This window comes from Hyla sarda, chromosome 4 (assembly GCF_029499605.1).
Source record: "Hyla sarda isolate aHylSar1 chromosome 4, aHylSar1.hap1, whole genome shotgun sequence".
NCBI lineage: Eukaryota > Metazoa > Chordata > Amphibia > Anura > Hylidae > Hyla > Hyla sarda.
The window spans coordinates 78512639-78565089 of record NC_079192.1 but is presented as its reverse complement, the minus strand read 5'-3'; the positions used below and the strand labels follow the sequence as shown (position 1 = coordinate 78565089).

Below are 52451 nucleotides of genomic sequence, written 5' to 3'. Positions count from 1 at the left end.
TGCAGGCTCACCAGGATTGAACAATGGAAGACAGGAAGAACGTTGCCTGCAGGGCCGGCATTAGGACGGCTGCTATAGTATTTGTAGCTGGGGGAAGCAGTGTAGCTCTGCAGCATTCAGGATTGAGCCACGATGCAGAATTCAATCACATAGTGCTGGCTAGGGATCAACCGATATCGATTTTTTAGGGCCGATAACGATAATCTGTGGAGGTCAAGACGGATAGCCGATAATTTATACCGATATTCCGGCTATATATCTTCTCCTGCCTGTCCTGGGGTCATCCTGAGTCCTACCACCACCGTCGCCCCTGCTTCTCTCCCCCTGCTGGTCCTTAGTCCAACCACCGCCGCTGCCCCATTGCCTCCCCCATCCCCGGCTTTATAATTACCTGTTCCCGGGGTCTGCGCTACTTCTGGCTCCGGCAGCGTCCTGAGCTGTCACTGTGCGCACTGACGGTGACGTCACGATGAGGACGTCACTCGTCCTGTGCACAGCGTAACACAGGACGCCGCAGGAGCCAGAAGTAGCGCAGACCCCGGGAACAGGTAATTATAAAGCCGGGGATGGGGGAGGCAATGGGGGTCTCTGGCCGGTGCAGTGGGGGGCTGGGGATGGGGCATTATAGGATTATCGGGCAAGGTAATTGCCGATACCGATAATGTCCAAAATCGTAAATATCAGCCGATAATAATAATAATCGGTCGATCCCTAGTGCTGGCAGTGGGAGACTCCTTTAACACCCCCCCCCCTCCCTCCTTCCTCCATCTCCTCCTGCTGCTGCTGTCGCACAGTTTAGCTGCCTGACGATGGGGGAGGTAGTCTGTAGGCCCCAGGAGGCATGAAAATCTAGCAGCTCCTAATGCACCCAGCCAGGCTTCAATAAAAGTAGATGTAATGTGTAGATGTACATGTGTGATGTAAACAGTTTACCTGTTACATGTATTTGTTTACAATGTGCTGTATGTGTGTGTAATGCATCTATGTATATACACACGTATGATATTTGTGTGAGTATGTGTGGTGTCCCGGTACTGTACATTGTACTCTACCTTGTGTTGTATGTCCCCAAAGTCAGAGTTCCTTCGTCCTGATAGGAGTCTCTTAATGGGATAACCCCTAGTCACCTCTTCCTTCTTTAATTTAATGTGTATATTGTAAATATTTTATTTTATAAAGGTTACTTCCAGGACCTTAGGTCATGTGATCTACAGTAAACGTGTTATGCTAAGGTTAAGGACCTTCCAGGTCACGTGATTGTGCCACCTGATGTACCACAATCCTTTGTAATAGGACTGACAGGTTTGGGGATCCAATAAGCTTTGAGCCTGCCCCCTTGCCATATAAGGGCTCTGTTTCCAATCATCTCTCTCTTGGGTTCCGGACTAACAGAGAGAACACAGCTCCGTGTATACCTACAAGACAAATCTAGGCCTGAAGCCTATCTCTTCAGCATCTTGCTAACCGCGAGTTTATCCAACTCTCTCCTAAAATCCTACGTGACTACTGAACCTAAATCAAACCCGTAAATTTAGTGGAACAGCGTAAAACAAGCCTCAAAGCTCATTCCCTACAAGGTCGCATCCAACCTGTGAGGAGCCTAAGTACCGGTCCTCTGTATAGACTGTTTGCTGATTTCATCCTGCATAAAATCTGCAGCAAAGTTATTTCCAGTTTACTACAATTCCGGTTGTGGACAATCCTTTATTCCTCCCTATCGTTCCTGGGACGGGTGGCGGTAGGATATATATCTGAGGAGGAACCCGCACCCTGGCGTCACGACAGTTAAGGGTTAATGCTACACCCGTTCATCACCGCACAGCTATACCACATACCCTACACCCCCCAAGCTTACCACATATGTATGTGTTGTATGTATGCATGTGTATATGTATAGTTTTTTAAATATATGTGATATACAGTGATGCATCTGTCAATATCTGTCACTAGGCAGCGGTGGCACAATCGCATGGTGCTAACATTTGAGATATATATATATATATATCATTATCAGTGTTTCCCAACCAGGGTGCCTACAGCTGTATAGGCTGTTCAGGAATGCTGGGATTTGTAGTTTTGCAATAGCTGGGGGCATCCTAATTGGGAAACACTGATTTATGCATGTGTGTGTATATATCAATGTTTTGCAACCAGGGAATACTACAAATCCCAGCATGCTGAGAGTTGTAGTTTTGCAACAGCTGGATACACTCTGGTTGGGAAATATATATTTTCCTATGATATATACACACATGTGCACAGTAGTGTATATCAGGGGGTGTAATCCAAACTCTCTCTGGGGTGTCCAACCATCTGGCGTTAAAATTAAGACGCTGGATGATTGTGAACTGTCCCATTCAAATGAACGGGATCAGTTCTAGCATCAGTTTCCCTCCAGTGCACGGCTGATATATGTGAACCCGGCCTCATTCGGTCTGCAGGGTAGCGGGTATCTACCACTATATGTTACTGTATATGAGAATATTGGTCTATGTATTGTGATTTTTATTTCGGAAAAATATAGCGGTAGTGGGTGTGTCTAGCAAATATTGTGTGTCTACAGGGACATTTTGTAGTTTTTAGCGGCTTCTGTTTCTTCACTGTGCACTTTACAGTAAAAGTGACACATATTTATTCTGTACATCCATATGGTTACAAGGATACCCAATTACCCCAAAAAATACAACTACATGCACCAAAATTAGTGTTTAAAATTGCCATCTTATGACCACTATAACTTTTTTATTTTTTGTTAAATGGGCTCATGAGGGCTCATTTTTTTGCGCCGCGGTCTGTAGTTTTTATTGGTCCCATTTTTGTTTTGATGGGACTTTTTGTAAATTTTTTAGGGTATACAAAATTACCAAAAATACGCCATTGACCGCGCAGTTTAACTTACATTATATTTTTATAGTTCGGACATTTACGCACGTGGCAATACCACATATGTTTATTTTTGTTAACATTTTTTTTTATGCATTGAACAGTGTATGCAATCAGAAGATTGCATGTAATAGTCCACTATGGGGACTAAAAAATGGTGTAAAAAAAAAAGTTAATAAATGTGATTTAACCCCTTCCCTAATAAAAGTCTGAATCAACCCCAACCCCCAGTTGATTCAAACTTTTATTAGGGAAGGGGTTCAATCACATTTATTCACTTTTTTTTTTTACACCATTTTTTAGTCCCCATAGTGGACTATTACATGCAATCTTCTGATTGCATACACTGTTCAATGCTATGCCATAGCATAGATCAGTGATGTCAGCGCTCTGCTGATCCAGCAGATTTCACCGCGGTGGTCCCTAACAGCCCAACTGAGCTGCCAGGAACGGTTTTACTTTCATTTTAGACACGGAAATCAACTTTGATCGCCACGTCTTAGGGGTTAATGCTGGGTATCACCGCGATCGGTGATGTACGGCATTAGACATGGGTCCTGGCGGGTGATAGCCCGCGTCATAGTAGGGGAGCGGGCGCAGGGCATACAGGTATGCCCGGTGTCCTTAAGAGGTTAATAAACTTGCAACATTCTTGTCATGCTACATCCTGAATTAACTAAATGGGACTGACTTGTTCGGCTTTTGGGGCCCCACTTTAAATTTTGCCCAGGGCCACATTAAGTCTAAAACCGGCCCTGGTGTCCTGGTCTCAGGAACCTCAATTCCAGCTGCGAGATTCAGAAGGCAGGATCAAAATTGGCAAAAACTACATGAACACATGGATCCATCCTGTCTTGCATCAACAGCACAGGCTGGTGGTGGTGTTGTGGTGTGGAGGACATATTCTTGGCACACTTTGGCCCCAATTTAGTATAATTTAAACGTGACAGCCTACCTGAGTATTGCTGACCATGTCCATCCCTTTATGACCACTGTGGACCCATCTTCTGTTGATACTCCAGCAGGATAATGCCCCATGTCACATCACATCATCTCATACATGACAATGAGGTCACTGGACTCCAATGGCCTCAATAGTCACCAGATCTCATCCAATAGATCACCACTGGGATGCGGTGGAACCAGAGATTCTCATCATGGATATGCGGCCGACAAATCTACATCAACTGTGTGATGTCATCATGTCCATATTGAGGAACTGTGTGATGTCATCATGTCCATTTGGAGGAACTGTGTGATGTCATCATGTCCATATAGCGGTACTGTGTGATGTCACCATGTCCATATAGAGGAACTGTGTGATGTTATCATGTCCATATAGCGGTACTGTGTGATGTCACCATGTCCATATAGAGGAACTGTGTGATGTCATCATGTCCATATGGGGGAACTGTGTGATGTCATCATGTCCATATGGAGGAACCGTGTGATGTCATCATGTCCATATAGAGGAACTGTGTGATGTCATCATGTCCATATTGAGGAACTGTGTAATGTTATCATGTCCATATTGAGGAACCGTGTGATGTCATCATGTCCATAGGAAGGAACTGTGTGATGTCATCATGTCCATATGGAGGAACTGTGTGATGTCATCATGTCCATATGGAGGAACTGTGTGATGTCATCATGTCCATATAGAGGAACTGTGTGATGTCATCATGTCCATATGGTGAAACTTTGTGATGTCATCATGTCCATATGGAGGAACTGTGTGATGCCATCATGTCCATATGGACCAAAACCTCTCAGGAATGTTTCCAGCACCTTGTTGAATGTATGCCATGAAGAATGAAGGCAAAAGGGGGTCCAACCCGATACTAGCAAGATGTAGTAATAAAAGGGCCAGTTGGTGTATAATATTAAATAATAGTGATTGCCTTCATAGAACCAGAAAGGCTTGAGCCACATCTACACTTATTGTTATACTAATATATAAATATATACAAGCAATACTTATCACAATGACAAAGTGAATAAGCCCCTCCCACAATAAAAACAAAAATTGTCCCTTTTCCTCATTTTACCCCAAAAAAGTGTAAAAAAAAAATTATAAACATACCGTATTTGGTATAGAGGCGTGCATAAATGTCCGAACTCTTAAAATATACATAAAGTGAATGGTGTAAACATAAAAAAAAAAAAAAAACTTTCTTAGAAATATGAGAAAGGTTTAGGAGGTTTTTCAAAAGCAGTATAACGTGTAAAAACATGGGCATCATTTTAATTGTATCAAGAGAACATGTCAGTTTTACCGTGAAGTGTAAAACCACCCAAAATTTCCCCACACAATTAATATTTTTTTAGTTTAGCCGTCCATTTTATGGTAAAATGAGTAACATAATTACAAAGTACAATTGGTTGCGAAAAAAACAAGCCCTCCTATGGGTCTGAAGATCAAAATTTAAAGGGAATGTGTCACCATTTTATTTTTTCATAAATAAAATTATTCTATCAAGATAAAGTATTTCATTTATATACAGTCATGGCCGTAAACGTTGGCACCCCTGAATTTTTTTTCTAGAAAATGAAGTATTTCTCACAGAAAAGGATTGCAGTAACACATGTTTATCCATACACGTTTATTCCTTTTGTGTGTATTGGAACTAAACCCAAAAAGGGAGGAAAAAAGCTAATTGGACATAATGTCACACCAAACTCCAAAAATGGTCTGGACAAAATTATTGGCAACCTTTCAAAATTGTGGAAAAATAAGAAAAGAAAAAGAAATATGTGAGAAATATAAAAATCACACCTGAAAACAGATAAAAAGGAGAGAAGTTCACTTAGTCTTTGTATTGTGTGTCTGTGTGTGCCACACTAACCATGGACAACAGAAAGAGAAGAGAACTGTCTGAGGACTTCAGAACCAAAATTGTGGAAAAATATCAACAATCTCAAGGTTACAAGTCCATCTCCAGAGATCTAGATTTGCCTTTGTCCACAGTGCGCAACATTATCAAGAAGTTTGCAACCAATGGCACTGTAGCTAATCTCCCTGGGTGTGGATGGAAGAGAAAAATTGATGAAAGGTGTCAATGCAGGATAGACCGGATGGTGGATAAGCAGCCCCAAACAAGTTCCAAAGATATTCAAGCTGTCCTGCAGGCTCAGGGAGCATCAGTGTCAGCGTGGACTATCCGTCAAAATTTAAATGAAATGAAACGCTATGGCAGGAGACCCAGTAGGACCCCACTGCTGACACAGAGACATAAAAAAGCAAGACTACATTTTAACAAAATTAACTTGAGTAAGCCAAAATCCTTCTGGGAAAACGTCTTGTGGACAGATGAGACCAAGATAGAGCTTTTCGGTAAAGCACATCATTCCACTGAAAACGGAATGAGGCCTACAAAGAAAAGAAAACAGTACCTACAGTGAAATATGGTGGAGGTTCAATGATGTTTTGGGGTTGTTTTGCTGCCTCTGGCACTGGGTCCCTTGAATGTGTACAAGGCATTATGAAATATGAGGATTACCAACAGATTTTGGGTCGCACTGTGCAGCCCAGTGTCAGAAAGCTGTGTTTGCATCCAAGATCTTGGGTCTTCCAGCAGGACAAAGACCCCAAACATACATCAAAAAGCCCCCAGAAATGGATGACAACAAAGCGCTGGAGAGTTCTGAAGTGGCAGCAATGAGTCCAGATCTAAATCCCATTGAACACCTGTGGAGAGATCTTAAAATTACTGTTGGGAAAAGGCGCCTTCCAATAAGAGAGACCTGGAGCAGTTTGCAGAGGAAGAGTGGTCCAACATTCCGGCTGAGAGGTGTAAGAAGCTTATTGATGGTTATAGGAAGCAACTGATTTCAGTTATTTTTTCCAAAGGGTGTGCAACCAAATTTTACTGGAATCATTTTCTGTTAGAAATACTTTCATTTTCTATAAAAATTTCAGGGGTGCTAACATTTACAGCCATGATTGTATTTAGTTTTAGGACAATGTAGTTTTAATGTTATTTATTAATAAAGTGTGTACTGGGGGCTGCCATTAGTGTAGCCTCTTGGTGTGGTGTGTCACTTCACAACACTTACACAGTTGCTTTATGGCAGACACAGGGCATAAGAAAGTTAGACTGACAGTGTCTCATAGAAAAGGAAACAAGGGAACAGAGACAGGGCTATATAGTGCAATTATTTCTGGTGGATAACTGTAAATACAGTAGATGGATGAATCTGCTCCCCTTGGAGTGTTGCGCTATCAGGCACAACACTGTGAAGCACTTTAAATAGATAGATGTCGGGAGGCAGCCGGGCTGTAGATGCCATTGTCACAACAGTGCAGGATACAGGTAGAGAATCTGGATAAGGATGACCTGGCAGGGTTCCTCTTTTTCCATAACATTTTTTACTCATGACTTGTGGTACATCATCAGAGGACACAATGATAGTGAGAGCAATGTGTCTTTTATTAGGTGAGTATACAATACAGATTTGTGGACAACGCATTTCAAAGGACTCTTCCTTAGGTCCATGTCCATGGGTAATGCGCCGCAAGCCATAAGTCAAATTTTTTATGGAAAAAGAGGAACCCTGCCAGGTCATCCTTATCCAGATTGTCTACTCATAAAAAAGCATGGGCTGCTTACTGCACATGTGCATAGCACAGATTAGGTGAAATTAAAGGGGGAGCCAGCACCATTTTCTTGAGACCCCTAAGGAGCAGTGACCTATCAAGAGACATCTAGTCTGTTCTTTACCACTCTTCAGACACCAACAAAATTGTGACAGTGGAATTGAAAAAACTACAAAACACGCTTCCCCCCCCCTCCCTTTTGCACATAGACAGAGAATGGTAGACGGCGAGGTCTAATTGGCAGCAGCCAGACAAGTTGCTTGCTTTCACCAGATTCCTCATGTTAGCTCCTTGTGCTGGTCAACAGTGGGAGATATGACAAGTTATTTAATTTTTCATATTTTGTGACTATTTAAATGGGCACTGTCAGATACAAAAATGTTTGATATGTTGTAAAGCATGTATAACCAGTAGGTTTTGAAATTGCTTTCATTAGAATTTTTTCAGTATTTCATACTAAAAAAGACATCTGCCCCCCTGCCTGCTTGGACACATACTAGTCCTGCTGTGTCCATGCATCATCACCTATGTCATGGACACACTTCCTTGATTGACAGCTGTGAGCGCAGGGCTCAGAGCTGGAGGAAATATCCCCCCACTGTCAGCTTGTGTCCTGCTACTGTCAGTGAGGACAAGCTGGGAGTTGTAGTTTTACTAATGCTAGAGGAGATGTGAGCAGACAGCATACTGAGGGAGGGGGCGGAGACCTGCACAGTGAGGCCACTCCCCCTCCCTTTGAGAGGAATTCAAACTAATGAGCTAAATTAAAAGTGTAATAAAATTAAATAAAGGTGCTAGACACATAAAAATTAGATGTGCATGGTCAGGATTAGGTACTGGGTGATATATTTAAAAAAAAATGTTTTTTGTTGGATCTGATGGGTACACTTAAAAATTAATCCAAATATTAAAAAAATTTGAAAAAATTATTTAACCTCTAAAAAAAAAAATCACATATGGTGACACATTCCTTTTAAAAGGCAATGAGAAAGGGGCAAATGTATATTTAGTTTGAGGTGGGAGCACACAATGGGTTAACATTTTTTTTCTGTTTCTTCATATTATGTTTTCTTGAGCTCTGTATACATGTAGTTCCCATATAGTAAGATGGCCCTGCGCACACACAAGTAGTAGGCTTGTCCCTTGGACCCAGGCTTTATTTTCCAGCACAAGATCCTCCTTTGAGGTGGAATATTGCTGGGGGCAGTGATTGGGGAGGGGGATCAGGCTGGATGTTGTTTTAGAGCTCAAGTCCGACCCCCGGGTATTATGATCACCTCTCCCCAGCCTGGCCATATATAGGTTATCATTTTTGGGTTGTAAATGTAAAGTGGTACATATAAGGAAGAATGAGGTTAAGTTTCTACAAAGTACGCAGTTTGTAGAAATTTCTGCAACTAACCCGCCACATGTGATTAATTTCCAGTTACTTATATTCTACCATCTGCCCTTAGTAGAATTCTTGTCTAGTATGGGGGAGTTTTAAAGGGCAAGTCCAAAGATGTGAGATATTCAGTTCCAGTGGGGGAGAAACCACGCTGTGTGGTACAGTTGAAAAAGCAACTACATCAGACTCAGTAAAGTCTCGTGAATGAGTCCGGTTCACCAGAAAAGCACAGGTGCTATGCCGTTGACATAACTTCTATTAAAGGGTTAATTTCCTTCTGGATGGCGGCAGGATACTGTGAAATTAAGTGTTATTCCATTGCCCAAGACTAGCACTAGCCCTTCAATCTGTTGGCACTAGAAGAGGCCCATGGCTACTTTCAGCGTATGTGCTTGGAGCTTCTTGGTGTATATGCTGAATGTAGTCACTAAACACTCAGATACTCACTTAAAGGGGTACTCTGCTGCTCAGTGGTCAGAACAATATGTTCCGAATGCTTGGAGCCGGTGTGGGGGAGCTCGTGAAGATGGCCCAGGCCCCTCAATGCAAGTCTATGGGAGGCAGCGTGATGGCTGTCACGCCCCCTCCTAGAGACTTGCATTGATGGGGCGGGGCCATGACATCACGAGCTCCCCCACACTGGCTCCAAGCATTCGGAACATTTTGTTCCGACCACTGAGCAGCCGAGTACCCCTTTAAAGTTCATGTACATTGCTTGGAACCAGCTGTGCAATTTTATCAGTGTAAACCTCATCCTCCAGATTTTCCCCAGACACTCAATAAAGATGCAACATGTCCATGTAGTTCAACCTATAGCCCTATTGTGTCCCTACGGTGTTGATACAGAGAAATGAAAAGAAAAAAAAAACCTTAAGAAGGCTGATGCCAATTGCCCCATACCTTCCCTAATCCAAATATGGCAATGAGAATAAATCTCTGGATCAACATCCTGTCCATGTAAATCTAGTATCCATAACTTGTAATACTATTACTCTCCAGAAACACGTCCAGGCCTCTTTTGAACTTTCTTATTAAGTTTACCATGACAGCAGTCTCACTGCTCTTACAGTAAAGAACCCCTATCTGTGCTGGTTAGAGATGAGCGAACTTACAGTAAATTCGATTCCTCACAAACTTCTCGGCTCGGCAGTTGATGACTTATCCTGCATAAATTAGTTCAGCTTTCAGGTGCTCCGGTGAGCTGGAAAAGGTGGATACAGTCCTAGGAGACTCTTTCCTAGGACTGTATCCATCTTTTCCAGCCCACCGGAACACCTGAAAGCTGAACTAATTTATGCAGGATAAGTTATCAACTGCCGAGCCGAGAAGTTCGTGACGAATCGAATTTACTGTAAGTTCACTCATCTCTAATTTGTACAGCGGTAGAATTATTTCCTTGTCATGGGCATCTATGCCCCTATTGATGCACCCCATGATTTTATTTGCCTTGGCAGCAGCTGCCTGACACTGGTCACTACAGCTAAATTTACTGATAACTAGAACTCCTATGGGTCTATTCACACGGCAGAATTTCCGCTTTCTGAATTCCATCTCAAATTAAAGCCCATAGACTTCTATAAGATCTCACACTCCCATCCACACTTCTGAATTTCCGCTTGCGGAATTCCACAAGCAGAAATTCAGAAGTGTAAATGGAAGTGTAGAATCACATAGAAGTCTATGGGGGAGATTTATCAAATCCTGTCCAGAGGAAAAGTTGCCCATAGCAACCAATCTGCTCGCTTCTCATTTTTTACAAGGCCTCTGCAAAGTGAAAGAAGCAATCTGATTGGTTGCTATAGGCGACTTTTCCTTTGCACTGTTGTTGATAAATCTCCCCCTATGAGCTTTAATTTGAGGCAGAATTCCAGAAGCCATGTGAATAGACCCCAAGTCCTTTTCCACGCCAGTTGTCCCCAGAGTTTTCCCATTTAATACATATTCCAAACCTAGATTTTTCCTCTCGATGTGCAATTTTATCAGCGTAAACCTCATCCTCCAGGTTTTCCCAGACACTCAATGAAGATGCAACATGCATTAAGAATTTGATGTATTTTTTTTTTTTTAAAGTCATTTAATTACACAGGAATATAATACTTCCCGTCCGTTCCCAAGTAACTTTTGTTTATCACAGAAGATAAAAATCCTTGAGAAATAAATCCGGTGAGGATTTTTTCCTAGGCACCTTCTTGACAGAAAAAAAAAAAAACAGAAAAACAATAAACAAAAAAAAAACATGGAATTAGAACCATCAGAGATATTGGTTTTTCACAAACAGGCTCAGATCATGTCACATTTTTTTGTTTTCCTAATGAAAAAGTTTTACACGTTCAATCGGAAAGTGATTGAAGCCCTCAAGTCATTCAACAACTTTATAAAGGCAAACAAACAAGAGAACAAATTTAAAATGGCCGCTATTCACATAAATGTAAACAAACAAAAAAAAAAATAATAAACAGAGTAAGGAATTTTAGACAGTGTATACAATCCGAACAATATGAAAGCATTTGTTTCCTCATATTGAAGGCTTCATCTGAAGGGAAAAAATAAAAAGAAAGAAAGAAACGTAACCTTCACAAACACAGAGTCACAAATTTTGTACAGTTAAATTTATAATACATCTCAAATCATACTAGGAATGCACTCTAAAACTGCACACTACTTCAGTGAAAGAAAAAGAAAATAGACTTTGTGCAATTTGCTGCCCAAAATGGCAGTGATCCCTGCATTGTATTTTTTTTTTTTATTATTTCAAAAGGATCTTAACCCTTTCACTGCCAAAAAGATCTGGCTAGCAAGGCTTGGCTGTTCTCTTCAAGAGAGACCGGGTTAAGTAACAGTTACATATACATATAAAAAAATTAAAATAATGAAAAAAGGAAGGCAAAAATTGGCAAACATCCAGCATTTCTAGTATTTTTTGTTGTTGTTTTTTTTTTTTTGGAAGTTTGTGTTTTAATCAAGTGGATGATAATGTCATGATTAAAAAAAAAAAAGTTACTTTCTGTTTTTTTTTTTTTTTTAATAAATATTCTGTTTTCTGACATCTGCACTGACATGATTATAGCATGGTATCAAAGTAAACAAATGGGCCCGCAGCAGACTGGCGGGGAGCGTGTGGAGTCCTTCCTCTCATTGTGTTTGGTATCCAGCCATACGATAGCCTGTTTGGTTTGTGATCAAGGTTCCATTCTGCCCGGGGGTAGGTTGCACGCTGTAGTTTGGTCCCATCCATGCTGTTGCAGATGATGGTGTTTGACTGTAACAGGTTAAAAGAGATTTTCCATAAGCTTAAGGTTGTAAGACATGGGCACCTATAGAAGCCACATTCAAGATTTCATGTTTTTTTCAAGCATGTTCTAGAATAAAAGCAGAGATGAGCGGATTCAAGCCATATGATAAACCCGATTAAAAGGGTTTTTCGGGGGGAAAACCAGGAAAGTAAACTTACTAAAGCCTTCTCACTCTTCAGCTCATTCATAGGATGGTCTGTGCAGAAGACTTCCGCACACATTCCACAGTATTCTATTGATTTCTATGGGATTCTGCTGCATTGTTCATATGGCAGAATTTCCGCACCACAAACATCTGCCCGTGAGCGCTATATACAGCAGAATCTTCCAATAACGGACACTCACAGGGAATAAAAAAAAAAGTGTCCACTATTGAGAGATGTCCCTTATTGGAAAAAAAAAGGCTCAAAAATCTTGACAGAATACTGAACTTTACTCACTACAGAGAGTTATTACATATAAAACACAAAAAGGCAAAATTACAGTAGAATCTCCTAGTGGTGTTCAATCTCCCCTTATCCCGCCGTATGATTTTATCCCCCATTTATACCCTGTGCCATCTTATTCCCTCCTTGCATTGTGCCAAATCCCTCCCCCCCATCATTTCCACTTGTGCCATTTTATTCCCCCTTTATTACCCTCTATGTAAATTCATCACCCCCCCCTTTATAAAGAGGAAAGGGGGATAAAAGAGGGAATAACATGGCACAGGGGGGGGGGGGGTGATGAATTTGCACAGCGGGCAATAAAGGGAAAATTAAATGGCACAGGGAGGATTATGAGGAAATGATGTGCCACAATGGTAATAAGGGTGGGGGGTGGGGTTATGATTTGGCACAGAAGAATAAAGTAGCACGTGGGGATCAGGGAAGTGAATGATGTGGCTGGCGGATGTACAGAAGCAGGAGACCACTATTTAAACATCGGTCTTCTGCTTCTGTAGGGGGGGTGCAATGGGGGCCTGGGCCCCTTACTGGGGTATTGGCTGTACCCCCTGACAGTGGCCCTGTGTACAAGGTAGGGCCAGCACATAAGCCTGGTTGTCCCCAATTGGGAGTGTTTTGTCCCATAATGGGAGTCTTTTTGTGCCCTATTGTCCCTTATTGGGAGTGTTGTGTTCCCTATTGGGTGTGTCCGCGATTGGGAATGTCCCCTATTCGGAGGGTTCAAATACATTAAGTCTTATGGGACTCTGCCAGGGATTTAAAAACGGTCAGATATTGGGAGGTGTCCCCCAAAGGGAGATTTTACTGTACATAGAGCCAGATGTTCACTCTCCAGGCAGATGAGATCACAGATGACTGCTTTACGGCACAGAAAGCATGCAGGAGCAGTGTACAAGTCATAGTATACCATCAACACTTACCTAAATCCCTGCTGATTCCACGCCTGGCCATAGACTCCATAAGCAGGTACCTGCCAACCATTGGGCATATACTGGCCTATCTGCTGCGCCCCTCCGTACCACTGCCCCCACTGTCCATAGGGAGGAGGAAAGCTAATTTGGCTTTGCTGTGGCAATTGCAGAAAATAAAAAGCAATACATTATTTGGTATACAATCCTGGAAGTTTAACCCCTTAGATGTACCTCCCTCTGTAAACCCACTAATGCCTAAAATAAATGAGATGTTTTTTTTTTTCATTTCTCTAAAAGATTATAAAAAGTAGAAATTTCCCAAAATTGTTTGACTGAAAAATACAACTCAACCCACCAAAAACAACTGCACAATGAGGAGTACATAGTTGGGTACAGCCATCAAATAGTTGCTCATGTGTTATACACAATTTAACTTTCTATCTCTGCACCATAACCCATAGCCTTGATAAAAAAAGACAGAAAAACCAAGTGTAGAATGAAGGAATTCTCCTGCTCTTACCTGTTGAACAGTATTAAGCATGTCCGGAGTCTCTTTGCCCCAGTAACACTTTACCACATGACCTTCAATGGTAGTTCCATTCACACTGACTATGGCGTGAGCTGCACTTTCATGAGCACTGAAACTGTAGACACAAATAAAACGTATGTTAAAGGGGTATTCCAGGAAAAAAAAAATGTAAACAGATTTGCAAATTACTTCTATTAAAAAAGCATAATCCTTTCAATAATTATCAGCTGCTGAAGTTGAGTTGTTGTTTTCTGTCTGGCAACAGTGCTCTCTGCTGACATCTCTGCTTGTCTCGGGAACTGCACAGAGTAGAAAAGGTTTGCTATGGGGATTTGCTTCTACTCTGGACAGTTCCCGAGACAGGTGTCATCAGAGAGCACTTGGACATAAAAGTACAACTCAACTTCAGCAGCTCATAAGTACTGAAAGGATTAATATTTTTAATAGAAGTCATTTACAAATCTGTTTAACTTTCTGGAGCCAGTTGATTGAGAATATGAATATACATATATAAAGTTTTTTCCTGGGTAACCCCTTTAAAATGACACCCACAATATTGGGGGCGCTCTGTTCAAGACAGACATGTGTTCCAGAGATGGGATCTGCATTTATCACACATTTATGCCATAACCTGTGTATATGCTAAAAATGTCTTAGCTAGGAATACGACTAACTCTACTGACAAACTGGATCTGATGGCCCAAACCAGTGTTTCCCAAGCAGGGTGCCTCCAGCTGTTGCAAAACTACAACTCCCAGCATGCCCGGACAGCCAATGCAAAAGGTCTATTGCCATCACAATAGCCACCTATTTAGCCATGCATAATGTTTTAACCAGGTAAAGGAAATAGCAAAAAAAATTAAAAATAAAGTGCAAATTGTTCCAAAATGTAAAATGTGCTTTTTTGGCCCCCAAGCTTAAAAATAAATAAAAAGGTAAATCACGCTTTAAAAAGGAGTAAAGCAATAATTGCCAGAACTTACCGCACAAAGGAGTACCCTTTATCTGGAAAGACGCGGACTTCCATTATTTGACCAAAAGGAGAGAAGGTCTGACGCATGAGTTGTTCTAGGATAGGAAAACAAGGACAATGCATAAACCTCTTACATAAACAATACAAACCATGAATGAAAACAAGGCAGCATACCTGTTAACCCGGATGTGACGCCTCCACAGTACACAGTGCAGTTGCTGGGGCTGGACTGGTTCACTACTTCTTCATATGACAATTGTTTTGTATTAGCTAAGAGGGAAGCAGACATTTTATTATTTTTTTAATACACAAAATCAGTGGACCAATGCAGAATCTGGTGCTGCACAAGGCATGACCCAGTAGCAAAGGTCGGCCTTTTTGTATTCACACACAAGTGCACAAATGGGAAACTTTATCATTGGTTATACCCAGTTTTTATGGTGTTGATTTTTCAGTTTATGTTTAGATACTTTTCCTTGCAACATTTTCTTTAGATGCTTTTTTTTTTTCTAAAACTGTGCAACTATGCCACAGTCTGGCTAAAGGGGGATTCCATGATTTTTTTTATCTGACTATGCTACAGGGGCTGTAAAGTTAGTGTAGTCCATAATATAGTGTTTGTACCGGTGTGTGACGGTTTTCGCACAATTCTTATGTGATTTTCACCCCAATATTTATTTTTATCAGCATACAAAATGACTGTTGTCTCTGATTTTTCCCAGGTTGCAATGCGGCCGAGACCTGACCTCACTAGTCAGCTGATGCCTGGGAGCCTGCCTGCTTAAAGGGGTGGAGCGATCGCTTGGTGGGAGAGAGATCAATCAGCAGCTAATACAACAGCTGTAGGCACCCTGATTAAAAAACCACAGGTCTTTTGAATGGATGCAGCTCATTTATGTTTCAATGGGTGGGGTGGCTGATGTGTGGGAGGGAGGAAAATGGAATTGTGGGATTTGTAGTCAAAAAAAGAAAACCCAAACAGGAAATACCAGTTCACAAAAAGCTTTCCACAGTATTATGGTAATCTCACAATATAGCCATTTATCCCCAAGACAAGTGCAGATCCTTCCTAAGCATGTCCATTACTGTCTGCCAGGTATGTACTAAAATCACCTTATGGTGGATAACCCCTTTAAACTTCCTGACCTATACAGTGGTCAGGAATTTATCATCAGCGACTTGTTGCACAATTTGTCGCAAACCTACACAAGCCCAGACCTGGCTTACAAAACTGGCTGCGGACAACATTTGTAAAGAAAAAAAACAAAAAACACACACATTGGTCTTGATTTACTACTGTAAACCTGACATGTTTTGTTGGGTCGTGCGCGAGATTCTGGCGTATCGCGCCAGAAATTCTGTCTGCGCCAGAATTGAAAAAAACCTAACTAACTCCATTTTACTGGAAAAACCTGAAAAAGGAGCATGGCCATTGGGGAAAGTGGGCGTGGTCGCCATCAAGTGGGCGTGTCCCTGACATTTTTACTAAGGTTTCCACAGAAAATGTAGAGGATTTGAGCTGAGGAAAACCAGACAATCGTGTGTGTAAAAAAAAAAAAAAAGCATAATGTACATTAGTAAATACCGTGGAAAGAAAATTGTAGGGAATCAAAACCCACAAAGAAAACCACACTCCGCTTAGTAAACCAGTGCCATTGTGGAGGAACCATACAAAAGTGGTTTACTGAAAAGTTATTTAAAAAACAAGTGTACTAGCACCATATGAATCACATGCCCTACATAATTCAATCAATTTGGTGCACGTGCACATTAAGACCGCACAAATAAAAGGTGTAGAAAAATGGTTCACCTACATCTCCCTTGATAAATCCCCCCCCCATTATCTGTATAGAAAGTCTCTAGAGCAGTGTTTCCCAACCAGAGTGTCTCCTGCTGTTGCAAACTACAACTCCCAGCATGCCCGGACAGCCAAAGGCTGTCCGGGCATGCTGGGAGTTGTAGTTTTGCAACAGCTGGAAGCACCCTGGTTGGGAAACACTGCTCTAGAGGGCTGGTACAATACACTTGCTAAAGAAGAGGATTGAGTAGCACCAAGAGAGAAGGTCCCTTTAAAAAGTTGCCTCCTTTGGAAAACAAAAAGTTTGCACCAATTCCCTCTAACAGATTTTAAAGTAAACACAATTTTCATGCTTACATTCATAGGTGCTCTTCGGAGCTGGTGGTTTTCTTGTGGCCCAGTTAGTTCTGATCTGTCGACCACCAAGCCACTGCCCTCCCATCTGTGCAATGGCGTTTTCTGCATCCTGTGGACAAAATATAACAACAGGGTAATCACAACTATTTGACTCACAGTGCTTGTGCCAATGACCCATAAAAAACACCTTTACACCTGTACCACACAAACACATACCTTTGATGAACATCAAACACATTTATCAAAACAATGCCAATTTGGTTCAATGTTGCATCTGTTTTTGTGGTATAGATTAAATGTTTTTCTTTATGTTTGTATATGATTGCATACATTTTAAATTAATTAATTAGTTAATTAAACTATGTAAGGCCATGTTTACATCAGTGTTGTGGAGCTGTTACAACTGGTAATAACGGGGCTGGGACAGAGGTTGTGACACCAGACACCAACACAACCAGACCGGTCACATTCACTTTGAATGGGGTCCTTTAGAGTTCTGTTTGATGTCCATTATTTTTCATGATTTTTAGTGAACAAAAACCCTGATATGCAGGTTTTCCTTTTTTTACTAAAGTCGTTGCTTCATTTAAACTGACTCAGCGAACTGAGCTCCCGAATGCTGATGTGAACATAGCCTAAAACTGTAAAAAAAAAGAAAAAAGTACAGAAAAAAAAAAAATCTCCAAACACACACAAAAAAAAAAAATTATACATAGATATATATATATATATATATATATATATATATATTATATTATATATATATATCTATTATATTATATATATATATATATCTCTCTCTCTATCTATCAGAAGGCTGGATTGTGAGCCGCTCACCCTGTGCACGCCTACTTCACCACCTGTGCCGTGGACCGGCCGGTAGCGCCTCCGGCTGCTCAATTGTGAAGAACAAACAAGGTCCGGCACTAGATTGGTTGCAGGTAAAACTTCTTATATCTTTATTTGAAGATTCTGCAGTACAAGGCTGGAAGTCTGACGCGTTTCGCTATAGAGCTTAATCATAGAAGTCTACGATTAAGCTCTATAGCGAAACGCGTCAGACTTCCAGCCTTGTACTGCAGAATCTTCAAATAAAGATATAAGAAGTTTTACCTGCAACCAATCTAGTGCCGGACCTTGTTCTATTATTAATATATATATATATATATATATATATATATATATATATATATATATATATATATATATATATATATATATATATATATATATATATATATATTATTATTTGTTTATTTTTTTTAAACATGTATACCTGTACCACACCCTATGTCACTTATATTTGGCCCCAAAAAAAGTATTTTTTTACATATTTTTTTGGTGCAGAGAAGTGCAGGGTGCAAAACTTCTCTTATAGCCATTGGTACAGAGGACAGTGTGACATACTTCTGACCATATTAGCATAATGGAATCTATTGGTATACTACACATTAAAGGGGTACTCCGGTGGAAAAACCTTTTTTTTTATTAAATCAACTGATGCCAAAAAGTTTAACAGATTTGTAAATTACTTCTATTAAAAAAAAATCTTAATCCTTCCAGTACTCATTAGCGGCTGTATGTTACAGATGAAAATCTGGATTTCTTTACTGTCACGACCACAGTGCTCTCTGCTTCCACCTCTGTCCATGGTCAGGAGAAAATCCCCAAAGCAAGCAGATGCTGCTCTGGACAGTTCCTAAAAATGGACATAGGTGTCAGCAGAGAGCACTGTGGTCATGACAAAAGAATTCCAAAAAGAAAAGAATTTCCTCTGTAGTATACAGCCGTTAATAAGTACTGAAAGGATTACGAATTTTTAATAGAAGTAATTTACAAATCTGTTTAACTTTCTGGCACCAGTTGATTTAAAACAAAAAAAAAAAATTTCCACCTGAGTACCCTTTAACCCCTTAAGGACTCAGCCCATTTTGGCCTTAAGGACTCAGACAATTTAATTTTTACGTTTTCATTTTTTCCTCCTCGCCTTCTAAAAATCAGAACTCTTATATTTTCATCCACAGACTAGTATGAGGGCTTGTTTTTTGCGCGACCAGTTGTCCTTTGTAATGACATAACTCATTATATCATTAAATGTATGGCGCAACCAAAAAACACTATTTTTGTGGGGAAATTAAAACGAAAAACGCAATTTTGCTAATTTTGGAAGGTTTTGTTTTCACGCCGTACAATTTATGGTAAAAGTGACATGTGTTCTTTATTCTGAGGGTCAATATGATTAAAATGATACCCATTATTATATACTTTTATATTATTGTTGCGCTTAAAAAAAATCACAAACTTTTTAACCAAATTAGTACGTTTATAATCCCTTTATTTTGATGACCTCTAACTTTAATTTTTCCGTATAAGTGGCGGTATGGGGGCTCATTTTTTGCGCCATGATCTGTACTTTTTTTTGATACCACATTTGCATATAAAAAACTTTTAATACATTTTTTATAATTTTTTTTTTAATAAAATGTATTAAAAAAGTAGGAATTTTGGGCTTTTTTTTTATTTTTTTTCGTTCACGCCGTTCACCGTACGGGATCATTAACATTTTATTTTAATAGTTCGGACATTTACGCACGCGGTGATACCAAATATGTCTATAAAAAATGTTTTTTACGCTTTTTGGGGGTAAAATAGGAAAAAACGGACGTTTTACTTTTTTATTGGGGGAGGGGATTTTTCACTTTTTTTTAACTTTTACTTTTACATTTTTTTACATTTTTTTTTACACTTGAATAGTCCCCATAGGGGACTATTCATAGCAATACCATGATTGCTAATACTGATCTGTTCTATGTATAGGACATAGAACAGATCAGTATTATCGGTCATCTCCTGCTCTGGTCTGCTCGATCACAGACCAGAGCAGGAGACGCCGGGAGCCGCACGGAGGAAGGAGAGGGGACCTCCGTGCGGCGTTATGAATGATCGGATCCCCGCAGCAGCGCTGCGGGCGATCCGATCGTTCATTTAAATTGCGAACCGCCGCAGATGCCGGGATCTGTATTGATCCCGGCACCTGAGGGGTTAATGGCGGACGCCCGCGAGATCGCGGGCGTCGGCCATTGCCGGCGGGTCCCTGGCTGCGATTAGCAGCCGGGATCAGCCGCGCATGACACGGGCATCGCTCCGATGCCCGCGGTTATGCTTAGGACGTAAATGTACGTCCTGGTGCGTTAAGTACCACCTCACCAGGACGTACATTTACGTCCTGCGTCCTTAAGGGGTTAAAGGGAACCAATCATCAGATTTTACCCTATATAATGCTTGGCAAAGCGTTATATAGGGTAAAATTGTTGTCCTCACCATCCCCGGGGGACGCTCCTGCCCCAGGGATGGTGAAGATATGAAGTTATAAACTAGTCACCGCCGCCGCCGTAAGTAGTCCCCTGGGCGGGGAGCTCTTCTCACCTATTCCCGTTCTTCTGCAGGCAGCGACGCCCCCTCCGCTTGATTGATGGGCCACGTCATTGTTCCGCTCACTGAACAGACGGAGCAGAGCGATGACGCTGCCCATCAATCAAGCGGAGGGGGCGTCGCTGCCTGCAGAAGAACGGGAATAGGTGAGTGGAGCTCCCCGCCCAGGGGACTACATACGGCGGTGGCGGCGACTAGTTTATAACTTCATATCTTCACCATCCCTGGGGGCAGGAGCGTCCCCCGGGAATGGTGAAAATAAAGATTTTACCCTATATAACGCTTTACCAAGCATTATATAGGGTAAAATCTGATGATTGGTTCCCTTTAAGTTTAGGTACCATTTAAATGTATCTCTTGACATGCAGCTGTGGTTTATATGTGAACGAGCACTTTAATAAGGGATAGGAAATAACTTACCCATTTATTGAAGAAGGACACAAATCCGTAGCCTTTAGATTTTCCTGTTGTCATGTCCTTTACTACCCGCGCATCTCTGAAATAAAAAAACACCTGCCATTTACCTAGGAAATCAGAACTACAGAAAAGTGTACAGATAAAGGGAAGCAAAATCACAAGAGACCACACAGTGCCCCCTATATTACTTTTTCATCTTTTATTATAAAGCCAAAAGGAGGAAGCGTCAGCAAATGAAAAATCGGAAAGCAGTCCTCTTAAAACATCTCTGTGGAAGCTAAGACTAATGCTCCGACTAAAAGCAAGAGGAAGGGAGGGAGGTAAATGACAAGGAATCAGGTGTACATGCAAATTAACCAGGTCTAAAAAACTGAAACACAGTAACACATACTACAGCTGATCCCACTCACAACATGGCTACTTCCACATCAAGCATGGGCTAAAGCAAGCGGTTGAAGTTGGATCTTTTATCCTAAGCCTAGTTGTACACCTCTGGAGTCAATTACTTATTAAATGTATTATTATTATTATTATTTTTTTTTTAACTCTTTCAGTGCAGAAGGGACCTGCGACAATGGTGCTCTGCAGACCACGCCAGCTGTGAAAAAGTTAAACCATGCAATTTCTCATCCTGGTCATCGCAAACACATTCTAAAATTACTTAAAATGGAAATAATAATAAAACGGAAAATAGGAAAAATGATATATATATATATATGTAAAAAAAAAATAGGAATTAAAAAAAAGGGCATACGTGGCCTGTTAACTGAATTCTCAGGTCAATGCGTTAACCCCCTTTTTGGTCTGTGGCCAGCTGTAAATTTTGAGAAATTAAATATTAAAAGCCAGTTAACAGTAAGAAAATAAAAATGCAATAGTGAAAATTATTTTTTTAAAAGAGAGGTTCGGAGAACGCAGTATGTAAGCTACAGGAGATTCACAGTTACAGAGCAAAAAAGGCTGAATAAGTCGGTGGCTTTGGTTTATTTTTTACTTACGATATTCTCCCAAAAGGTCCAAAGGCAGCTTTTATGTCATCGGTTGTTATCTCTGGGCTCAAATCACCAACAAAAACATGGAAATGATCTTGTTGGGAGAAGGAGATGGGAACAGGGTGAAAGGGGAAAACAACAGTTTCACATTTATAAATCGGACATAATCACATCTATTCAGCTTATACTAGATAAGGAGAATATTCAATGAAATGCTTATAGGAAAAATCCACAGTTTTAACATATCAGCCCCAAACCAGATACCAATTTTATCACTGTTTATTAAGCATAGGCCCAACACAAGTGGTTACAAAGAGGACGACAGATAAATAAATAAAGGGAAGGGCTGGTAAGGCCCCATGGGTACAGGTTTGTGCTTTGTTATAAAAAGGACAGGAGATCTACGCAGCGGCAAAGCCGAGCTCTAGTACAGCTAGTAGGCTTTAGAGCAGTGATCTTCAACCTGCGGACCTCCAGATGTTGCAAAACTACAACTCCCAGCATGCCCGGACAGCCGTTGGCTGTCCGGGCATGCTGGGAGTTGTAGTTTTGCAACATCTGGAGGTCCGCTGGTTTTAGATCACTGCTTTAGAGCATAATGCAAGGGGGGGCCGGATGTTTACAGATTGGAGGTTTGGTGGACTAAAAGCAGTTAAAAGCCATATAAAAGTAAGAGTGTTGTAAAGATGGAGACCAGGTATAATACGATGGCTAGACCTTGAAACAGAAGGAATGAACATGGTAACTGATTCGTTTTCAAACTAGTAAACGTAAGGAAAGGTTCCGCAAACTGAGGCGCTCCAGTTCTTGCAAAACTAAAATATCATCCCCTGGCAGTTGAAGGCAGCCAGGCACTGTTTTCCAACCAGGGTGCCTCCAGCTGTTGCAAAACTGCAACTCCCAGCATGCCAATGCCAAGCATGCTGAGAGTTGTAGTTATGCAACAGCTGGAGGCACCCTGGTTGGGAAACACTGCGGTAAGGTTATGATGAGAGTTGTAGTTTACAAACAGATGGAGGTTGGGGAACACTGGTGTGGAAAGTCATGTATCATGGGCAATAGACCATAACATTTTCTCCATTCTTTTTACTGTATTTTATTTCTATTAATTTAACCTGACACTAAAAATAAAAAAAATCATATATTCTAATCTAATATATTGGAGAGTTTTCTTTTTCTAAAATCTATTTTTTTGCACATGATGATGGGGGCAGCCATCTTGTCTAAGGTGTTGTTAGATGCACTTATAAATGTGCATCACAGGAGCTATATGGACAATAGGGGCCTGCAGTATTTGGGGGGGGGGGGGGGGGATGAATTATGGCCATCATCCATTGTGGATGGTGGATCCAGGGTCACCTTTCATTGTACGTGGGTATATGATGACTACATCTAGTTTAGATCGCACTGGGTCTTCGCCCTAAGCCCTGCTGTGATCACAAATTATAACCTTGTCAAGTGTGCGGCAGAGCTCTTCACTCCCCGGCCAGCCGATCTGTCTGACCTTTTCTCTCCATAGACTTATGCAGTAAAAGGGTCGGATTTGAGTGACAGCCGGGGAAGTGAGGCGTATGCTGCCGTGCACTTCACCCAGCTGTAACTCGTGATCGCGGAGGTCTCAAGATTGAGAACCGAAGCTTTCTCAACTGGACAACGAGTCAAAATTGTTCACATAACAGTTAAGTTTTATTTTTTTAAGCACAACATACTTTGTGATAACAGACCAGAGGGATTCTTTCAATTGAGGGTATTAAAGGGGTCATCAACCAGTCAGCTGTTGACCAGATCTATGGTATCTGCATTCACAGTATGTGGAGCTGGAAGCAAACAGCTTTGTACATTGTGTAAGTCAGTGTTTCCCAATTAGGGTGCCTCCAGCTGTTGCAAAACTACAACTCTCAGCATGCCCGGACAGCCAAAGGCTGTCCGGGCATGCTGGGAGTTGTAGTTTTGCAACAGCTGGAGGCCCCCTGGTGCAAGTACTAGCCATGCTCTCTATCTGCAGCTCTTATGAATAAGAGCCGAGATGCAGTAACCCAGCACGGCGATTACACAATGGACAAAGCTATCTGCTTGCAGATTCATGCTCTATGTATGCAAATGCCCTATCTCTGACAAACAGATGAATGGTGGGGTGTCAGAAGCCCTCCGAAACCTCTATTACATTTACTGTGTCTGCATTGTGTAAATTAGATTTGTGATATTTTAAGTGTTATTTTCTTTTTGAAAAATAAAGTTATATATAAAAAAAAAAAAAAAAAAAATCTGCTCTTGCTGTAACTAAAATCGACGGTCGAGCTATCCTTTCCCCTTATTATAAATCAGCATGTAAATACCTTCTGCTTCAAGAAAACGTTGAATTTAAAAACGCTCCTCTTTAATGAAGGACTTTTTTGGTTCCTCACAGCACCCCATAGCCTCAACAGCTTGCAACACCTATTCTTTCAGTAGTAGCTCCACAACTGCGTTGTAAATCACACTATATTGGAGATCGTTCCTCCAGGGACTCCAAGGTTATTACAGAATAAGAGAGGTTAGCTAGAATCTACTCAATGATCCCGCGGCTGCCAAAGTAAGTGAAAAGAATAAAGCAGCCCGGGTGGGTGATGGCAGAAGAGAGGAGTGGAAAGGAAGAACCTGACTTTTGCTGGTCACCCAAAAGAGATTTTAATTTTTATCTGTAAGAAGACACAATTACCTTGAGAACGCAGTGTGCTGACAACGGAACTACCTGATGACAAAGATTAGATTTGTTCTTAAATATATTATAGCACAAACACAGCAAAACAAGTCATCTAAGGCAGCGTTTCTCAACCCTCTGGTGCCGCCATAATCCGTCCCTTCACATTTTACTCTATTTTGGGACCAACGCATTGAATTTGAGGGTCAACAAGGGGGGGGGGGGGAGACTAAACAGGATTTGGGCCATGTACAGTAATACACGGGTTGAGAAACGCTGATCTAATGATAATCAAAGTTTTGAACTAATAAATGATATTTCTTCAATAGTTACTTTTACTTGCTATGGTAACAATGTAGGTCAGATAAAGGTTGGGGAGGGAGGTACTTACTGTTTGCGTCTTTCTTCTGGCTGCTAGGAGTGGTCGCCCAGTTCACCTTGACTTCCTACGAGAAAAAGAGAAAATGCGAATCATCAGAAATTCCTCGCATTAGCGCTATACATGCTCTGTAATAGAGATAGGTAGTAGCAATATTATAAACCAGTGGTTTCCAATTTTTTTATTACATTATTTTCTTTTCTTTTATTATTAATTTTTTTACCACTTCACTTTTTTTTTTTTTTTTAAGCCCCCTTAGGAGGCTATACCATGCAATATTTTAATTGCATAAACTGATCAATGTGATGTCATAGCATTGATCAGTGTTACCAGCACTCTGCTGCTCTAGCCTGAGCTGCCAGGATAGTTTTACTTTCAGTTTAGAAGCCACATTAACTTTGATCACGGCGTCTAAAGGGTTAATGCAGGGCATTGGCCCGATCGGCGGTGCCCGGCATTAGCCGTGGGTCCTGGCTGCCGTAGTAACCGGGAGCCACGGAGTTTAACCCCTTCTCCGCTCGTGAGAACGGTTTAAAGCACGTTAGCGGGACTCAGGACGTACAGGTACGCCCTGAGTCCTTAAGGACTGGGGAACGGGGGCGTACCTGTATGCCCTAATCCTTAAGTGGTTAAGTTGCTAAACTACAACTCCCAGCATGCCTGGACAGCCAACGGCTGTCCGGGCATGCTGGGAGTTTTAGTTTTGCAACATTTATTGGTCCGCCATTTGGAGACCACTGTTATACGTTACCTTGCCCATGATCTTGCGACCGTTCATGGCAGCTAGGGATGCAGCAGCATGGCGGTGTTCAAAGAACTCCACAAAACAGTAGGGGTCATTACCAGCAGTCTATAAAAGAGAGAGAAAAAAATTCCAGCATATTAAAGCTATAACGCACAGAATAAGCATGCTGCACAGGTATCAATGCGATATACTAGTAGTAAACGAGAATAAGTGCATCAGCTAAACCAGTCCCCAAACACCCCCTAGCCTCTCTGGAGTCACAAGGTAAATCACATGATTATAAGACGACTATAGAACACAGTACTACTGCTTGTGCCTACTTGCCAGGTGGCCTCTAATGTCTCGGCGTACAGCTTTGCTACAGAACACTGCTAAAAAGGAGGTCAGTTGCCGAGCGCTACACAATAGAGAACACGAAATGTGAAATAACTCATTTACTTGATGTAACATTGTGGTCTCCGAGCCAAGATTTTGGGGAGTGGCACTTTATGGGCAGCTGTGTACATTGATATCCATGTAAGCAGCTGTACGTGGCTCATGCGTGAGTCACTGTCCATACATTACCAGTACCTGAAAACTTGGCGTAAACATTCGCTTTTATTTAATGTTGCGTACAATGGTTGTTAACCCCTTATAGGAGCTCTGCTGTAAGCAATGCTCGATTTGAATACAATGGTATGGAATTATCTATATAATATAATACTTATATATCTATTATTTAATGTTGCGTACAATGGTTGTTAACCCCTTATAGGAGCTCTGCTGTAAGCAATGCTCGATTTGAATACAATGGTATGGAATTACCTATATAATACTTATATATCTATAAGTGAATCTGTGAATATATAAAATGAATCTGTAATAACACGATAGTTCCCTTTGCAGAAGTCATTAAAGAGGAACTCCGTTACTGAACTATCTACAGCCGTTTTTCCCAACCAGGGTGCCTCCAGCTGTTGCAAAACTACAACTCCCAGCATGCTGGAAGTTGTAGTTTTGCAACAGCTGGAGGCACCCTGGTTGGGAAACGCTGATCTACAGGATAGTTGATAAGTGTCTGATTAGGGGGCCTGACTGCTGGGACCCCCTGCAATCTCCTGCCCGGCACCCCAAATCTTCTCATGCACGGATCAAGCCAAACTCTGTGCATGGAGCGGTGTCTACCACCACCCAAAGCAACAAGCCCCCAACACGCAACTCTATCGGAGAGCCGGAGATACACAAACACTGTATCTCTGGCTCTCACATACAGATGCATGGAGGATAGTCTTATTTAAAAAGGTATTGATCCATATAAATTTTGGAATTTCTCTACAGTCATCCCCCATGCGCAATCAGGAAGAGAGAACAACAGGGGGTCATCTATAGTGTACTTTTAGTCTAGTGTTTCCCAACCGGGGTGTCACCAGCTGTTGCAAAACTACAACTCCCGGCATGCCTAAACAGCCAAAGGCTGCTGGAAGTTGTAGTTTTGAAACAGCAGGGGGCACCCTGTTTAGAAAATACAGTTTTAGTCACAAATAGCTTTATTTACAGCTGGAGAGTCCAACCTGTCGCTCAATGGCTGTCTAGGCATACATGAGGTTGAAGTTTTACAACAACTGCAGGGCCACAAGTTGGAGATCACTGAATTGGTATATAGTGATAGTAACCAATTGAAATCGGGCTTAAAAGGGGCACTCCGGTGGAAAACTATTTATTTAATTTATTTTTTTTAAATCAACTGGTGCCAGAAAATTTAAAACAGATTTGTAAGTTACTTCTATTAAAAAATAATAATCCTTCCAGTACTTCTTAGCAGCTGTATACTACACAGGAAATTATTTTGGGATTTATTTTCTGTCAGGACCACAGTGCTCTCTGCTGACACCTCTGTCCATGTTAGGAACTGTCCAGAGCAGCATATGTTTGCTATGGGGATTTTCTCTTGCTCTGGACAGTTCCTGACACGGACAGAGGTGTCAGCAGAGAGCACTGTGGTCGTGAAAAAAGAAATCCCAAAAGAAAAGAATTTCCTCTGTAGTATACAGCTGCTAATAAGTACTGGAAGGATTACGAATTTTTAATAGAAGTAATTTACAAATCTGTTTAACTTTCAGTTAAGTTTTCCACCAGAGTACCCCTTTAAGGCTGCATTTACATACAATACCGCAATAAATCCGCAACATGTGAACACAACCTAAAAAGTAGCCCTATCCTCCTGTCCTATAGACTGGATGAGTCAACTTTATGTAATAGGTCAGTGTTTCCCAACCAGGGTGCCTCCAGCTGTTGCAAAACTACAACTCACAGCATGCCCAGACAGCCAAAGGCTGTTTGGGCATGCTTAGAGCTGTAGTTGTGTAACAGCTTGGGGGAGGGGGGCGACACTGGTTGGGAAACACTGTTTTAGTCACAAATAGCTTTATTTCTAGTTTAAGCAAACTTCTCTCCATTTCTGGGATTTGTGTGGGGACCTTGGAACAGCTCAACAGGCTGCTCCCGGACACATACAATTCCTTTCTGTTCCTCTCCTAAAAAGGGTTAAACCTGACAGAACCTAGGCCGATGTAAAATGACCCTGTTATAAACTTTGTAGTCAGACACTTACATCCATAATCATCTTGCAGCTTTTGCATGGACCAATCTGGCTGAACACTTGAAGAATCAGAGCTTCTGTGACATCCCTAGACAGGTTCCCCACATAACTACAAGAAAAAGCAAAAGGGAAAGTTACTCACAAACCGAACAATGAATAATCAGGCATCAATGTATAAACTGCAAAAGAATGGAATGTATAACTGCAAAAGAATGGAAATCATCATCCCGTAGAAAGGTTAAAAGGTACAATTCACATTGGTGGCAAAAATAGATCCATGAAGAAGCTGAAAAAAAAAAAAAGCAGAGGCCAATTCAGAACACAGCCGCTAGATCAGTGCTTCCCACCCAGGGTGCCTCCAGCTGTTGCAAAACTACAACTCCCAGCATGCTCGGACAGCCTTTGGCTGTCTGAGCATGCTAGGAGTTGTAGTTTTGCAACAGCTGGAGGCACCCTGGTTGGGAAACACTGTGCTAGATAATGGGAGATAAAAGCCTCAAATCATTGCGCATATAGATGAAGGATGCCGCAGCACACGGAGAGTTCAAGTGCAAAAACAGTGGTTTATTCTATGGTAATACAAGCTAGCAACGTTTCTGCTGCCAATGCAGCCTTGACAAAGGCTGCATTGGCAGCAGAAACGTTGCTAGCTTGTATTACCATGGAATAAACCACTGTTTTTGCACTTGAACTCTCCGTGTGCTGCGGCATCCTTCCTAGATGTCCAACTTGCCTTGACCGGGGCTCCATTCGCTGCTTGCACCGCCATCATACTATTGTGGGACGTGCTGCTCTATCCTTTCTTGTGCTGTATATATATATATTTTTTTTTTTACAGTAGCGCGAGATAGCGTATCAGAGTAAAGCAATGTTAACACGACAGAAATCCTGCAGAAAAATTGCACTGGGAAATTCAGTTGCGGAAGCCCAATTTCTTTCAACAGGATTCTGCTGCACCATGCACGTGGTGGAAACCAGGGCTGTGGAGTCGGTAGATAAATGTTCCGACTCCGCAGTTTTTTGTACTTCCGACTCCAACTCCTCTGTATTAATATGCGAATGTATTTAATACATTCCTTGAAGGAAAGAAAGGCAACATACATGTCATTACCCCAAGACTACTGGCTGGGAAGCCAACAGTCTACTGTATTGAACAGTTTAAAGGGGTACTCCATAACCTTGCTGGTGGAGCTCCGGTTTCCAGCGTCCGGAACTTATCGTTCAGAATGATGTGTGTGCGGGCTTCCGTGTTCAGGGCCGCCCCTCGTGACATCACACATGCTCCCTCAACAAAAGCCTATGGGAAGGGGGCGCAACGTGACTTCACTAGGGGGCGGGCGTGAGGTCACTCCCACCCCCTCAATGAAAGTCTATGGGAAGGGGGCGCAACATGACTTCACTAGGGGGCGGGCGTGACGTCACTCCCACCCCCTCAATGAAAGTATATGGGAAGGGGGCGCGACGTGAGTTCACTAGGGGGGCGGACGTGACGTCACGAGTGGCAGCCCCGAACACGGAAGCCCGCACACACATCGTTCGGAAGAATAACTTCTGGATGCTGGAAAGCGGAGCTCCGACAGCAAGGTAATGGAGTACCCCTTTAAGCAAAAGCCAAACACAATGAAAACAAAGTTTTATTAATTTCTTTTTATTCATTTAATTTTAAGTTTTTTCAATGGTTTACAGCTTCAGTTTTGAACTATTGACCCTCCATTCCCTTCACTTATACAAGTGTCTCTAGTCCTGCAAAAAACATATTTACTTAATCCCTTATCAGTGAGAGTCTAGGTTACCCATGAACACAGAACACAACACTATGGAAAGTATAAGTATTGCCGTTCCTAATTGTGTGTTGTGTGCCATATAGTAAAGTACATGAAAAGCTTCTTCACGGTCACTTAACGTGTTCCTTTTGCGGTTACATGAGGCACTGTATGCATTGGTCTTTATTCTTACAGTAGAGAAGTCATTAATTATAACTTTTTGTGAATTGGGGCATTTAAACTTGCTTTTTTAAATTCCAATCAAAATGTAGTAGGAGTCGGAGTATTGTTTGCAGACTCCAGGTACCCAAAATATCCTCCGACTCCTCAGACTCCACAGCACTGGTGGAAACATCTGCTAAAATCCCAATTCAGGCCTCTGGCAGATTAATTGACATGTCAATTCTTTCTGCGGATTCCACTCGGAAATGCATTGTGGTGTGAGAGGGGTCATTAAAAAGTACAATTGGTCACGCAAAAAATAAGCCCTATATATGGGTCTGTAGATGAAAATATATAAAAGTTATGGATTTTAAAAGGCGGGGAGAAAAAAAAAACAAAAAAAACGCAAAAATAAAATTGGGCTGGTCCTTTAAGAGTAGCTCCCACCATGTAACAAAATAATGTTTCTGTCCCTGCCTATTGCCCATCTATCCCTATCCCCATCACTGCCATTTTTTTTTAACCCCTTAGAAATATATTTTTGTCTGCCTGGTAGTGTGCTCAGTTATCAGGCAGACTTCCCCAGCAGGCGCAGCGTCACTGATGCCTGCTGGGGGGACATACTTCCGCCCTTAGCTCATCTATGCTGCGTTCCCGTAGGGAGCACGCATAAATGAGCGGCCAATAGCGCGGCAGGCTGCTCCAGATTCTCCTCCTCCCTGTTTAGCAGTGCAGTGTTATCCAGGGAGGAAGAGTATAGGAGCATCGCACACCTGCCAAGCTCACCGCCGAGACCGAAACGAGGTACGGGTAAGTGAAATAAGGCATCACTTACCCGTACATGACATGTACAGTCCTGGAGCATCAGCGCTGCGCTGCCTCCAGACTGTACATGCCGGGGGCGGGCAGCCAATGAGCGCAGGCAGCTGCGAGGCCAGGCAGCCAATGAGCTCAGCCCAGGAGTTCACAGCACTTGCTCTCGCCTGTCTGATTGACCGACAGTGAGCGAGCGCAGGCTGACTGAATTAGGTCCAATTGCCTGGCCGGCATCGGTCCAAATTCAGTTGTGACATCACGGCAGGCTGCAGCCGGCCACTGGGAGGGAGACCCCTAGTGGCCGGTTTTCAAATGTAAAATAAAATATTAAAAAAAAAAAAAATAAAGTAAGTATATTAAGAGATATGATGCAGTACATAAGTACTACAACATATCCCAAAAAAAAGGTTGGTGACAGTGCCCATTTATGGTCTATTCACACGTACAGGATTCTGTGCAGATTTGATGCACAGGATTTTCTGCTGCAGATCTCAATGTAAACTGAATGAGTGAACACAGCTTGACATCCTGTGCATCAAATCTGCGCAGAATACTGTACGTGTGAATAGACCCTTAAGGTGAAAATGGGCTTGGTCCTTAAAGCGCAACTGTCATGAACTCCGGGTTATATAACCTTTTGTACTATGTTCAGATGGTGTGTACAGCATTGTTTTTACCTTATTTCTGCCGGCTTTTATCACCCCAAAAAAATGCTTTTGATCACAGCCACACACGGTCGGTTAGGTGTGGGGCAGGGTACGTTATGCCCTGGCGCCGCCACGCCCACCTCCCCATAGGTCAGCGCTGGGACCGCTGTGTGATTGACACAGGTCACAGTGCATGCACCCCTCAGCTCAGCTAACAAGCGCCGCTGCGTATGGTATCCAGGCAAGCGCTCACTCCCGCGGCCTGTCTCCTCAGTGCGCCTGTGCAGTGCTAGAGAGCGCACGTCCTATCTTTCTCTAGTAACAGGGACTGTCCTGCACATGTTTGCAGGAGAGAAGAAAGAAGCAGCAAGAGGATAGCAGGCAAGGAGTACAGTACATAAACTATAAAAGGTGCATATCTGAATAAACTTGTTTTTTGGCTCGCACGTTAGCTGAGCTGAGGGGCACATGCGCTGGGACCTGTATGTCAATCACACAGCGGTCCCAGCACTGACCTATGGGGAGGTGGGCAAGGTGGTGCATAGCGTACCTCACGCCACACCTATCCAACTGTGTGTGGCTGCAATCAAAAGCATTTTTTGGGGCGATAAAAGCCGACAGAAATAAGGTAAAAACTGTGCTGTACACACCATCTGCACACAATAGAAAAGGCTGTGTGTAGATTATATAGCCCGGAGTTCATGACAGTTTCGCTTTAAGGGGTACTCCGCCCCTAGAAATCTTATCCCCTATCCAAAGGGGACTATGTTTACACCCCTAGGACCAAAAAAATAATAAAAAAAAAAAAAAAACACCCACTTTTCCCCCAAACATACATATTTGGTAGAGATGAGCGAACTTACAGTAAATTCGATTTGTCACAAACTTCTCGGCTCGGCAGTTGATGACTTATCCTGCATAAATTAGTTCAGCTTTCAGGTGCTCCCGTGGGCTGGAAAAGGTGGATACAGTCCTAGGAGACTCTTTCCTAGGACTGTATCCACCTTTTCCAGCCCACCGGAGCACCTGAAAGCTGAACTAATTTATGCAGGAAAAGTCATCAACTGCCGAGCCGAGAAGTTTGTGACAAATCGAATTTACTGTAAGTTCGCTCATCTCTAATATTTGGTATCACCGGGTGCGAAAATGTCAGAACTATTCAAATATGTTAATGAACCAGTATGGTGAACAGTGTAAAGGTATAAAAAAAAAAATATCAAAGTACAAATTTGCTGATTTTTGGAAACATCACCTCATAGAAAAAAATTGAATAAAAAGTGATCAAAAAGCCACATGTACACAAAAGCGGTAGCAATAAAAATGCCAAAAAAAATCAGTATTTGGTATGAACCGGTATACCGCCCAGCCCTAATGGAAACGGTATTGCGGTATGTGAAAAATTAATATCATAAAGAAAAACCCCACCGGTATTCAGTATGAACCGGTAGACCGCCTAGTACTACCGCACACCCATCAAAGGCATAAAGACAAAATTGCTGATATTTAATGACATCCCATCCCAGAAAAACTGCAAATGAAAAATGAACCAAAAGTGAAAAAAATCACTGCGCAAAGGTGGTACCGGTAAAAACTACGGATCACATTGCCAAAACTGAAAAATCATGGTGGGTAATCATATGCGATTAGTGTTTTGGCCAGTCAATAAAAAGGTGTCACGTATACGATATGTTTATTATTATAATACACAAGGGGGGGGACATTTATCACTGTTGGTGTTTTGATGTGAGGTAGAATAGATTTTACCTGTTTGCTTGGTGTATTTTTTGCACAGTTGCTCAAAATTTACTAAAAAGGAGCAGAGACTTGATAAATTTTGTTCAACTATAGAAACCAGTGAGCTGCAGAAATTGGTTTAAGCTTTGTGCTCTGCCATCTGACACTTTTGTACGTGTCCTATTACATAGTGTAGATTTGCACACAAAAAAAACAAAAAAAAAAACACACTTCTACATTTAATTTGAACAAATAATAAATACAGCTCCACTGCATAAAGTAGGGTACGGTGCACCAAACAGTAGACAACTTTGAAAGATGTTCTACCGAAAATTGCGCAAAAAAATTGTGCAAAAAATGCAATTGCACAAGGTTTGCAGGGACATCTAGAACATTGAAGTGGTGTAAAGCCAATGATAAATGTCCCAAGGAATCTATTATTAGCCAGTAAGACAAAAGCAAAGCTCCTTATCACAAATGTATCTAAAGATAAACCACACACACATATACCAGACATGCCTCAGACATGCCCCCTTTGTGATTTTATGACATGTAAACGTCACAAATATGTGATCTTAACTCCTTGGGGACGAAGCCCATTTTGACCGGACCAGGCCAATTTTCGTCTTTGCACTTTTTCCTCCTCCCCCCTTCTAAAAATCATAACGCGTTCAATTTTGCACCTACAGCGCGCTTCAAACCCCGGGAACAGGACGAAAGTGTACAGGTACACCCTCAGTCCTTAACCCCTTAAGGACCCAGCCAATTTTCACTGTAGGACCCGGCCATTTTTTGCACATCTGACCACTGTCACTTTAAACATTAATAACTCTGGAATGCTTTTACTTATCATTCTGATTCAGAGATTGTTTTTTCGTGACATATTCTACTTTATGTTAGTGGTAAAATTTTGTTGATACTTGCATCGTTTCTTGGTGAAAAATTCCGAAATTTGATGAAAAAATGAAAATTTTGCTTTTTTTAACTTTGAACCTCTCTGCTTATAAGGAAAATGAATATTCCAAATAAATTACATATTGATTCACATACAATATGTCTACTTCATGATTGCATCATAAAATTGATGAGTTTTTACTTTTGGAAGACATCAGAGGGCTTCAAAGTTCAGCAGCAATTTTCCAATTTTTCACATTTTCAAAATCTGAATTTTTCAGGGACCAGTTCTGTTTTGAAGTGGATTTGAAGAGCTTTCATATTAGAAATGCCCCACAAATGACCCCATTATAAAAACTGCACCCCTCCAAGTATTCAAAATTACATTCAAAAGGTTTGTTAACCCTTTAGGTGCTTCACAGGAATAGCAGCAAATTGAAGGAGAAAATTCAAAATCTTCATTTTTTACACTTGCATGTTCTTGTAGACCCAGTTTTTGAATTTTTACAAGGGATAAAAGGAGAGAAATCTTCCTAAAATGTGTAACCCAATTTCTCTCGAGTAAGGAAATACCTCATATGTGGATGTCAAGTGTTCGACGGGCGCAGTAGAGGGCTCAGAAGAGAAGGAGCGACAGTGGGATTTTGGAGAGTGAGTTTTTCTGAAATGGTTTTTGTGGGGCATGTCACATTTAGGAAGCCCCTATGGTGCCAGAATAGCAAAAAGAAACCACATGGCATACTATTTTGGAAACTCAAGGCACCTAACAAGGGGTCCAGTGAGCCTTAACACAGGTGCTTCACGACTTTTTGATAAAGATGGATATGTAAATGATTTATTAATTTTTTTCCACTAAAATGCTAGTTTTCTCCAAAATTCTAAATTTTTACAAGGGATAATAGGACAAAATGCCCCCCAAAATTTGTAACCCCATCTCTTCCGAGTATGGAAATACCCCATGTGTGGACGTCAAGTGCTCTGCTGGCGAACTACAATGCTCAGAAGAGAAGGAGTCACATTTGGCTTTTGAAAAGCGAATTTTGCTGAAATGGTTTTTGGAGGGCATGTTGCATTTAGGAAGCCCCTATGGTGCCAGAAGAGCAAAAAAAAAAAAAAAGCCTATGGTGCCAGAAGAGCAAAAAAAAAAACACATGGCATACTATTTTAGAAACTACACCCCTCAAGGAACACAAGAGGTACAGTGAGCCTTAAAACCTCACAGGTGTTTGACGACTTTTTGCTAAAGTCGGACGTGTAAATGAAAAAAAAAAAAAATAAAAAATTATATATATATATATATATATATATATATATATATATATATATATATATTTCACTAAAATGCTGATTTCCCCCCACATTTTATATTTTTACAAGGGGTAATAGGAGAAAATGACCCTCAAAATTTGTAACCCCATTTCTTCTGAGTATGGAAATACCCCATGTGTGGACATCAAGGGCTCTGCTGGCGAACTACAATGCTCAGAAGAGAAGGAGCACCATTGAGCTTTTGAAGACAGAATTTGGTTGAAATAGAAGTCGGGGGCCATGTGCGTTTACAAAGCCCCCCCGTGGTGCCAGAACAGTGGACCCCCCCCAATGTGACTCCATTTTGGAAACTACACCTTTGATAAGGTGTGCAGTGAGCATTTACACCCCACTGGCGTTTGACAGATCTTTGGAACAGTGGGCTCTGCAAATGAAAAATTACAATTTTCATTTTCACGGACCACTGTTCCAAAAATCTGTCAGACACCTGTGGGGCGTAAATGCTAACTGTACCCCTTATTATATTACTTATGGGCAGTAGTTTCCAAAATGGGGGGGTCCATTGTTCTGGCACTATGGGGGCTTTGTAAACACGCGTAGCCTTCAATTCCGGACAAATTTTATCTTCAAAATCCCAATGGCGCTCCCTCTCTTCTGAGCATTGTAGTTCGCCAGCAGAGCACTTTACATCCACATATGGGGCATTTTCTTACTCAGAAAAAAATGGGGTTACAAATTTTGGGGGGCTTTTTTCCGATTCCTATTCCTATTTTTCCTTGTGAAAATGAAAAATTTTGGGTAACACCAGCATTTTAGTGAAATTTTTTTTTTCTCCATTTTTCCATCCAACTTTAATGAAAATTCGTCTGTGGGGTGTTAAGGCTCACTATACCCCTTGTTACATTCCATGAGGGGTGTAGTTTCCAAAATGGAGTCACATGTGGGTATTTCAGCCACCCCTGTGCAAATAACCAATTTAGGCTTAAAATGTACATGGTGCGCTCTCACTCCTGAGCATTGTTGTGCGCCCACAGAGCATTTTACGCCCACATATGGGGTATTTCCGTACTCAGGAGAAATTGCGTTACAAATTTGGGGGGGGGTCTTTTTTTCCTTTTAACACTTGTGAAAATAAAAAGTAAAAGGACAACACCAGTATGTTAGTGTAAAATTTTTAATTTTTTTTACACTGACAAGGTGGTGTAGCCCCAACTTTTCCTTTTCATAAGGGGTAAAAGGAGAAAAAGCCCTCCAAAATTTGTAACGCAATTTCTCCCGAGTACAGCGATACCCCATATGTGGCCCTAAACTGTTTCCTTGAAATACGACAGGGCTCTGAAGTGAGAGAGCTCCATGCGCATTTGAGGACTAAATTAGGGATTGCATAGGGGTGGACATAGGGGTATTCTACACCAGTGATTCCCAAACAGGGTGTCTCCAACTGTTGCTAAACTCCCAGCATGCCGCGTCTAGACCACCAATAGCAGAGATAGGAGGGGTGGCACTTCTGCCACCTCACTCCTATAGCTACAGGGGGATCGTGAGTGTCATGGACAACCGCGATCCCCCTTATATTCCGGGTCACCATAGACCCGTATGACCCGGAATTGGCGCAAATCGCAAGAGTGAATTCACTTGCGAATTGCGCCGATCACAGACATTGGGGGGGGTCTGATGACCCCCCCTGGGCATTTGCACGGGGTGCCTGCTGATCGATATCAGCAGTCAGCCCATTCCGGTCCCCGCCCGGCGTACAGGTACGCCCTGGGTCTTTAAGACCCAGGTACAGAAGGCATATCCATACGCCCTAGGTCCTGTACGGGTTAAAGGACCTCTGTAGTGCATTAATTTTACATAATCCTGTGCCCGGGCTGCAAAAATAAACAAAATAAACTTTAACTCACATTCCCCCGTTTCTCCATTACCGGCCTCACGGTTCTCCGCTGCGGTCCTCTTGCAGCTTTCTGGGGACAGTGAAGTCACAGAGCCATCAACGTATCACCGGCCGCAGGGTAGCCCCGCCTCGGCTGGTGATAGCCTGGCCAGCTCCTTACATGACAGTGCGCTCAGCCTATCACCGGCGGAGGTGGGACATCACTGCGGCCGGTGATACGTTGACGGCTCTGTGACTTCACCGTCCCCAGGAAGCTGAAAGAGGATCGCAGCGGAGAACCGTGAGACCGGTACCAGAGCAATGTGGGAATGTAGGAAGGTGAGTTAAAGTTCATTTTGTTTATTTTTGCAGCCCGGGCACAGGATTATGTAAAATTAATGCACTACAGAGGTCCTTTAAGTCCCGGGACGCCCTCCATCCCCAACAGGTTAAAGGTGTATTCCAGTAAAAAAAAAAAAAAAAAATTCCCATATCAACTGGCTCCAGAAAGTTAAAACAGATTTGTAAATTAATTCTACTTAAAAAAATCTTAATCCTTCCAGGACTTATCAGCTGCTGTATACTACAGAGGAAGTAATTTTCTTTTACAATTTCCTTTCTGTCTGACAGTGCTCTCTACTGACACCACTGTCCATAGCATAAAAGGTTGGCTATGAGGATTTGCTCTACTCTGGACAGTTCCTGAGACAAGCAGAGGTGTCAGCAGAGAGCACTGTTGTCAGACAGAAAAGAACATCTCAACTTCAGCAGCTGATAAATACTGGAGGGATTAAGATTTTTAATAGAAGTAATTTACAAATCTGTAACTCTCTGGAGCCAGTTGATATGAAAAAAAAATAGTTTTTAACTGGAATACCCCTTTAAACATAATATACTGTGAAGGAGGCAAAGAACAAGAGATCCCGTCCTGTACTGGTAATGGGGATTCTAGATTTCATTGTTGTTGGTTTCTTCTTTGTCTGTGTATTTTAGGAAGGTCAATGTACACCCACCCCTATGTCACAGGAATTGTTTGGTTAAGCTGATACATGGGCACAGATGCAAATTAACCCCTTAAACAGGTTTTCCAGCAGTTTTAACCTATAAAGAAGCAGAGGTGCTGCAGTGATGTCCCCCACACAGTGTATACAGGAGCAGAGGTGCTGCAGTGATGTCCCCCACACAGTGTATACAGGAGCAGAGGTGCTGCAGTGATGTCCCCCACACAGTGTATACAGGAGCAGAGGTGCTGCAGTGATGTCCCCCATACATTGTATACAGAAGCAGAGGTGCTGCAGTGATGTCCCCCATATAGTATATACAGGAGCAGAGGTGCTACAGTGATGTCCCCTATACAGTGTATACAGGAGCAGAGGTGCTGCAGTGATGTCCCCCACACAGTGTATACAGGAGCAGAGGTTCTGCAGTGATGTCCCCCATACATTGTATTCAGAAGCAGAGGTGCCGCAGTGATGTCGCCCACACAGTGTATACAGAAGCAGAGGTGCCGCAGTGATGTCGCCCACACAGTGTATACAGAAGCAGAGGTGCCGCAGTGATGTCCCCTATACATTGTATACAGAAGCAGAGGTGCTGCGGTGATGTTCACCACACATTGTATACAGAAGCAGAGGTGCTGCAGTGATGTCCCCTATACAGTGTATACAGAAGCAGAGGTGCTGCAGTGGTGTCCCCTATACAATGTATACAGAAGAAGAGGTGCTGCGGTGATGTCCCCTATACAGTGTATACAGGAGCAGAGGTGCTGCAGTGATGTCCCCTATACAGTGTATACAGGAGCAGAGGTGCTGCAGTGATGTCCCATATACATTGGATTCAGAAGCAGAGGTGCTGCAGTGATGTCCCCTATACAGTGTATATAGGAGCAGAGGTCCTGCAGTGATGTCCCCTATACAATGTATACAGAAGCAGAGGTGCTGCGGTGATGTCCCCTATACAGTGTATATAGGAGCAGAGGTGCTGTGGTGATGTCCCCCACAGTGTATACAGAAGCAGTGGTACAGTATCTGCTGCATATTTTCTGTAGCCGATTCTGCTACCCACTGAAGGCAACGGGTAGCAAAATTAGTTGCAGAAAATATTTCAGCAAAATATGCAGCAGATACTGTATACTGTATGTGTAAACATACCCTATGCTTTTATTTGTCTGCATTAAAATAAACTAAAATTTTAATAATCTGATGACCCTTACCTCTGGTCCCCCAGTTCAGTCTCCGATTGGCTCTTCAGTCTTATTTTAGGAGCAGCCTCTGTACCCCTGCCATCACCACTCAGTAATGGGAGCCATGATGACAGGAGTATTGAGCATGCCCGCTAAGGCCCTTGTGACGTCCACTCCCAAAATAAAACTGGAGTGGCGACCGGAGGCTAAACAGGGTTGGGGGTCACTGATTAATTTTTATTAAATTTCTTCTGGGATGTGAAAAAAATTTAAATCAGCACTAGTGATGTTTGGAATTTTTTGGCGTTTGACAGGATCAGGAATGTCATAATTTAATAGTACGGACTACTCTGCACTGTGAAATCCCAAAATATTTTACATTTTGTTAGAGATTTAAAAAATAAATAAAGATGTAAGCACTAATTATTCAATTACTTACATAGATCAATGCAATGCAGTGCTTCTATAACAGTGTTTCCCAACCAGGGTGCCTCCAGCTGTTGCAAAACTACAACTCCCAGCATGCCCGGACAGCCAACGGCTGTCCGGGCATGCTGGGAGTTGTAGTCTTGCAACAGCTGGAGGCACCCTGGTTGGGAAACACTGCTTTAGGAGCTCTTTACTAGATATATTTCCAATCTCTGGGAGTTGTCGTTTTGCAACAGCTGGAGGCACCCTGGTTGGGCAACACTGCTACAGAAGGTCTTTACTAGATATATTTACACTCTCTGGGAGTTGTAGTTTTGCAACAGCTGGAGGCACCCTGGTTGGGAAACACTGTTCTAGCAGCGCTTTCCTAGATATATTTCCAATCTCTGGGAGTTGTAGTTTTGCAACAGCTGGAGGCACCCTGTTTGGGAAACCCTGACCTAGAGTCTAGTAGCCCTTTACTTGGTATATGAACATAATCTGATGCTCGTCCTATCAGAAATAGCCTCCAGCTGCTCAAAAACTACAACTCCCAGCATGCCTGTCAAAAGTGAAAGTAGTTGTAGTTTTGCAACACTGGCTGTGCATGCTGGGAGTTGTAGTGTCGCACTAGCTGTAGGCAGAACAGCTGTTACAAAGCCAACTCAGTGCGGCCTATTCTACCCCACACTGCAGACAAAGGGGAGAGCAGCGAGCCGCCACAGCCAATCAGCAGCCAGCTACCGCTCCTCACGCGCACATTATAAAATGAAAGCCGCGATCTGATTGGCTGCTCCATCCCCCTGACTTTGTATCTGGGGCCCGGTGTGTATCTCCCTCCACCATTGTTAGTGCCCGTCACCCCCTCACCCTGAGCGGCCATTACTCGGACCCAGGACAATGGAACCAATGCTACCCCATAGGAGAAGGCGCTGAGGCCTTAGATACTCACAGGGTCTTGGGCATCTCGTCCTCCATGGCTCCAGGCTCCGGGTCCCTCTCTGTCCTAAGGGACCCGGCGGGAAAGTAAAGCCTTGGTGCTTTAATCCAAACCGGTACCAGTGACCCGCCGGAGATGTGAGCGACAATAAAGGGGACACCGGAGACACCGTTGTCTGCCGCTTTGTGTATCCGCTCCGTGCCGCACTCCACTGCCCCTCACCGCCCCGGCCTGGAACAATGCAAGAGAAACCGTCACCACAAGATGGCGGCGGAGGCAGGATGGCGCATGCGCAGAGTTAGGACCCCGGAAAAGTCAGTCCTGTCTAAACGCCTGTTTGCTTTACGTATATTACACAAAAGACCTATAGTTGAGATGAAAATAACAAGCTATATAACGTATATAAGTATCAGTAAGCTGTCAGAGATATGGTTTTATTTATAGGGTAAAAAAAAAAAGAGAAAAATAAATTCACGAAAAGAAGTGCGCCGCCCGGGAATCGAACCCGGGTCGCAAGAATGGGAATCTTGCATGATACCACTACACCAGCGGCGCCGCTGAGCTCAGCATATCTGTACAGAGTACATGACCGAACAGAAGTGAGGGCGCAGATTTGGGTGTTCTCAGTTTTTATGGTTTTAGCAAGTTTGGGCTGCGACCAAGCAAAGCCATGATAAGGACAAATAGGGCACATGCGTCCGTAGCAGATAATTTCCCCACCAAGTAGGTAAATAAGGCATCAGCTCCCCCCTCTTGCATTCTGGGATCTATAGGGGGAGGATTGACTACCTATCTGGCTACCTACATAGCTACATGCCTACCAACATAGCTACATGCCTACCAACATAGCTACATGCCTACCAACATAGCTACATGCCTACCAACATAGCTACATGCCTACCAACATTGCTACATGCCTACCAACATAGTTATCTTCCTACCAACATGGGTACATGCCTACCAACATTGCTACATGCCTACCAACATAGCTACATGCCTACCAACATAGCTACATGCCTACCAACATAGCTATCTTCCAACCAACATAGCTACATGCCTACCAACATAGCTACATGCCTACCAACATAGCTATCTTCCTACCAACATAAGTACATGCCTACCAACATTGCTACATGCCTACCAACATAGCTATCTTCCTACCAACATAACTACATGCCTACCAACATTGCTACATGCCTACCAACATAGCTATCTTCCTACCAACATAGGTACATGCCTACCAACATTGCTACATGCCTACCAACATAGCTACATGCCTACCAACATAGCTACATGCCTACCAACATAGCTATATGCCTACCAACATAGCTATCTTCCTACCAACATAGCTACATGCCTACCAACATAGGTACATGCCTACCAACATAGCTACATGCCTACCAACATAGCTATCGTCCTACCAACATAGGTACATGCCTACCAACATTGCTACATGCCTACCAACATAGCTATCGTCCTACCAACATAGGTACATGCCTACCAACATTGCTACATGCCTACCAACATAGCTATCTTCCTACCAACATAGGTACATGCCTACCAACATAGGTACATGCCTACCAACATAGCCTACATGCCTACCAACATAGGTACATGCCTACCAACATTGCTACATGCCTACCAACATAGCTATCTTCCTACCAACATAGGTACATGCCTACCAACATAGCTACATGCCTACCAACATAGGTACATGCCTACCAACATAGCTACATGCCTACCAACATAGGTACATGCCTACCAACATAGCTACATGCCTACCAACATAGCTACATGCCTACCAACATAGCTACAAGCCTACCAACATAGCTACATGTCTACCAACATTGCTACATGCCTACCAACATTGCTACATGCCTACCAACATAGCTATCGTCCTACCAACATAAGTACATGCCTACCAACATTGCTACATGCCTACCAACATTGCTACATGCCTACCAACATAGCTATCGTCCTACCAACATAACTACATGCCTACCAACATTGCTACATGTCTACCAACATAGCTATCGTCCTACCAACATAAGTACATGCCTACCAACATTGCTACATGCCTACCAACATTGCTACATGCCTACCAACATAGCTATCGTCCTACCAACATAACTACATGCCTACCAACATTGCTACATGTCTACCAACATAGCTATCGTCCTACCAACATAAGTACATGCCTACCAACATTGCTACATGCCTACCAACATTGCTACATGCCTACCAACATAGCTATCGTCCTACCAACATAACTACATGCCTACCAACATTGCTACATGCCTACCAACATAGCTATCTTCCTACCAACATAGGTACATGCCTACCAACATAGGTACATGCCTACCAACATAGCCTACATGCCTACCAACATAGGTACATGCCTACCAACATAGCTATATGCCTACCAACATAGCTATCTTCCTACCAACATAGCTACATGCCTACCAACATAGGTACATGCCTACCAACATAGCTACATGCCTACCAACATAGCTATCGTCCTACCAACATAGGTACATGCCTACCAACATTGCTACATGCCTACCAACATAGCTATCGTCCTACCAACATAGGTACATGCCTACCAACATTTCTACATGCCTACCAACATAGCTATCTTCCTACCAACATAGGTACATGCCTACCAACATAGGTACATGCCTACCAACATAGCCTACATGCCTACCAACATAGGTACATGCCTACCAACATTGCTACATGCCTACCAACATAGCTATCTTCCTACCAACATAGGTACATGCCTACCAACATAGCTACATGCCTACCAACATAGGTACATGCCTACCAACATAGCTACATGCCTACCAACATAGGTACATGCCTACCAACATAGGTACATGCCTACCAACATAGCTACATGCCTACCAACATAGCTATCGTCCTACCAACATAGGTACATGCCTACCAACATTGCTACATGCCTACCAACATAGCTATCGTCCTACCAACATAGGTACATGCCTACCAACATTGCTACATGCCTACCAACATAGCTATCTTCCTACCAACATAGGTACATGCCTACCAACATAGGTACATGCCTACCAACATAGCCTACATGCCTACCAACATAGGTACATGCCTACCAACATTGCTACATGCCTACCAACATAGCTATCTTCCTACCAACATAGGTACATGCCTACCAACATAGCTACATGCCTACCAACATAGGTACATGCCTACCAACATAGCTACATGCCTACCAACATAGGTACATGCCTACCAACATAGCTACATGCCTACCAACATAGCTACATGCCTACCAACATAGCTACAAGCCTACCAACATAGCTACATGTCTACCAACATTGCTACATGCCTACCAACATTGCTACATGCCTACCAACATAGCTATCGTCCTACCAACATAAGTACATGCCTACCAACATTGCTACATGCCTACCAACATTGCTACATGCCTACCAACATAGCTATCGTCCTACCAACATAACTACATGCCTACCAACATTGCTACATGTCTACCAACATAGCTATCGTCCTACCAACATAAGTACATGCCTACCAACATTGCTACATGCCTACCAACATTGCTACATGCCTACCAACATAGCTATCGTCCTACCAACATAACTACATGCCTACCAACATTGCTACATGCCTACCAACATAGCTATCTTCCTACCAACATAGGTACATGCCTACCAACATAGGTACATGCCTACCAACATAGCCTACATGCCTACCAACATAGGTACATGCCTACCAACATAGCTACATGCCTACCAACATAGGTACATGCCTACCAACATAGCTACATGCCTACCAACATAGGTACATGCCTACCAACATAGCTACATGCCTACCAACATAGCTACATGCCTACCAACATAGCTACAAGCCTACCAACATAGCTACATGTCTACCAACATTGCTACATGCCTACCAACATTGCTACATGCCTACCAACATAGCTATCGTCCTACCAACATAAGTACATGCCTACCAACATTGCTACATGCCTACCAACATTGCTACATGCCTACCAACATAGCTATCGTCCTACCAACATAACTACATGCCTACCAACATTGCTACATGTCTACCAACATAGCTATCGTCCTACCAACATAAGTACATGCCTACCAACATTGCTACATGCCTACCAACATTGCTACATGCCTACCAACATAGCTATCGTCCTACCAACATAACTACATGCCTACCAACATTGCTACATGCCTACCAACATAGCTATCTTCCTACCAACATAGGTACATGCCTACCAACATTGCTACATGCCTACCAACATAGCTACATGCCTACCAACATAGCTACATGCCTACCAGCATTGCTACATGCCTACCAACATAGCTATCGTCCTACCAACATAAGTACATGCCTACCAACATTGCTACATGCCTACCAACATAGCTATCTTCCTACCAACATAACTACATGCCTACCAACATTGCTACATGCCTACCAACATAGCTATCTTCCTACCAACATAGGTACATGCCTACCAACATTGCCACATGCCTACCAACATAGCTACATGCCTACCAACATAGCTACATGCCTACCAACATAGCTATATGCCTACCAACATAGCTATCTTCCTACCAACATAGCTACATGCCTACCAACATAGGTACATGCCTACCAACATAGCTACATGCCTACCAACATAGCTATCGTCCTACCAACATAGGTACATGCCTACCAACATTGCTACATGCCTACCAACATAGCTATCGTCCTACCAACATAGGTACATGCCTACCAACATTGCTACATGCCTACCAACATAGCTATCTTCCTACCAACATAGGTACATGCCTACCAACATAGGTACATGCCTACCAACATAGCCTACATGCCTACCAACATAGGTACATGCCTACCAACATTGCTACATGCCTACCAACATAGCTATCTTCCTACCAACATAGGTACATGCCTACCAACATAGCTACATGCCTACCAACATAGGTACATGCCTACCAACATAGCTACATGCCTACCAACATAGGTACATGCCTACCAACATAGCTACATGCCTACCAACATAGCTACAAGCCTACCAACATAGCTACATGTCTACCAACATTGCTACATGCCTACCAACATTGCTACATGCCTACCAACATAGCTATCGTCCTACCAACATAAGTACATGCCTACCAACATTGCTACATGCCTACCAACATTGCTACATGCCTACCAACATAGCTATCGTCCTACCAACATAACTACATGCCTACCAACATTGCTACATGCCTACCAACATAGCTATCTTCCTACCAACATAGGTACATGCCTACCAACATTGCTACATGCATACCAACATAGCTACATGCCTACCAACATAGCTACATGCCTACCAGCATTGCTACATGCCTACCAACATAGCTATCGTCCTACCAACATAAGTACATGCCTACCAACATTGCTACATGCCTACCAACATAGCTATCTTCCTACCAACATAACTACATGCCTACCAACATTGCTACATGCCTACCAACATAGCTATCTTCCTACCAACATAGCTACATGCCTACCAACATTGCTACATGCCTACCAACATAGCTACATGCCTACCAACATAGCTACATGCCTACCAACATTGCTACATGCCTACCAACATAGCTACATGCCTACCAACATAGCTACATGCCTACCAACATAGCTACATGCCTACCAACATAGCTACATGCCTACCAACATAGGTACATGCCTACCAACATAGCTACATGCCTACCAACATAGCTACATGCCTACCAACATAGCTACATGCCTACCAACATAGGTACATGCCTACCAACATAGCTACATGCCTACCAACATAGGTACATGCCTACCAACATAGCTACATGCCTACCAACATAGCTACATGCCTACCAACATAGCTATCTTCCTACTTAACTGGCAGGTGGAGCAGCACTCAAGGTCAAGTAAGGGGGTGCAGGCTGTGGTTGGACCCTGGTCCTAGGCCCCTCTGGCTACAGCAAAAACAAAACACAGCAGCACTAAAGGAGTAATGGTGAATGGTGGCTTAATTATCACCAAAAAATTTACAGTTATATATTTTTTTGGTGATAATTAAGCCACCATTCACCATTACTCCCGGAGTGCTGCTGTGTTTCGTTTTTGCTATCTTCCTACTTACCTACATAGCTAGCTACCTACCTATCTGACTAGCTTCATGGCTACGTATTTAACCCCTTAAGAACATAGTGTTTTTCTGTTTTTGCACTCTCTTTTTTTTTTCCTCCTTACTTTTTAAAAATCATAACCCTTTCAATTTTCCACCTAAAAATCTATAAATCTATGTTATGGCACCACCAATTCTACTTTGCAGTGACAGTCACATTTTTTTTTTCTGTGATTAGGACATTGTCATGAACAGACGTGAGATGTAATGGGGCAGGGGGTTTGGAGGACAGGATGTAAGGAACTGTAAATTGAGAAAAAAAAAGACATCAGTTATTTTACCCAAAAATCCACAGCGAAACGGGAAAAAAAAATGATTGTGCAACAAAATTAAAGAAAAAAAGTAATTTTGTAAATTTTGGGGGCTTCTGTTTCTACACAGTACATTTTTCAGTAAAAATTACACCTTCTCTCTATTCTGTAGGTCCATACGGTTAAAATGATATCCTAACTACATGCAGGAAAATGTATACGTTTAAAAATGTCCTCTTCTGGCCCCTATAACTTTTTAATTTTTCCGCATATGGGGATGTATGAGGGCTTATTTTTTTGCGCTGTGATCTACAGTTTTTATCGGTACCATTTTTGTTTTGATTAGATTTTTTGATCGCTTTTTATTCATGTTTTATGGTAAAAATATGCAATTTTGGACTTTGGATTTTTTTTTACGTGTACGCATTGACTGTGCGATTTAATTAACGATATATTTTTATAGTTCGGACATTTACGCACGGGGCGATACCACATATGTTTATATTTATTTTTATTTATATTGTTTTTTATGGGAAAAGGGGGGTGACTCTGACTTTTATTAGGGAAGGGGTTAAATCACATTTATTAACACTTTATTTTCCCTTTTTTTTTTTGCAATGTTATAGCTACCATAGGGGACTATAACATTGCACACACTGATTTCCTACACGGATCACTGCCAGGCAATAGCCATGCACTGATCAGTGTTATCGCCACTCGACTGCTCCTGCCTGGATCTCAGGCCCGGAGCAGTAATTCAGCGATTGGACAGCGAAGAGGCAGGTAGGGTTCCTCCTGCTGTCCTGCAAGCTGTTCGGGACCCCGCGATTTCACCGCGGCGGTCCCGAACAGCAACACTGAGCCAACCGGCAATGTTTACTTTCACTTTAGACGCGGCAATCAACTTTGATCGCCACGTCTGAAGGGTTAATACAGGGCATCACCGCGATCGGTGATGTCCGGTATTAGCCGCGGGTCCCGGGAGGCCACGCAGGACGTATGGAAGGGGTTAATTATATACCTACCTACCCACTTATTTACCTAACTGGCTACCTACTTAGCTATCTACCTATATAGCTACCTACCTACTCACTTACCTAGCTACCTACCTACCTGGCTGCCTACCTACCAACCTGGCTAACTTTCTGGCTACCTGCTTACCTACATAGCTAACTACCTACCTAAATAGCTACCTATGTATCTACTAAGCTATCTACTTACCTACCTGGCTACCTACTTACCTAGCTACCAACATATTTACCTACTGGGGGGATCAATCCCACAACCTAAGGATGTATTTACCTATTGGGGAGTATGCCTATGGTAGCTAGCTGGGTAGCGCTCCCACCTCCTCCCCCTATACTTACCTACTCCTGCTGGCTCCTGTCCTTGACAGCAAGGCCTTTCTTCCTCCCTGCTCTGCCTTCCGGAGTACAGTGGCATCACTCATGTGCTGGAGCGCAGAGGAAGGGTTCGGCTGCTTGTGAGCGCCAGCTTAATGCAGCCAGCTGGCACAAAAGTGATTGACAGGGCGAGTAGCCAGTGGTGCCCAGCACCACATATAACTGTAATGGCGTCATTAAATGTGGCAGTGGCACCCTTTGACCGCATAAGTCTATGGCAGTGTTTCCCAACCAGGGTGCCTCCAGAGATATGCAGCTACACACTGGCCTCTCAGATACACCTGTGCGACGGACCCGCCGGCACCGCCCTGGCTTACATTAAGTACATCCAACCAGAGAAAACTGATGTCCAGCACAAGATGATCCGATAAAACTTGCCTTAATTGGAGATTCACAATTTCATAGAATACTTCTGACGTGTTTCACGCAGTATTGTGCTTAGTCATAGGGTGACTCCAGCTGTTGCAAAACTACAACTCCCAGGATGCTTGGACAATCGTGTGGTGTCCTGGTACCGTATGGTATACCGTACCTTGTATGGTGGTCCCCAAAGCCAGAGTTACTTCGTTCCAGTAGGGACCTCCTGGTGGGATAGCCCCTAGTCACCTCTTACTTCTTCAATTTTGTGATGTTTATATGTATATTTAATTGCATATTTAATTGTATATATAGTGTCGCAGGACCTTAGGTCATGTGACTAGTGTTAGTTCTATTAGAGTATGTTAAAGGACCTTCCTAGGTCACATGTGTGGTCACATTGTTAGACCATAATTCCTTGTAAAGTGAATGACAGATAGTATGGACCAATGAGCTCAAGGCCAGCCCCTGCCCATATAAGAGATCCGCCAGCCAATCATCACTCTCTTGCTCCTGAGCTTCAAAGCAAGCAGCATAGCTCTCTTGATTCCAAATTACCAGACTGAGCAGATCTGTTATATCCTTCAAGACAAGCTTAGGCCTGAAGCCTGCCAGCCTCGGCCTGAATCTAATCGTGAGTTACAATACCAACCCTCACTAAAGCTAGCGTGACTGCTGGACCTAAACTCAATCCCCTAAATCCAGTGGGACAGCGCATATAAATCTCCTGAGCTTAAAACTCACAAGGTCCCAACCAACTGTCAGGATCCTAATAGACTCTGATTGTACAAAGATTGTTCCTGTTTGATTCTGCATAAAACCTGCAGTAAAAGTTCCGACAGTTTTCTGAAAACCTCCGGTTGTGGACAATCATTTATTATACCTCCCTATCGCTCTTGGGACGGGTGGCGATAGGACAAGCATATACAGAGGAGCCCTCACCCTGGCGTCATGAGTGATAAGGGTTAAACAAGCACCCTTTAGTTACCGCACAACTACACCCCATATACCCTACACCCCCAAGCTACCACAATCAGCCATAGACTTATGAGGTCAAAAGGTCTGGTTTGAGGCCTGAACTGCCGCGCATTTCACCCGTCTATAACTCATGATCACATGTTCATTCTTTTGCCAAAGCTTGGAACCCGTAATGTCCGTGGTGGAAATACTGCCGTGTGCACAGAGCAGCAGAGTCCCTTTAAAAACAATGGGTGCCTGCTGCCAGCACAATTCCCCTCAGAATAAATCAGAACGGAATTTCTGTCGTGTGCCCTATGTTCACACTGCGGAATTCCCGCGTGGAATTCAGCGGCTGAAATTGTTCCACGCAAAGAAAGAACCTGTTCATTCTTTGCGCGGAATTCCACGAGTACTGCATAGCCATCACTGGTATCATCGGTGGTCGGCAGTCTGACAGAATCTCCGCTCGCAGAGTAAACATAACAGTAAAGAATCCTCATCTGTAATGATGTTGAAACCTTCTTTACCCACCACCTTGTGTGAATACGGTCAGAAGCATTTACCTATCCTTTATACTACTGATGGTGATTTTTACAACGGCACGATTACCGAAGATCAATGACAGATTTATCGTTGAACTGTGCCATAATTCAGTGCACAAGAAAACAAAGAAAAGTCGGCACTCACCGGATTTCCAATTCAGCAGATTTTATTGCACATTACTCACAGCCGTAGTACATTTCTCGGGGAGACGACGGATGGTATAAGGGGGGTACCACAGAGAGGCGACACCTGTGTTTCGCACTTAGTAGTGCTTCAACGGGCCTAACTCTTTACCGGAACGTGTCATCTTCTTATACAGGTGAGTTTAGTAATTGGACCTATCACCATCAAACACACCTTGTGACGTTAAAAGAAGGGGAGGAGATTGCTTTGTTAAGCTTGTTCCTACTTAGATCTAGCTCATTGTTCAGACTGTCAGGACTGGTACCGTAAAAAACATTCTTAGAAGCAAACTGAGACATCAACTTTGTCATTAAGCCCTAAGACTCCCGTTGCGTCAGTAGCAATTATCCATTGTGTCTCTCTTCTAAGAAGGTTTTTGTCCGATCTTAGCCCCGGCCGTGCAGTTACTTTTTCTATTCCTGCAAACCTTAATGATTCGTGACTTCCTCCATGGGCTTCTACTACATGGGAAATAAATCTGGGAGCTCCCTTTTTGGTGCGTAGAGAGTAGAAGTGCTCTCTAATTCTTGCGCACATTTGTATGATTGTTTTTCCTATATAGTAGAAGCCACATGGGCAGAATATAACATAAACCACGTTTTTTGTCTTACACGTAATAAGTTCGCTAACCGTATGGGTGATTGGACCTATTCTGAATGTTTGCAAGCCAAGATTATATTTACAAAAATTGCAATTTTTATTATGTGCGCGTTTCAATACTTCTCCTATTGTTTTCGTTTTCCTATAGGAGATTAATGGTTTCTTTCCTGCCATTTCTTTGAGGTCTTCATCTGTCTCAAGTATATACCAGTTCCTCCTAATTGCTCTCTCTATCATTTTATTTACCGGTGAATTCTGAAATGTGAACGTGAACCTATTCAAAGGTGCGTTTTTTTGTTTTTTTCTACACAATTCTTCTCATTTTTTCCATCTGCTTTTTGTCTCCCTTTATTAATTAAATCTACTGGGTAGTTACGTTCTATTAGTCTTTTTTCTAACTCAGTTGCCTGTTTTTGATATGTTGAATCTTGTGTGCTATTTCTTTTTAAACGTAAAAACTGTCCATATGGAATACCGTTTTTGACTGCTTGTGTGTGGGAACTTTGATAGTGAAGTATCGTGTTCTTTGCCACTTCCTTCCTGTAACCTTCACTTATTAGTTTCCTTCTTTCACTATCAATTTAATGTCTAGGAATTCCAGTGTATCACCGCCATATTGGTGTGTAAACTCGATATTATATCCCTTAGCATCATTAAGATAATCTACAAACTGATAGAATTGGTTTTTAGTTCCTGACCATATTAACAGAATATTGTCCACAAATCGGACATAAGTTCTTATGTATTTAATAAATGGATTAATAAAAGAGAGAAATATCTATGAGATAAGCAAGATTACGAAAAATAATAAAGTCTTCAATTGGCATACTAAAAGTTACAATACTGAAT

The 52451-nt window shown here is 42.4% G+C and overlaps 1 protein-coding gene and 1 non-coding gene across 4 annotated transcripts; both read right to left on the bottom strand.

Moving 5' to 3' along the window:
• Positions 1 to 11595: 11595 nt before the first annotated feature.
• Positions 11596 to 41385, bottom strand: TIA1 (TIA1 cytotoxic granule associated RNA binding protein). Of its 3 annotated transcripts, XM_056571462.1 has the most exons (13): positions 41098 to 41374; positions 28410 to 28506; positions 25826 to 25924; positions 25087 to 25141; positions 24714 to 24746; positions 22022 to 22109; positions 21027 to 21102; positions 17175 to 17283; positions 15194 to 15289; positions 15030 to 15114; positions 14038 to 14161; positions 13527 to 13672; positions 11596 to 12126 (listed from the first exon to the last, which is right to left on the bottom strand). In XM_056571462.1, the coding sequence occupies exons 1-13, from the start codon at positions 41121 to 41123 to the stop codon at positions 12000 to 12002; spliced, it is 1161 nt and encodes a 386-aa protein (XP_056427437.1). In that variant the 5' UTR covers positions 41124 to 41374; the 3' UTR covers positions 11596 to 11999. The 3 variants fall into 3 exon arrangements, 2 of the variants coding, with proteins under 2 accessions (XP_056427437.1, XP_056427438.1); XM_056571463.1 differs by lacking the exons at positions 24714 to 24746; positions 25087 to 25141; positions 25826 to 25924; positions 28410 to 28506; positions 41098 to 41374 and adding an exon at positions 21778 to 21837 and having other exon boundaries at positions 22022 to 22070; XR_008892291.1 differs by lacking the exons at positions 11596 to 12126; positions 13527 to 13672; positions 14038 to 14161; positions 15030 to 15114; positions 15194 to 15289 and adding an exon at positions 21778 to 21837 and having other exon boundaries at positions 17171 to 17283; positions 41098 to 41385.
• A 184-nt stretch (positions 41386 to 41569) lies between these two features.
• Positions 41570 to 41640, bottom strand: TRNAG-CCC (transfer RNA glycine (anticodon CCC)). The gene has a single exon. It is a non-coding gene; the product is annotated as a tRNA-Gly (tRNA).
• Between the last annotated feature and the right edge of the window lie 10811 nt (positions 41641 to 52451).

Bases quoted from the DNA above. Each gene is read 5' to 3' on its own strand.
- TIA1 (XM_056571462.1), bottom strand. From the start codon at position 41,123: ATGGAGGACGAGATGCCCAAGACCCT. The intron at 28,507-41,097 runs GTGAGTATCTAA...TTTTTCTTGTAG, and splicing joins GACGAGATGCCCAAGACCCT to TTATGTGGGGAACCTGTCTA. The intron at 13,673-14,037 runs GTAAGAGCAGGA...CAATTGCCACAG, and splicing joins TGCTTAATACTGTTCAACAG to CAAAGCCAAATTAGCTTTCC.